The following is a 72,089-nucleotide window of genomic DNA, read 5'->3' on the forward strand; positions in this document are numbered from 1 at the left end:
TGCGTTTGATATGTTCATCATTTGTGCTTGATGTGTACATACTGTGTGCTTGATATAAACATGCTGCATGATGGATGTGTACATTATGTGTGATTGATGTGTATATGATTTGTGTTTGATATGTACAAGTTTGAGCTTGACATGTACATTATTTATGTTTGATGTGTACATGCTGTGAGCTTGATGTGCATATGCTGTATGCTTGAAGTGTATATGCTGTGTACTTGATGAGTACATGTTGTGTGCTTGATGTGTATATGCTGTGTGCTTGATGTGTACACGCTGTGTGCTTCATGTGTATATGCTGTGTGCTTGCTGTGTACATGTTGTGTGCTTTATGTGTGCATGGTGCATGCTTGATGTGCACATGATGCTCACGTGCGTTGTTCTTGTTTTTTACATAATGTGTTCTTATTGTTTACATATTGCTCACTGTGTACTTGGCAAGTAGATGATGTGCACATTTGTTGTGTTTAATATGCACAGGAAGTGAGCTTGACGATTACATGAAGTGTACATGTTGTGTACATGATGGATGCATGTTGTTTACATGATGGATACATGGAGTGTACATGATACGCACATGATGTGAGCATGTGCGTGATGAGTGCTTGACGTAAAAATGAGATGTACATGTTATTGGCTTTATACTAGAAAGTTAACAGACTTAAATATTTTGGATTTTAATTAGTAGCCGAAAAAATGTATTTATATCAAAATTAATACTTTGTTGGTACTTCTAAAGTCCGACTCTCTCTCTCATTAGATAGGTCTTTGCCTGGATACTTCTAAGGACTGATTCTCTCCTGTTTAATACATATTTGGTATGTTAAAAGAGGGATAACACGAACGAGTATACATATATTTCATGCTTGTACTGAGAATCCAAGTCAAAGAATCAATGATAGGCGAAAACGGCAACTGAGACAAAAAATTCAGTTTTGCAACTTCTTGCCAAATAAAACACATTATGCTTATGAAACGTTTCAGATAATATAGGAATTGTACATCAGCCTAATATAAAATGTCCCGACATCTAGCACAAAGGATGCTGATGTTGAAAATGTTAATAAAGAACTTCAGAGACCCTTGAATGCCACATGTCATAAGATCCCGCTATTTAAAACATTACATGATTTATTTTTAATTCTTCAGAGAGAACTCTTTCATGCTAAAGTTAAGTTGATACAGCATGGAACAAGTAATGCACCAGCTTGGATTTCGAAGCTGGTTGTTATAATATTTACTACTAGCACCTTTGTGGCTCGAGTGTGCTCTGCCTTTGGCGTGAGAGAAATATTAATTATTCCTGTATTCTAATATAAATGTAAGACATTTCAAACATATTATCCTATATTTTACGAATTATTTCGACCGCTCCAATGGTTTAATTCGTTTGTGAGTCCGTCTCGGATGCGGGAGATCACGGGTTAGAGCAATACCAAAGACTTATAAAATTGGTAATAGCAGCTACCTTGTTTGGGTGCAGCAGTAAGAGGTTAGTGTAAGGATCAGTTAGCTATCATTAGGACCATGTGACTGCAACATGATGCCCCAGTGCTTGACATCGTTCTAAACGGTCATACTGCAAACATCGTAGCGGTATAATTCAAATTATTTAAGCTACGTTAAACACACACACACACACACACACACACACACACACATTTTCTTTCTTTCTTTATAAGAATCTTTTCATGAAATATTTTTTTGACTCATGATGGAGTATCGTGCTGAAATTAAGAAGAGAGAGAGATAGTTGCGTCTTCTGCAATGCAAGTTTGCGAAATATAGTACATGAAACCAATTTGTATGGCTGATTATATTCTTCAAGGATGCAGTGAGAAAATAGATCCCCTTCGTGTTATTGTATACTTTATAAAACTGACACGTACATCTCTTGCCTTTTGTTTAACATCGTTATGCATTTGAAATGGTCATATTTACTTTCTCAAAGGACACCAATGCAAATAATTCAGTGTATTAACAACGTTTCCATCACTGTTTTGCTTTCTTCCGAGAGACCTAAATACTTTCATACAAAGTGTACAGTTCAGATCGTCTGATATTTTTGGTTCGCTGTCCCCTTATGCATAAGATGCAATTAAATCTTCACTGGATGTTGCCATTACTAATACATATCATTCCGTCTTTCGATTTATATGTTAGTTATATATTCTCCGTGTGACTCATGTAACCACTATGCGTGATAAACTGCTGCGATCGTGTAACTACTACGTGTGATAACCTGCTTGGGTGTTCTACAGCCTGATTGCAGAATTGTTGTTTCAACAAGTTAAGCACTATAAAGTCTGCATACTTATCTGTGCGTGTTAAGTATAAAAATGTTGGTTGAGAAAGCCAATCAGTGTGCAATTTAAGGGCATGCATCGAATATCTGTCGTTTACTTGCCATGACATATCAGCTGGATATTGCTATAGGAAGTATAGCCGTAATCTATCATATCTCTGTCTTAATTTCCTTATTGTTTGTTTTGGACAATCCCCCTAAGTAACTGTCCCCGACCTGTGCATCCTTGATCTAACTTTGAATTAAATCTTAGCAATCACACATTATTCTTTTACCTCCCCAATGGAATTTTACAAAATTTACTGAAGTTGTATAGGCAGATCTACACTTCGTGCTTACGATAGCTCATACAAAATAATTGCTAATGTAAGCTTTCTGTCAAAATTGTTTTGGACATATATCCATGATACAGTTGTACCGAACTATATTCAAGACCAAAGCACGTCTACAGCCATTTTATATGAAACCCCGGTATTAGGACATTGATTACACGCTCACATGATGATTATTGTATTGTATCTGCCCAAGCTGGTTTTAACCGCAAATACCAAATCACAACAAAGTTCAGTCCTCTGTCATGGGAACATCGAATAAAGAAAATTTCAGTTTTTAATTAAGGTTATTGAAGTCAATACGTGATTCGCAAAATAACAAATTTCCAATATCAATAAGCGTCTTTGAATTTAATTTGCTATTAATTCCCTTTTATAGTAGTTTTCATTGCTTAATTTTAATTCATCACCCGCTTTTAACGAATGTAGTTATAGAAAATATTAATATGCTTTGTTTCAATATCGTTCCGTGGCTAACTGAATTTTTATCAGCATGATTGGCATGACCTGTTTTTAACATGACATAATAAAGCTACAATACAAATATAAAGTCTCGATCTTATATCACCACCAACTGCAAACGTCATAGATCCAGACTGCCGTCGAGGAATGCCAACCAACCCTTGGAGTTATGTAGTGGAAATAAGTAACTAAAAGACGTGTTGCGGCTTTTCTTAATCTCAATTTCCTTTCAGTTTTTTTTTTAATCTGGACAAAACAAGTGATATGGTTCAGCTTAAAAATGGAATAGGTGTTCAAACATTGTTGTTTTTAAAGTGAATGCTGCAAAAATAAATATATGTTGAAAATTGTTTTACTAACTCGCAGTGCGAGCGTGTTTGCTGCACACGAATGCTTTGCCTACATGTATGTACCTTTGGGAGAAGGAGTAATGCGCTTAGTTGAGAAATTATATTGATTATCCTTGTCTCCTATAGCAATAAGACAGACTTAAAACATTGAGATATAATCGGATGCACATGTCAGTCTTTATCCACTCCTCGAGACTAAGCTCCTTGAAAGTATAACTGAGGAAAATATATGGACAATACTTCACATCAAATGTATTGTTTTTTAGTCTCGTTTACTTGTGCTTCGTACACAGAATCAATTTTTTATATTTAAAAACCATCGTTTTTAGAAAGTTTTAAATCAAGCTACCAACAAAATATTATATTGTGGGGGTTTTGTGTATGTCTTTCTCTCTGATCATATTTGTATGTTTAAATGCCCTTGTAATCGTAAAAAAGTTGTCTGAATGATTAGGGTTTCAAACCAAACAGAATCTCTCGATGTAAACTAAACAGATAAGCTGCACACTGTCCTTGTCTTTTTTTAGAGTAGTCCATTTCAGCAAAAAACGCGTAGTCTGTGTCCAATATTTGCGATGTGTAGTTTTAATAATTCTACCTAAAATATAAATATTTGAACAAATGAAAAGGAAGAACACTTCTATAAATGTGTTCAAAGAAGAGATGCAACCCTACAATTTATGTAATTATTGAGATTATTAAAGATAGGAGCTACATCATGTTGCATGAAAACATAGTTCAGTTTGAACGCCAACATCTTGACAGTCTTTTAAACCCTATGCCGATCATCGGGATAGAAATTATAAATTAATGAATTAAATTACTATGTTTTGTGCATATTTGCATCCTTTTTCATTTTAAATGAAAATGTGTAGGGGTTCACAAATAAACGGGAGGTGTCCTAATATTACATCATTCTTCTGTTTTGGACTAAGCAAATCATTCGAGTGATGGCTAATATTGGATTGATTAACGTTCGAGGTTTGAATTTAACAGGATCTTAAATGAGATCGTTTGACGCTGCTTAGTTATGTGGCTACAATCATTTGTCAGAATGCATAAGACGTTTCATGGCAAATAGGTGTCTTTTTCTGTTACCTACGCTATTGTTGTTTCTATCCACATTTTTATCTTTATTTATTCTTCGATTGCCTCTTTATTTCATTTATTTAGCTCTGTTCGTCATATTGTTATTTTACTTTTTTCTATCCATTCTTATTGCCTTCTTTCGTAGTTTTATACTTTTTTCTTCTTTATTTTTTTTTTTCTTCTATTGCACTGGAAACTGGTAGTGTCAAGTAGCTACAGCTACACAAGAAATTGCTCCTAGTCTCATTATAAAAACCACCTTGAGAGACATTGGTGTCAAATGGGTCCATCTATTCTTTTGATCGCAGGTCAGGATGAATAAATGTCAGTCTTTCGAAAGTGCTAACTCTGATACAGAGTATAATATTTGTCGCTTTTCTTTATTATGGAAGTGTCACATTAGAGAAGTATATTTGCATCTTAGCTGTGTTTGTATCCAAATATTTTCGACGAATAGAGGGAATAATAATATATTCAGGATGAGTTAAATTGGTTAAAAATATATAAATATGTCTAATCCTTGTTTGACCATAATATACTACGTGCTATGAATCATAAAAGTGTTTATGTTAAAGATAAGTTAGCATTGTAAATACAAACACACATCACTTTTTAACACTATATTAGAAAGATTGTATAAAGTCTAATTATTATTTGGCGGATTTCTACTATCTTCCTTTTCCGTCGGTGTGCACCGTCTGATCTGTAATGCAATGCAACCTTCACATGTTCCGTTTTTTTGGGATTATCATTCAGAGTTTACAGTCCAGCAAATAAAGGCATGTTTAGATGCAGAACCAGTCTCAACCTGCAGGTAGTCGGAATTCACCGGTTTTCTTCCACTTGTACATCACTAGTTGTCCCTTTTTACGACAAGATTGAACAGAGTAAAGAAAACGTAAAAGTTCTCAACCGACTGTTAAACGTGTATCGAAATGGGAATGGATGGATGGAGCAGGAAATTGATAGCCAGATGCTCGAACGGTCTTTCCAAAATGTCATCCTTCTCAGAAATCATACTGCGCCTTTCATCAAAAGGTGTAAAAAGAAGTTGGAGAGCTAATGTGGTAATGACTGCTCGACAGGCACTTGATTCTGGGGGAACTGTATTGTGTACAAACATCAATTAGTGCTGTACGAGTAAAATCCGTGTAAAGAAAATGCTGTTGTCTGTGAGTATTATGATCTTCAGATTAATGTATTTGTTTATTAAGGGCTATGGTAATGCACAATTCAGCACAGGTGGGCCGGGGATGGTATTTAGAATATGGTGAAAGGCTTAAAAGTTATGGCAATAGTGATGTCCCATTTCTTTCAGTTAAGTATCATGCACTATTCAGACGTGAATTTGTGAAAGAATAACTTATAATAAAAACAATTTCATACCTTTTTTGATCCAATGTATGGCAACATGGAACCAGTGTGTGGTGAAAATGAGGTGACTGACACTTATGAATTATCAATTTAGTGGCAAGGATAAATGGATTTTTAATGAAACTGGAGAAATTGAACATGAACCCTTTTTCTGCACACAGTTTGTAAATGGATTCTAGTCAGTTCTAAACAACCTGACATTAGTTCCTAAGAAAAAGGTATGAGGGCCTGTATTTGACATAAGATGATGAAGGCTATAGCAGAGTTCACCATGCATTTTGGTAATAATAATACTAATTAAATAATTTTACACCAGAGACATTGTGATTTTCACCAAAGTAAACACAAATAACTAGTTATCAAAAATACATAAAATATCACTAAATCACAAGTAGTATATAAACATAATTGTACATATAAGCGTAAAGTTTGCTGGCTGAAACAGACCATGACTGATTTCGTTCAAATTACATGCCAATTCAGTCCAAATGCAAGTATGATTTGGCCCATGTGAAATGTTAAAAGAAAAACAAAATGGAACAAACATTATTTGATTTTTTTAATAGTTATTACTGTTGTTCCCATGCATAGCAGTGTAATTTAAAAAGGTTGATATTCAAATTCAGTCAGAGTAATTAGCACATTTATGGCCAGAATCAGAACAACATAGATATGATCTATTGCATTTAGATCATTCTTAACCAAATTAACTTTTCAGTGTTTCAATAAAGAGCATATACAGTTAACCATTGATAAATCAGGTCAATATCAACACTATCAAGGTATAAAAATTGACTCAGTATATTTGTTGATTTCTTAAGCAACTTGTGTTTTCTTTGCATCATAATTACAACAACAAAAATCCTATAATGAGTTATTGATAAGTAAAATGATAGAATAATGTAGTTTGCTGTTATAATGAGCTTTTTTATCTACTGGTATCATTGAATTGTTTTTTTTTTAGTAAAATCTTGATCCAGTAAACCAACTTATTTTCATTTCAGTCTTTAAAATATTTGAAGCTATTTAATAAAAAGCACATATTAAATCTATTAAATACTGATTCTCAATATATATTGTTGTACATTAATATATATATATATATATATATATATAATATTACATAGATATAATTTAATAAAACTACGTTGTAACCAATGATCACAATCATTACTGTTTATTTATTACTTTGTTTGATCATTGCATTTAACTGCAAATACTAATAGTGGGAGCATCTGACCATGAAATGGCAAAACCCTTTTGACAAATGCAGCTATAATTAACGTCTTTTTAATGTCATTTGCCAATTAACTGAATTTGATTATATTTGTACATTAAAGGTTTATTTAAGATAGTAGTTAATGACAAGTATTTTTCCTTATCATAAGATCTGTATTAAGAATCAAAGATGAAGATACTTTGGCAGATTGCTAGAGGTAGAGGCTGTGAAATATGTGATGAACAGAAGTAAAATGTAAACAGGCAAATCAGTCATTTTATAGTATGTACATCAGGAATGTTTTTTCAGTTAACTTTGCTAATAACAGTATTGACTATAGCTGTACTTTCACTATGGAAAGTTTGATAGACATTGGGTTACATATATGTGTGTAATATGTCTGTCAGTCAAGGGACCAGGTTGACTGGAATGACAGCCCCTTTATTATTTGGCATAGTGATGTTTACCATGTGCATCGTACAGGAGGCCCAATGTGTATGAAAAATGAAATGCTCATTTCATCTTAATTAGCCTTCATGTAACAAGATAAATACAATGCAATAGCTTAACACTGTCTCAATGCAGTGATTTATTATGCATACAGTGCAACATCATATTGCTTATTTTAGCCCAAATAAATACATTTTCTGCAAAACAGAGTGTACCTGAGCATTTATATAAGGTTTTTTAACTTAATACTATATAACTTTAAACACAGTACATGTATGTACTGTACTATATGCGATATTTGACTATAGCACACACACACTCACCCATTAAGCCAATTCGTATTACCAATAAACATAAATGACTTTTTAATTGCTTCTCTTCAATTGTCAAAGACATAAAACTGAATTCCATTCATCAATTTGTCATTTCTAGTCTGGTTGTCACCAGGGGATTCCTAACAGTCAACTAATTAGTATTTCTGATGCCAATGTGGTAAATATAAATACAAAGATTATTTCCTATTTTGTTGAGCCATTATTGCTAGGAAACTTGTTTAACTTCAGTGTTATTACTTATGTCAAAATATATTTTCCATCTTTTCTATTGTTTTGTAATAAATATGAACTGTTTCAATCAATTATTATAAAAATCAGTACACTTGGTTGTTATCAGAAAGAAAAAGTATCCCATGTTATTAACATGCAAGTTTTTTAGTTTGTTTTAGTGATTGAATGTTATTTTTTTTACATGCTTGTACCTGATTTTGCTATTAAAATTCTACAGAGCATTTAAAATATTAATTCTCCATTACATTTAAAATTAAAGGTCTTTTGTTTCAGAGCATTTGCAGAAGAGAGGAAGCCTGCAGCTTTTTCAATGTCAGTACCCCAACTAACCAGCTGTCTTCAAGTTAGGATGGAATAACATCAGTCTTCAACTGGACTCATGTTAACTACAAGTAAGGATGGAATAGCTTCGGTACACAGCTGGATGCAGATATAATAGGATAATTTGTACAGTTTCTTATTTAATTCTGTTTCATAGGTATATAAGAATAATAACAGGCTGGATGGATTGCAGAGCAGTGTCAGTATTTCAATGAATAATGTCTGTCATTTGGTATCAACACTGAGTCAGGTCTTTAGGTCATATTCTCAGACAGTATAGCTTGTAAAATCATGTGACTTTGTATATAAATGCATAATAAATACTTAAGCCATCAGCAAAAACTAGGTCATTGTGACCTATATTTCATAAGTGTTTTATTTGTACCTTTGCATTTGGTTTTGTGTCTGTAGATTACAGTTTACATTGTTTTCTCTGTTTTCATAGAGTCATATACTTGTATGTTGGCATTTGGATATGTCAAGGCAATGTTGAAAGGAAGCAACAAATCTAAAAAGATCGAATTTTTGGAAAGTTGTTTTGTTATCCAGTCATGCCACCAGTGGTGGTTTTCTTATATAATGTACAGTTTTCTTGTATGATCAATAGTTTTTCTTATGCAACAATTTTTAAAGATTTGTATCATGACTTAAAGTATGACTCACACTCTTAGTACACTTCTCCATCTGTCTTTTTATCTTGTCTGTCTTTTGTACATGTCAGTTGGAGTATTAATTATTTCATGTAATACATGAATTTTTTGGGGTAGGTATTAATCAACTTGTGTTTACAATCTTTTAGGCATTAACTTAGACTGTTCACTGAAATACATTCTTTTCATGAAGATATTGATTAATCTGATAAAGGTACATGTACCGTCATGAGTAAAGTTGTTTACAGTTGAAATAGGCCTTTTTATATCCCATCAGCCCTGTGGAAAATAAATATTCCTCTTGTCTGTCTGCCATACTTTGAATACTTTTTAATCTGTGTAAGTATGGTAAGACATGCATATTTTCTGTTAGCAGTGACAACCTCAAGATTATAATTTTGTGATTTTTAAGAGATGGGGTAAATGCAGCATAGAACATATATTTAGCACAAAAGGGGACATAACTCTTAAGATGATGCCAATGTCTGACTGTTACATACCATCACAACTTCAAGTGTTGTCCATGTCTGACTGTTACATACCATCACAACTTCAAATGTTGTCCATGTCTGACTGTTACATACCATCACAACTTCAAGTGTTGTCCATGTCTGACTGTTACATACCATCACAACTTCAAGTGTTGTCCATGTCTGACTGTTACATACCATCACAACTTCAAGTGTTGCCCATGTCTGACTGTTACATACCATCACAACATATAGTGTTGTTCACATCGGATTGTTCCATTGTAGTGAAGCCAAGCTTGCAGCTCTTTGAGATCAAAATGAGTTCAAAGAAAAATACAAGACTCGTACATTCAATGATATAAAATGTATTAAAGTGTATGTGACTGTTCTCTTACACTCACACCAATGAAAATGAATAATATGAGTATACTTGTGAAATATATGTGATACATCTCAGTCTGTACTACAATGATTAACTTCTGTGATCTTATATCACTGTGTCAGATTTCAGTAGTCAAATACTACTGTGATTGGTTTTAGTAGTAAAATACTCCTATGATAAACTTAAGTAATCAAACATTACTGTACTATAGTCAAACACTACTGTATAAATCTCAGTTAGTCAAACACTAATGTGCTGCACATCTCATATTATTAATAATCACATGAAAGTCAGTAGTATTATTAGTATTATTATTATCTTGCCTTCAAGATAATGGTCCACTGCCTGGTTTCTCACTGGTGACTCAGACATCTCTTGTACAATGGTACTGTCATCAAACAGCTGGATGGCTAAAACTGGTAACCATTCACCAGTCTACTTCATTTCCAAATCCATGTAGCTACATCACTAAGTTTACTGCAGATCACTTCACTCTCAAGCATTAAGAACAGTGGAATGGGTAAAACTGGTACTCATTGCCACTCTCAGCTTAGATACTCCAAAACATACAAATAGTTGGTAAATAATCTCTGTTTCACGATCGCTGTCTGAATTAGTAAATACAGATGCCATCAACAGTACATACCGAAGATTAATGATTGGTACATGATACGAGCACTCCGATAAGTATGAATCCCAACAGTACATGAGTGACACAGATGTATTGCTGATAAGGCTTAAAGCATACTATGCCAAAATCTAATACATAACATCCCATTAATTACTAGTTGACATTACAGTCAACTAAACTATATTCAGGTGCATAACCATATTTATGACTAATAGAATCATACATATTACCTATAACCAGGTTAATAAACCATAAATACTCAGTGAATTATGTTAAAAATATGGTAGTAATTGTTGAGAAAACACCAGTGCAAACCTACATTACAGCATTGCTTCATAATATGAAACTGAACAAGAGTCCAATAATTTCAAATATAATAGTATGAAACATAGCTCACCCAACTTGTTGGCTTAGGCTAGAAGAAAGACATCCATCAAAATTACAGTCACACTCTGACAGCTAGATGTAAAATGCCTCACCCCCACCCTCTGCAGTATCGGCTGCTATACGTCTATACACCTACACATCTAACCAGATACTATGCTTTGCACATGCCAGGCAGATGACTTGAATGTCATTGTTTCTACATGTACATAAAATGAAGAGTAAATATAAGAAACTTAAAGCTACAGTGTACCAAATGCGTCACCTTGAATTTTTTGTTAGTATGTGGCATTTCAAATGCATCATATCAGGTATTTTGTAACATCCTTACCATCACAAGATCTAAAGTTGTCTATGTCTGACCATCCCTAACATCACAAATTTAATTTCTGCACAGTAACCTTTGAAAGATTTGAGAAATGTTATCAAATTTGGCATAAAACTTAAGTTTAAGAAGACCTAGGTCAAGTTCAATTTTCACTTTTCTCTGGCAGAATGTTATGGCATTATGGCCCCTGTTTGTTGTGAGCTTTTTCTGGCAAAATTGTATGATGCTATGGCTCATTGACTTTACCTTTTTCTGGCAAAATGTTAGGGCATTATGGCCCCTGTTTGACTAGACCTTTTTTCTGGTAAAATGTTAGGGCATTATGGCCCCTGTTTGAGTATACCTTTTTTCTGGTAAAATGTTAGGGCATTATGGCCCCTGTTTGACTATACCTTTTTTCTTTTAAATTGTTTGGGCATTATGGCCCCTGTTTGACTTAGAACATTGCCTTTTGCCTTTCAGTTTTGTGCTGAACAATGTATTTTAGGATGTTGTGGACAGATTTGGTATGATGCTTTATATTAAAAAAGCCTATTCAAGTTAGATTTTCAGTTATGATCCCTCTTTTAGAAATTTTTATTTAATCTCACTTCTGTTCACTAGATTTCTCACATATCTGAGGATTTAGAATCAAATTTGTTACGAGGCTTTACATTAAAAAGATGAAGGTAAATGTTGATTTTAATGGTTTGTGACATTTTATGCCTTTTTCCTTTTCAATATTATTTATGCTTAATAACTTTTTGGGGGATTACATCGATTTAAACTAAATATTGATATGGGGCGCTCACCAGATAATATGTACTTTTGAGAGAGTGACGTATGTAAGGTGAAATAGTTCGCATTTAAAACATGCACAATGGAGAGAATGTTGGCATACCTCTATGCTACATTAATGTAATGTGGATTATATTTCTTTTCGATATTGTACTTTTGGAAATTTACATGATTTAAGCACACTGCTAACTAAAATGACTGCTCCCTTGTGTTAAAAAATCAGCCTGAATTAGTCTAAAGCACACTATACATAGCAGCTATTAAAATAGGGAAAATGAATATTGCCAGACTAGACAATACCAGCTTCTGAAAGTGCAATGAATGAATTACCAAATATATAAAATGTAAAAAAAAGATATCGGCTCTCTTTTATACAATTTACCTCTGAAGTTCAGGAAGTGAAAATGACCAAGTAGAGCTAGCACTTTTTTGAAAGGTGCACATCTGAAGTAAGGCCAAGCTGTATACTCTATAACCCATAGTACACCCATCAATCATACACCAAAATAAAGGGAATTAAAGGTTCTTTGCATTATACCTAAGATATACAAGGTCTTTTTTAAATAGCCAGTATAACTAGTGTGGAAAGCCGGGGAAATTCTTTTTATTTAAAAAACTAACCCTATGCAAAATACAAACCTGTAGAGCGCCACCTGTGGGGCTTTACATCAAAAAAGCCTTTGCCAAATTTGGATTTTCACTATTTTGTGAAAATTTTACAGAGTTATGGCCCCTGTTGTTGAAACTTATCATTTAAATTTCGTCTAATTTCATTAACTTTCGACCTAATGATTTAAAATAAAATTTGTTGAGACTTCAGATTAAGAATATGGAGGTGTTGCTTGGTTTTACTTTTTTGTGATGTGTGTGTGATTTTGATTTTTAACGTAGCTTTAACAATTTTTCAGTCATATCGCTACAATGTCTGCAATGTGGCAGTTTATAGTGATGTCTAGCACTGGGGCATCATGCCGCAGACATGTAGCATGATGTCCCACCCAGTCACATTATCCTGACACCAGGCCGACCAGTCCTAACACTAACCTCTTAATGCTGAACGCCAAGCGAGGCAGCTGTTAGTACCATTTTTTAAGTCTCTGGTATGACTGGGCCGGGGATTGAACTCACGACCTTCCGCATCCGAGGTGGACGCTCTAACCACTAGGCCAGTATGAACAGTATGAAAAGTGATCCCCCCTTTAACACCCTTTAATTCAGTAATACTGGCAGGGGTATCCATGGTACATAAACATTTATTTGTCACGCCCCACAACATCATTGGTTGGGCAATGTTTTTTCATCTTATCATTATCATTTATCATCTTAATTCATTTTGTTTATTTGCTACTGTTAATGTCTGACTTTGATAGTTTCAGAAATTGTGCTCTTTGAAAATTTCAGACACTGAAGAGGATAATTGAAATCTGAATGGTAGATTGTGTAAAGTTCCAGGTATGAAAAAATATGCTGCTGCCTATTCGGAACTGAAGAAGAATTCTTGGGATGAGATTTAGATGGAGACGTTGGACATCAACATATACTTGATGAATGGACTCGACAAACAATAGAAGAAATCCAATAATTGAACTAGCAAACAGATAGTGTTATCATGGCTAGAGAGTATTGTTTTGTATTGTGTGATGATATCTGGCACCGACTACAGGGGTTTGTCAATGAACAGACCATATAGAGTTTAGACAATCATCTTAAGACTAGCATATGTATTCACATTTGTAAATATGGTAAAATATTTTTATTCATGACTATAATTGATGTATGATGCAAACAGTTGACCTTGATTTTTTAGGAACTTTATTTCAGTTTTGTATGGTCTTTGTTATCATATTTATCAGTTACACAAATCAGTCAGTCATCATAAATTATGCTGCTTCAGTTATTCATTATGCTGGTATTATGATTTATATTCAGCAATAATCACTAAGCATTATTCTCAATCTATTCCTAACATGTGTTACACTGTCAGGTCTGAATGATAAACACAGGAACAAAATGCTCTTAAAACTGATGAGGGATCATTATTTTGTTATTACCTTAATATTGTGCAGTTAAAATATGCATTGAAAAGTGAAATATATGTGGTTTATTATTGTAATAATAATACAGGCTTTGTATTAGCTGCATAATACAGTGTAAGTGTTTTGAGTTGACTCTTTTACTTTCTCACCTGTAAGGCATAGGCAAAACAAAGGTATCATTTTTTTCTGATGGTATGGTTTATTTGGTTCAGGTCTCACCGTTAACTTTTAGCATTAAACTCAGTTTGTCTAGCACCATGTATAGTCAGTCATTAAATCTGAGTGTACTGCTGACACTGTCCCATGAACAATCATGACATGTAATACTTGTTTAAACATAGTGTACTGGTGACACTGTCCCATGAACAATCATGACATGTAATGCTTGTGTTAATCGTAGAGTGTACTACTGACACTGTCACATGAACAATCATGACATTTAATGCTTATATAATCATAGAGTGTACTGCTGACAAAGTTTCATGAACAGTCATTACATTTAATGCTTGTATAATCATAGAGTGTACTGCTGACACTGTCCCATTAACAAACGTGACATTTAATGCTTGTGTTAATCATAGAGTGTACTGCTGACACTGTCCCATGAACAATCATGACATTTAATGCTTGTATAATCATAGAGTGTACTGCTGACACTGTCCCATGAACAATCATTACAGTTAATGCTTGTGTTAATCATAGAGTGTACTGCTGACACTGTCCCATGAATATACCGCTCCGGTGGCCTAGTGGTTTGATCCCTGGCGGAGTCATACCAAAGACTTACAAAAATGGTACTAACAGCTGCCTCGCTTGGCGCTCAGCATTAAGAGGTTAGTGTTAGGACTGCTCGGCCAGGTGTCAGGATAATGTGACTAGGTGGGACATCATGCTACATGTCTGCAGCATGATGCCTCAGTGCTAGACTTCACTATAAACTGTCTCACTGCAGATATAGTGATATGATTGACAAATTGTTAAAGCTACGTTAAAAATCCAAATCACACACACACACACACGCACAGTGTCCCATGCACAATCGTGACATTTAATGCTTGTATTAATCATGGAGTGTACTGCTGACACTGTCCCATGAACAATCAAGAAATTAAATGCTTGTATTAATCATTGAGTTTACTGCTGACACTGTCCCATGAACAGTAATGAAATTTAATGCTTGTATAATCATAGAGTGTACTGCTGACACTGTCCCATGAACAATCATGACATGTAATGCTTGTATAATCATAGAGTGTACTGCTGACACTGTCCCATGAACAATAATGAAATTTAATGCTTGTATAATCATAGAGTGTACTGCTGACACTGTCCCATGAACAATCATGACATTTAATGCTTGTATAATCATAGAGTGTACTGCTGACACTGTCCCATGAACAATCATTACATTTAATGCTTGTGTTAATCATAGAGTGTACTGCTGACACTGTCCCATGAATATACCGCTCCGGTGGCCTAGTGGTTTGATCCCCGGCGGAGTCATACCAAAGACTTACAAAAATGGTACCAACAGCTGCCTCGCTTGGCGCTCAGCATTAAGAGGTTAGTGTTAGGACTGCTTGGCCTGGCGTCAGGATAATGTGACTAGGTGGGACATCATGCTACATGTCTGCAGCATGATGCCTCAGTGCTAGACTTCACTATAAACTGTCTCACTGCAGATATAGTGATATGATTGACAAATTGTTAAAGCTACGTTAAAAATCCAAATCACACACACACACACACGCACAGTGTCCCTTGAACAATCGTGACATTTAATGCTTGTATTAATCATAGAGTGTACTGCTGACACTGTCCCATGAACAATCATGAAATTAAATGCTTGTATTAATCATAGAGTTTACTGCTGACACTGTCACATGAACAATAATGAAATTTAATGCTTGTATAATCATAGAGTGTACTGCTAACACTGTTCCATGAACAATCATGACATTTAATGCTTGTATTAATCATAGAGTGTACTGCTGACACTGTCCCATGAACAATCATGACATATAATGCTTGTATAATCATAGAGTGTACTGCTGACACTGTCCCATGAACAATCATGACATATAATGCTTGTATAATCATAGAGTTTACTGCTAACACTGTTCCATGAACAGTCATAAAATTTAATGCTTGTATTAATCATAGAGTGTACTGCTGACGATGACCCATAGACAGTTGTGAAATGTAATTGTTGTATTAATCATAGAATGTAGTGCTGACACTGTCCCATGAACAATCATAAAATCTAATCATATTAATGATAGAACGTACTGCTGACACTTTCCCATGTACACTCATAAAATCTAATCATTGTATTAATCGTAGAATGGAATGATGGCACTGTCCCATGTACAGTCATGAAATGTAATTATTGTATTAATCATAGAGTAGTACACTGACACTGCTGAATATACAGTCATGTAGTCTAATGGTTGTATCCATCATGAAGTGTACTGCAGACACTGAACTGTACAGTCATGGACTCAAATGGTTGTATACATCGTGGAGTGTACTTCAGACACTGAAATGTAGTCATGGAATTGAATGGTTGTATCCATCATAGAGTGTACTGCAGAAACTAAAATGTAGCCATAGAATATAATGGTTGTATGCATCATGGAGTGTACTACTAACACTGAAATGTACAGTCATGGAATCGAATGGTTGTATCCATCATGGAGTGTACTACTAACACTGAAATGTACAGTCATGGAATCGAATGGTTGTGTCCATCATGGAGTGTACTGCAGACACTGAAATGTACAGTCATGGAATTGAAAGGTTGTATTCATCATGGAGTGTACTGCTGACACTTAAATGTACAGTCATGGAATCTAATGGATGTATCCATCATGGAGTGTACTACTAACACTGAAATGTACAGTCATGGAATCGAATGGTTGTATCCATCATGGAGTGTACTGCAGACACTGAAATGTACAGTCATGGAATCAAATGGTTATATCCATCATGGAGTGTACTGCAGACACTGAAATGTACAGTTATAGAATCAAATGGTTGTATCCATCATGGTGTGTACTGCAGACACTGAAAATGTAGTCATGGAATCAAATGGTCATATGCATCATGCAGTGTACTGCTGACACTGAAATGTACAGTCATGAAATCTAATGGTTGTATTAACCAGAGTGTACTGCTAATACTTAATATACAGAAATCTCAAACTGCCCTGGTGGCTTAATGGTTAGAGCATCTGCCTTGTATGTGGGAGGTTGTCGGTTCGATCCCCGGCCAAGTCATACCAAAGATTTACAAAAATGATACAGCTGCTTCGCTTGGTGCTCAGCATTAAGAGGTTATTGTTAGGACTGGTTCGCCTGGTGTCAGGGTAGTGTGGCTGGGTGGAACATCATGCTACATGTCTGTGAAATCACTATTAACTGCAACACTGTAGACATTGTAGCGATATGACTGAAAAACTGTTAAAGCCACATTAAAAATCCAAATCATACACACATACATAGAAATCTCAGACTGTACTGCTGACACTGTGGCATGGATAGTCATCATGGAGTGTACTTCTAGCACCTGCATATTTAGTCTTGAAATGTAATGACAATAGTCATCATGGAGTGCAATAGTGCTGACACTGTCATAGTCATCATACTGCCAAAATCAGACGTTTTGTTTGATGAGTAATAACTTCACTTGTTAATCATTAAGAGAATGACTTCAAAATGTATGTTTAATTTCACAGGTGTTAGTCAAGATTACTACTAGTTGGTTTTTATGATTCAATTTTGCTTTATTTTTTATCAGAAAAACTGTTGTACTGCCATCAGTTTTGAGCTAAATTTGTTCTTGTTAAAGTATTTGACTATTAGCAAGCTGCACATCAATCTCCATAATATAAAATAAAAATGTCATCTCTTGAGAAAATGTTCTATGTATAATGCTACTAAGTGTTTTGAAATCTAAGTGAGGAATTGTCTTCCTGATTGCACATTTGCTGAACTTTACTAATTGACAAATTGGTTATTTTTCTTGGTTCTATTGATCATAGACCAGAATAACTTATCAGATGGAAGGTCATGTCAATGTGGTGCTTCAGTAAAATACTTCCAAGTTTGGGGGCCCCCGAGTGGCTGAGTGGTCAGAAGTGCTCTCCATTACGGATCACTGCCATCTCACCTCTGTCTGCACGGGTTCGAGTCTCCGATTCGGCTAATATGGGTATGTGAGAAAGCTTGCCAGTAGCTTCTCATGGGTCGGTGGTTCTTTCCGGGTTTTTCCCGGGTTCTTCCTCCATCATTAATACTGGCCACCATGTACAGCCTATCATGTGCTGAAAATGGCTTTAAGCCCTACAAAAACAACAACATCTTCCAAGGTTGTTTAGCTGGTTTAGATTTTTTTTGTCAAAATGACTTTCATATTCATATGGCTACCTTGAAAATCATACTTGCTTACTCATCCTGGAGGAAGATAATTTTGATAAGGGGTTTGTCATCATAAGATTTGAATAAATGCTCTAAATGGAGTGTAGTGACGTATAAGGGAGGTAACTCCCTCTCTTTACAGTTTGTTAGTTTGTTTTGGCACAGCTCTGTCTGGTTTCACATTAACAAAGAAAGTTATTTTAATTTCATGTCAGTTTGCTGTTAACTGATTATTTTGTTACACTTCGATTCTTAGAGTAAGACAAGTGAACATTTACCCTGTAGTGTTAAAGCTAAGCTACATATCAATTATTCTAAACCTGTACTGTCTATCTTCATGTCAGTGTAGGACGCCTTATGTCATACACTATTATTCCTGGCAGGTGTCAAGTTACTAGGCATACAGTATAAATGCCTAGTGTTTTCACATGCTTCCTCTTTGACATAATCTTCAATGAAGAATCATGATTGGTGAACTTAGTGTTTTTCAGGAAGGACTTGTATTGGATAATGGCAGTAATTGTGGACCAAAGTTGAGAATTCTCAATGAAATACGATCAGTAATGTTTTGTAGTACTGATCACATATTGTCTGCTTACCCATTACATAATTTAATTCTTTAGACAGTATCTTACAAGGTTGTAGATATCATTTTATGCAATAGTGCTCCACACTCATTCAGTCTTGTGTGATCAATGGTTGAGTTCAAAAGATATAAAATAATTACACATGGGAAAATCATTCAGACATAATGTTTGGATGACAAAATGTATAAATGCTTTAACATGCGGCAGATGAGAAACTTATTCTTATATAAGATGGTTTGAAAAGTCATTCTGAACACTAGACCACTTTTCTTGCAGCTGGATTGAACAAAAATACTGGACCACTTTCACCACAACCACTGAAATAAAATAAAAAAATCAAACAAACATGAAACCTCTTTTTTATTTCTATATCAGTCATAAAAAGTGTGACCACTTTCATTTCTACTACATATAAAGCCCGTGCAATAACCTCATGCTACTGAATAAAATACAAAACTTCAAGAGGCAACTGCCTTTACCATCACATACAATTAATGAAAAATAAACCAAATTTTTGTTAAATTGCCTCTTCTTTGCCTTAAAGATTCTCAGTAAGGGTTTGCACATTTTAAAATATATTTAGTAAAAAGTATAAATGTGAGTAAACTTTCCAGATAGATTTGTAAATAATGGTGACAAGAACAGTACACAAGGCAATTTGAATATTTAATGTTCTAAGTCACTTGCATTCTTTAGTCACGTCTGACTTTGTATTGATTTGCTTTGTTCCTTGTAGAAGGCAATGAGAAATCCAAGGTAACAACTCTCCCAAGGAGAAAGTTTAATCCCATCTCTGAACATGGATTTTGCACAAAAAATGGCTGCCCTCCAGAATCTACTTACAAGTGAGTACAGGTGGGATTGAGTTAAATGTTGTGGTCGGACCTTGTCAAGAGTCAAATCATGACCTAAGGATATGATTCACTGGATTATAGTGTCCTTGATTATTGCTGTTAATCACACATGTATAAATAATTTCATCAACTTTTCAAATGTTAATTTGTGTGGCAGCCAAATTTTACAATGGACGATCATCTATTTGAGTTACATACACTTTAAACAGTATGGCATGTACATTTCAAAATGACTTTATTTGATAACATACGCAAAGAAGTATATATCATCTACATCATTTTTTGAATAAAGTCACTATTCTATCAGTTGCCATCATAACATCATGCACATTCAAGACTGAAAAAATACCAAAAATATATATTGGTAAAATGTACAAGTTACAGTACATTGCAAACTTTCTGAGACTGTGTTCCAATACCATTTCACCCATTTCATCTGCTGTTGAACTGTTTTCCTTGATTTCATCCAAGTGATGGAAATGCTCATCAATTGGCTCAAACTATCTTATGCAGTACCTTGCTGAATGAAAAAAATTGTTTAAACTTGATCCCGTGTCCATTAGTGTTTGAAGTTTACTAATTTCTCTATACAGTGGTAATTTGTTTGAAAGTGACATTAATGCATCCTCAGTTTGAGTGTAGTAAGTATACTGTTTAAGTAACGATAATGATGAGTACATAATGGGCACCAAGAGGCAATAACTAAATGTCACTCAATGGCACCTGCTGAAGCGTTCTATTTTAATAAAGATAACAAACAAGGACTTAAGGCTACTAATATGCCCTAACTATCCTAACTCTAAAGAGCCGATTATTACAGACTATGTCCCAGTGAGTAATAACTTTAGTCACACATTTTGCACAACCATGTGTTGATTCTGTTACTAATCTCAAATAATATGTGAAGTTTGAAAATACGAGACTTATATTGCTGTCCAGGTTTTAAGTTGTGATGCTTGCTCTGTTTGACTTGTGTCTTGAGAACAACAGTGCAGTAAAATTCTATATCTGTGAAGTGACTGAAATTCTATACAACCATGTTTTACTCAATTTTCAGCTCTCCTACTCATCTCATTCATCTGGTCATATAGTCATAGACTGGTTTGTTATCAGTTGTGTAATGTTAACTACTGTATGTGATCACTTACTCAGTGACAATTGGTCCCGAGTGTTGATTACTTGGCATGTGGATACATCTTCATGTGTTGACACCAATTTAACAGGGGGCATTTTCTATATAATTGGGCTAGAATAATTTATCTGTTATAGGAAGCTGGAATTTCAGTTTTCATTATATACTAGGTCTAAAATTGTTTATATGTACCTAAATATACATGGTTTTCATTACACACTAGGTCTATACTTATTTTCTGTACCCGTGTCCGACCTGAAAACCATGCTCATGCTTGAAACTAAATAAATATAAATTACATGAAATGGCTCTGAATGAAGGCAATTTTTTTTTATTTTACTGAGCATGTTATATATACAGTACATGCATTGTGCTTTTCAGGAAATACACTTTCCCCTCTGTGGACCTTAATCCTTTTCATGATGTGTCCATTATGGACATGACATCATGGGCGTCGTGGATGGCCCATGTCGATGCTTGCAGTGGATGGATTAAGTTTATTGCCCCAGTTCGAATTCACAGCAATATAATTAATTAATTATGGACATCCACTACATCATGTGGAACTTACCAGTTGACTTAGCTGAAGTACATAGCAGGTTGCTCCTTTTAAGTTGCACACAGTGCTGTTTAATATTCAAAGACTCATCCACTTAATCACAATTGCATATGTGTATTTCAAGAGATTAAACAATTCTGAGGACATAATGCTGAGACAGTTTGGATGTTTCCCAAAATATACAAAGTTTAATTATAGTAATTTTAATATGAGAGAGAGAGATTTAGGTTTAAAACAAGAAAGGAAAAAGAAATAACAAATACGTTTTAGCACGTTTCATTCTTCTTGTCACTTTGAAATTGTTTGTTTAATGTGTTCCACACAATGAAATATAAACCGCACTATCCAATATGCAACTACCGCTATGCTAACCTGTTTAGTACTTGCAACCCAAATATACAACATATTTTAACAAGAAATAGACATGCTTACTTTTACCTGGTGTTTTATAACGCAGGCTCTACAAGCCATGTTATGCTTCAGTCCACAACCAAGAGCTCAGTAAATACACTTCAAATTCCTGGTTGGGTCAACTGATGAGTGTACATGTAATATTACAATACAGATGGATCAAAAGTCATAAACAATTAAAATGACAAATATTTTCATTTGGAGATCATCTTGTATGTATTATTTTCAGTTAATGCAGATGGAAATTTGGTACACTCAGTCTTTCAAATTACATGACAATTAAGCTACAACATGCATGTTATAATGTTACCTTGTTCTTGATCATACATGTTCGATATAAATAGCATGATGTTTTGTTTGCAAACTCTTATCGATTTTTACATCTATTCCTGCATTCATTAATTCATTCAAAGTGGGTATTGATAATAGTATGGAAATGAAAGTGAAACTCTGACAAATTATTAACCAGCAAACAAATCAAATTTATGAAATATCATTTACTGTGAATGAACATTGAAGTTATCATTTGATGAAGAACAGAATGTAAATGTAAACTGTCGCTTGGCAATTTCTTGTGATGTGTGCTACATAATCAACAGGGTAGGAAGATAAAGATGAAATTTAGAACCTTACTTTTGTTTTCTTTATGTGTGTTCATCTTTATGTATCCCTAGCTTGGCCACTGACAAACATAACAAGAAATGTAACTGCTGTAGAGATTGGAATGGACTTCCACTGCTCGTATTGGGTACTTAATCCTCTGCCTGTCTGTCCATGTCCACTGGATTGAGTAGGTGATCTGTAAAACGTGATGTGTGTGCTGTGTAAAATTATATAAAATTTATGACTAAATAGTTATCAGTAGAGATATATGTATCTTTAAAATCCAGTTACATGTATTTTTATATATTAAGATATCTTTAATCTTTGCTGTATATGCATATCTCCATGTAAATTATTCATTAAAGTATTAGATAACTAGGTTACAAATGTAAGCTATGATGTCATCTTGTTTATGTCATTGTTTATTTCATTTATCACTTAGAAACAACATATTTAATGACGTAAGCAATGATATTGATTTCAGTCTGATGAAGCATTAAAGCGAAACCGGTCATTCATTCTACGTGTTGGTGTTGTTTTGTTTTTTTTATCATTTATGTATATATATGTAAAGAGAGAGAGAGAGAAAGAAACACAGAGAGACAGACAGGACAGTCAGAAATGTACAACAAACATACAAAAGTGCTATCCCTGGATTTTACAGAAGAATATTTGATAATACGTGGCAGAGTTAATATTTAATACAAATAATACTATCATACAGATTATCCCTGACTTCTGTCAGAGGAATCCAGAATGACTCTGTAGTTGGATGAGAAGTAATTACTAAGTTGACATTTGCTAAACACCAACTTTGTCGCATCAATTATTGGTGATGTATGCTTAGTCATGATGGTATATGGACTGGTGCATACAGGCAAGGCAATGCTTGCTATTTACCCTTGTACCTGGCTTTGAATCTCTGTGGAACATGAATTAATAATTCTCTAACCTGTATAATAGTATCATATATATAGATGTAGCAAACAGGTGATAGATATATATGCTTACTGAGGGTGGAATCCAGCATTAAGATTTTGTTAAGGGTTACTCTAGGAAAACAGCCAGACACATCTTATCCTTGAGCTGTTACATCTACTGAGAACCACCGCATGTGGTAATTCCATCATTGTACATCTCTTGCTATTCAATACATTTTACAGCTCAACACTTTTGTTAAAAGCTTGAAAATTTATGAAAACATCACAGTATTATGTTTAATATTGCATAAAAGGACAGTCTAAGCATAACCAGTAATCATTCAAGTACCAAAAATGTTTGAGGAATTGGGAGAAAATTTAATTGTATAACTGGTAAGAGAAGTGAACTGACTAAATAAAATACACGGATTCTAGTACAAAAGTGTGATAATTAACACATGTGCTCGATGTGAGCTTAATGGTATAAAAAAGCAATAACCTGAAGGAAAACAAAGCACACAGAGTAACACTATTTCCTCAGATTACCCATGTAACCCATTCTGACAAATGACACAATCATGATATAAAAGACTTTCATAGTATGATAGAGAGGGTCCTATATCAGAACAAGGATAATCTGACATTATATTAAGCTCATGTTTAGCGCCTGTGAATCAAAACACTATGGCAGCTATTTTGGAAAACTAGTGAACTATTATTTCTTTCATCATTTCAGGTTGACTGTAAAATCATAGCTTAGGATGGAGAAGAAAAAAATCTTGTCCCACCATGTCTCTCTCTTGTACTCCCCACCCGCATCTCCATTATCTTAAATGTTAAATTTCTTGGGTGGGAAGTGAAGAGGTTTACACTATTTTGGATAAACATCTGCTATCCCAGGTAACAAGATAGTACACAAGTATCCCAGCAGTAGTTTTTCATGCATTAGTAATTCTGTGCTATTTTCTATGCATAGATAACACCCCAAAACTAGCTGAAAATAGTTATTAATTCTTATAAATGTATTGAGATATCCAACTTAAGACAAATTTGCAATTCTCCAACCTGGATTTAATTAAAGACAACTGGTGGCTACAATGTGATGGGCTTGATTATATCAATTTTTGGATCTATTCCCGAGATGTGACCTAATTGTTTATTAAAAGAAACCAATAAATAGTTGGGACATTCCTGTGCACCATCATATAGAAAAGAATCATCCCAGAATATTTTCCTTCTCACTTTGTTTAGTCAGTAAAATGTACCTCAGGAATATGAATGCAAAATATTACCAATAAAAAAATATGGCCTCTTCCTTAGCAAAAATTATTCGTGATCATAAATTACATATTACCTGATTTATTATTATTATGATTATTATTATAATTACTAGTAGCAGTTGTAGTATTACATGTAGTCTATTTCAGTAGCAGCTGTAATGACTATCATTATCAGTAGCTATAGATGCTGAAAAGGAATGCATCTGTTCATTAATAATAGGATGGATATAGGATAAATACATATTCACATTAGAGTATTTATTTTCTCTTAATTCAGACAATCATTACGTATACATTTCCTGCTGAATCCGTATGCTAATAATTGATATCATGCAAACCAGTGGATTTCTTTCCAAACAAAAATTAGTCTATCTGTGCACAAAGTAAGATATACTTTGTACAATAGATGGCTCTTACTTTGGAAGAAAAAAAAAACACTGGCTCCATCACAGATGACACACAGCAAACAATTTAAAACTGGAATTATATTATGAAGTTAACTTAGAACTGCATATAAAACAGTAAAGATGTTGTACATTGCTGCTTTACTCAGGACAGTTTGTTATTTTTATATAAAATCTTGGTGAAATTAAAAAATCCCACTTGTGTAAGTGTACTTTGTGTTTTTCCACTTTATTTCTACATTTCCAATATCTTGACAAAACTAGGTATATGCTCTGTCAAACACTACATTGCACTGAACTTGCACCTTTCTCTATAAAAATGAGTTCCCGCAGGTATATTTAACTGAGTACGTCATATAATTTACAATAATTATAACATTCACTGCTTATGATAAAAATAATTATAATTTACATTATAATGAATATCAAGTGCATTTACATAAATGGATTAGAAGCTAATGTAAATGTGTAGAGTATGAACTTCATCATAACTTTGTGAAGTCAAAATGGGACAAGAAATAACAAAATATCATAAAGAGTGAAATGCTCCACTGAAAAGGTTGTCAGTATCACCTGAAATTATAATTATTATTATTTGTAGTCAACATCATGATCACAATTATTGTTGCTATTGTTCAGGGTGTAACACCATTTCTCAACACAAGATAAGTTATAAATTGTGGCAAACATAATTGGTGGAGGTAGAAACTGTTAAGATCCACTGACCCATGGAAAACTACTGGCAGAGTTGATAGACGTTCTTCAGGTATAAAATGCACTTAAAAATGAAACAGTGTCATCTTCTACATCCATTCCTTCTGCATGAGATTCCAGTCTCATATTTTTATACCAGCTGGTAAATGTGTAACTTTCTACTCTCAGAATCATTGGCGACAATAAATGTATCCCTGTTGTTATCGAAACATATGGATCTTGGCTTCTGAGGCACTCCAGTGGTTATGATTTGTAGGACTGACCCATCTGGTGACAACTGATGAATATTATTAGATGTGTGGCCAACAATGTAGATATTGTCATCCATGTCTAGAGCTAAACCAAAAGGACAACTGAGATTGGTAGGGCTGTAAGTGTACTGCATCTTGCCATCCATGCTGAAAGAATGAAGGGAATTTCTTTTAAACACTGTGATGTATACTCGTGTTTTAGCACAATCAAGGGCAATGTAGTTAAAGAATCCAGATGGAGAGTCATACTGATCAGAACTTTTTATCTCTCCTACCTCGCTAATCACACTCCAGCAATACTTATTTGCGCCACAGTCCCCAGCCACAACCATCTCTCCATTCCCAATTGCTGCAATTCCATAGCTTCTACGTTTTGTTGGTATTGTTTTCACTGGACTGATGATGTCATTTCTGACTGATAGGATCTGGATTTTTTTCTGGTCATATAAAGTCACTGCCACCTTCTCATCATCAAGTACACAAATGTCACAAGTCATTCCTGTCAGTTTGTAGCTTGTGAGCAATTCGTATTTAGAGCCTATTAGAACACAATTACTATTGATATAATCAAGCAACAGCAGCCTACCTCTAGGGAGAAAAGAAATACCAGAAAATATTGGAGTTCTCCACTGTGTGTCAGTGACAGGCATGTTAATATCAACTACTTTATTCTTCTCAATCTGACAGACTTTCAATGGCTTCTGCAAACATGTAGCGAGAGTTTTTGAAATAGTGTTGGTCACTGTTTTTCCCAAATCAGATGAAGAAAGGGACAAAAAAGATTCTACAATAGGACTAATCTCCACTTGTAGTGTTATTGTGTTTGTCTTCTGGTAATTTCCTCTGACATGACAATGATAGGATGACAGTTGTGATGTCATCTTCTCTGCCATCAGAAACTTCTGTGTGTCACTGCCATATTTAACTGCTGTTTCCATAAGAACATGAGAATTTCTAACAGCATGTATCAATGACATGCACTGATGATTTTGATCTTGTTTCCTAATGACTTCTTCTTTATAGATTCTGCTTCCTTCTGTCTTGACTCTAGTTTCTAGCTCATCGAGAGCAGCATTGATTTTCCTTCTGATTTCACTAATCTGACTGGAAAGACTAGTTACTTGTGACTCAAGCTCGTTAATATTTAATTCGTTTAGTTCTATAAACTGCTTTAGGTGACTCTCAACTTTCTGCAATTCTGTGACAATGTTATCAGGCTTTAGCTGCTGTAACAGAGAAGAAAGTTCCTCTGACAAGTCTATTACTTTGGAGCATGTTTTATGCTTTCGAAAGGAACACATACCACAACAGGCAACTTGGTGATTTGTGCAGTAGAATTGAACATTTTCGCCACCATGTTCTGAACATGTAAACCCTTGTGCAAAGTTCATCATAATTTGTGGGTTATTTAATAATTCCTGCAAGGTAATAATTGTATGATTTTTTGTGATTTTTTGCTTCCTGTGAACTTTCAAACAGTCAGCACACATTGCCTCCTCGCATACTGTACAGAATCTTTCAGCGGCGACTGAGACCCCTTCAGAATTACAAGCGTCACATACACGATCCACTTTCGGTTTCGTTGGTAACATGGATTGTAATACTGTGTCGACTGGAAATATTGAAGCCCATTCAGTTATCGGTAGATCGCGTTTCAACGGAGTAACCGTCTTCTTACACACCGGGCATTCGATGAAACCTAGGTTCTCATGTTTTGTGGCTTCAGTTGTTATATAGGACTGTAGACAACTCTGGCAGAATGTGTGGGCACACGGTAGTTGTCTTGGTACATTGAAGATCCCCAAACAAATTGGGCATATTGGCTCATCTTCAGACTGTTTTTCAGCAGTGGCCATCATAAACAATTAGCCGCAAAGTGTTCTATGTAGTCTATACCTATATATTTTTTAAAACACACTGCTTTAAGTGAATTTTCTTTTTAGTTACAATCTTCGTGACCTGATCAAGCAATTTTTACTTCCTGGTTCTTCTTGCGTAGGTTCAAAGCCAGACTGGTTTATGAGTCAGGGTGTTATTAAGAATATGATATCGTAGGCTAAAACAGCTAGTTCAAAAACTAAGAATGCAGGTAAGGTACACTTAGTAGGTACACTTACACTTCTCCAACCACTCTGGGGCGACTTCTTCAGACACGTTGGGGTGAGTTCTCTGTGGAGGGGGGGGGGTGTCTCCCAGGGCGAGTTCTCCATGGGGCGAGTTCTCCGCATACCCACTTAGTACACGGGCCTTTTTAATCATATACTCCTAGTAAGAAAACATCAAAATATCTTCGAAAAAAAAGAAAACTATATTCTTGTAGAAATACATGTAATAAGAGAAGGTAGCAAATCATTTATCGAGATGGGTGGGGGTTCACTATAAATATTGATCAGTTTCTTCGAATCCTTTTAAATACTATTTACAAATCATATATTGCCTGAAATAATAAATGCAAGTCATCCGTCCGCCATGGTTGCATGACTTTAAGGACTGAAGTTTCATCGTAATCCATAATAAATCATTGTGAATCCAACTTCAGGAAAGACAGGGTCCTCTAGAGAAGAGGAGGGAAAATTCTGAAAATACCAAAGCTCCAAAACCAATCAAAAATCATTCACCTGCCCCTCCACCATTGCCAGCTGCAATTGTCTATCCATGTTCCATGGTACCTAGCCCAACAACTGCTCAAATGCCATCAATACTTGCATACTCCTGTATCAACACCTACAATTCCACCGTGACCACTCTTATCAGCAACACCCACCTTCCAGCTAAAAACAACACCTCCCCTGTCAACAACGCAAAGAGTAAGCATCATTCCAGCGTCAAAAGAGCAACACAACCCTACTTGACGAAGGCATATTGGATCTTAGTCCGATAAATCAACCTCCCAAATCTGTGTTGATACTGATGGACAGTATGTGGGTCTGATGTCACCTGTTCAATAAAATGTGCAATTTTGCTGAATGAAAATCATTCCGGAACAAACATGCGTACACGTTAGACACATACCGGTAAATAGTAATAGCCACATCTAGCGCGAAATTAAAAATGGCAATAGGACGGATGGTTGTGCTATTCCACGTGGATTTACAAGTCACCAACATAGGATTTGCTCCGGAAAAATAATGTAAATGTCACCAAAAGAACCCTTCAACCGATAGTAGCACCACAGCCGCGAGAAATACCGGTAGGTATATAAAATGTTCACCAATGTGTGCAGCCAAAATTGACTGCAAATAATTACAGCTTTTAATGAATAGGTGCTATCAGCCCCTAACCCGAAAATCAATATCATCACGGATGAGGGACTGATTTATCGGCCTCGTAGGATCTCTACGCAAAGCGCAACCAACTAGTTATGACAGGCAAACCAGGTACAGCGTTCCCTATGCAGACATCTTCATACCCAGGAAAGGGCGGCGGGAATGGAAGACAAAAGCAGTCATGAAGCATCAGCTGACCCTACAGATGCTTTCATCGATTTTCTGACAAAATTAATCTTGCAAGCATTAGTCTGACAACGACTTGAGAACAACGATGGTCAAAAGAATTAGTGACCCAGAGTTCAAAACAATTAAGGCGAGTGAGAGCGTAGTTTTCCATGATTAATCACATATCCATTAAGTTTGTCAAGATTGCCTGATGTTAAACGTTAGATGTGATCTAACTGCTTCATCTACGAGGTTATTATAACATTAATTGTCTCATTTTTATTAACCCCACCTCAACCCAAACCCATGATCGCTTAGATTTGCTATCAGTGCGTATTCTGTACTAGATACGATTATAAGCATATTCTGTACTAGGTACGAGTATAAGCATATTTTGTACTAGGTACGAGTATAAGCATATTCTGTACTAGGTACAAGTATAAGCATATTCTGTACTAGGTGCGAGTATAAGCATATGTTGTACTAGGTACGAGTATAAGAATATTCTGTACTAGGTAAGAGTATAACAAAATTGATCTTATCCGTGTATTTTCATGTTGTTGTGATGAGAATCGAGGAATTCGTCGAATGGCATCAACTCTTCAATGCCCGGAAATTCAACAATAAGTGAAAAAAATCCCATGCTGGATGTTGTAGGGCTAGTTTCCAAACAGGACCGTGTGTGTGTGTGTGTGTGTGTGTGTGATGACAGTTTTTCTCAAGGATGGTTTGAAGGAAGAATTATCTTACTATTCTGAAGTAAGATATATCAAAGCCAGAATACCAAAATTAGTGACCTCCAACATCCGGTGAAGTTTTGTTACATAAACAATGTCAATGTACTCAGCCGAAGAATCGTATTTTTGTTATTCTCTTGTTTTAAAACTATGTTAAAACTGGATTTACTGTTATTTATTGTAAGTTCTAAATATGCAGAAGTTCTTTTATTTTGATGTTCAAAATATTATAATTTTGATAGGGACTATTTTGAACCTTATTACGACTGAGTTCAAGATCAGTCGGTTGCACTCGCGCTAGATTCAAATCGAGACTCACTGTCCTTTTTTAATTTTTATTTCTTTTTGTCATTTTGTGTTTTTAATGAAGCACAAGTAGTGATGTACAAATTAGATTCAAAGTAAATACGCACACCACAAACATTAAGAGTACAACTAAGTTATGTCTTAATATTGAGTTCAAAGCCATTTTCCGTTCTTTTTAAACAGTTGACTTGGTTACCGCCATGTCTAGCCCTGAGACAGACAAGCACCGGCTGGCTAGCTGAAGTCATGAGATAGATCTTGGATTAACGTCGTATTCGTCCATTAGGGCATTGACGACGGGTTAAATCCAGCACCAGCGATTTTTAATTTATCACACGGAATTTTAATAGAGCCTACACCCGAGCGCGTTAATGTATGCGCCGCATGCTGACTAATTAATTCCCCCTGGGGTGGGAGTTAGTCTACCCAACGGGCTACCCCTATCGGCATGCACCGCATGATCATTCGGGGATCAAAAATATTGTTAAAAGTAATCGTCACCATGTGAAAAAATGGTCAACCACAGGACGACATTCATTTCAGCGTATATAAATACACGGGTCTTCGGCTTTTCTTTGTGTGTCATACACTGCAGGAAGAACAACGTCTGGAGAGGAAAGAGAGTTAACGACCAGCAGTGGTCCAAACGCGAACAGGAACTTTCTCAAACGCCAGAAAACTCTTGTTTGTCAAATTCTGGTCAGTTGTCTAAATCGGGCTATTACCTAATACCAATTTTGTGTTAGCTCCATTCGTAATTAGAGTCAAACCATATAGTTATGAAATTTTCTGCATTTATAATTTAGAATTTTGTGTACAAAGTGTACTTTCCTTTCTCTAACAGCAATGGAAATTTAGGTTAAGGTGAGCAATAAAAAATTTCCCACCATATTAGCTATTTCTAGTCCGGAAATTAATGCAAATCCCCCTCCCCCTTCCCACACGCGCATACTTTTCTGGAATTGTGCACCACAGAAGACAAATAAAATATGAAAAAATTAAATAAGCTTTGGTCTGATTCCTTCCTTAACGTAGTTTATTAGATGTTATGCAAAGGCGCATTCATCCATGTAAAAAAGTAAGCACTTCGTTTTAAATATATGGTCAGCAATCGTCTGACACAAACACCTTTCAGTGTTCAAACGGGACTAAACATTATTTACCTATTTAGTCCTTGTATACTTATAGTATATAACACCTACATTAGTATCGTCTACTTTATATGCGGGGGGGGGGAGAGTAATTTGTAAATTTTGAAAAAAATAGTCTATATATTTAATTTGAGAATGATGGTATCGTTAAGTATATTTAACATATATTGTGTACCTGATTTTTGCCATGTTTGTAAGTTGCAAATGGATATTTGTCTGCCTGACTTATGTCATGGTTGTATTTTGTAAATACCTTGTTTGCTGATAATTGACTTCAATTCTAACATTGTCTACAAGCTTAAAACGTTCTGGGAGCGAACTTGTTTTATATATAGATGAAATGTTTGGTTTTCCAGGGCAATATATTGTGTCGAAGGTCAAGTAGGGATGTTGTTAAATACTTAGCGGAAAATAAGTATTTTCTTTCCTGTTTTATGATCAGTCTTTGGAATTATAGATGTGTTGAAATATAATTTGAAGGAATTATTTCTTTAAATTATTCTTGGAATTAATGAAGTCCTCATTGACTTTCAGATTAACACATTACTTTGGACTTTTTTGAATTTATTTATTCTGACATTCTATATCTCTGCAGGTTTTGGTATGACGCGATGTAAATTCACGTAAGCTTTATTCAACTTGGCAAGTCTTGAGCATATCTTCATAGGAGGATGAGTCAACAATTGATGGTCAGACTGGAGATTAATGCGCATTATATGGTTCAAGCGCGGACGCGATCGAAAACATGCCCACACTGTATTGAGTCTGAATGCTAGGATATTTTGATCTGAGGGATAGAGAGAAGTCAAAAAGCATGGTTCATCATAAAAGGGCAAACAAACAACAGACTCATTTTTTCCAAAACACATTTTTATTCAAATAACTAACAACCAACAATCAACAAATTTTTAAATTAACAATCAAATAAACTAACAAACGTTTTTAAAATAGCAATCTATTTTGAACAAGGTTGACAACGTTGTGAAGTGAAGCTAGACTTCCACTGTTAGAAGTCATTAGGCCATTGATTTACACTACGTTTCCTAGCTAAAGACAAAAGATAACCATAATGGTCACAACACCATCGATCTACTTTCTCGTCGTTTCTAGATGAGTGACGATCGAAATAAGTCACTAAATGTCCTGAAGAATATCCAAAACTGCATTGATGAGGAAAATACACACAATATTGTCCACACACCATGGAATCTGTGCCTTGCAATTTCACGTTATTGAATCGTGGTGTCTGAGCATTTCTTCTCATAAAGTCGATGATATCGTCTTCCAAAGCTGGCAATCCATACGAATCAAAATACTCCATACAACCATCATGTAGAAAGTAAACGTTTAACCAGTGGGTTCCTGGGAGATGACTGTCGTCCGCAATGATGACATAAGCTTGATGATCTTGATGTTTACAATGAGGCAGGCCATTTTTACCGCACACGACAGGATTCCAAGAAGCAGTGTACCAACTGTGGTTCAAAAGGTAATAAAGTTTCCAGGTATCCATTTTTGTTTTGTCTTTCTTCACAGGTAATGATAAGTGATCAATTCAATCCTGACTTTCTCTTTGAAAATGTCTGACAAGTAACCGTTTCTTTGATTCGTCTCCGCACTCTGATCCAAGCGAGCTTCGAAGCGATGGATCTCAGGAGTCATCAATGGAGGAGAGGAATGATCACGCAAGTCTTTATACCACTGATGCAACACGGCTTCTTTTGAGATGTGACTCCAAGCTTCATCCAGATATTCGTCCAGTTTTTCTTCTTCGCTCAGCATTAGACATTTATCATGTTGAACAAATGACTTGGATGATCGTTTTGACATCCATAGCAATTTTTCTTGATTCATTCTGTAATCATCTCTGCTAGATGCTTGGCGAAACAGGACTTTAAATGTTGCTCTTGTTCTGGCCATCTGGACTTCATCACTATGTCCTTTCCGTCTTTGTCTTGGGGTTCTGCTTCCACGGTCTCCTTCCATGACATGGCCATAGAATCTCCAATATTCAAAGAGGGATAACAGTCTTCCATAGCTTCTAATAGTCTAGAATTACTTCTCTCAAACTGTTGATTTCTATGGTATTATCGAATTCGGCATACAAGAGGACGTTCACCGTCTCAGGTAGAAGTCTAGTAAACTGAAGTTCCACTCGAATCTGGCCGGATTTTATAGGATGAAAATGTCCCTCATCGCTCACTTGGTCTGGATTGAAATCAAATGCCCACAAAGCGTAGCCTCCTGCATAATCCTCATACGTAATGTCATGGCTGGTGTTGGCTCCTAACTGTCCGGTGGCTTCGTACAGGGACAAGTATGATCTCAAGTAATCCATCTTGACACTAAAGTCAGGTTCGAAGGATTTGGTACACAAGGTCTTGACATCGCGTCAGACTTCGATCGTGGACATGTTGTAGTGTTGAAATTGGAAAGGATTTTGATTGCGGACTCCGTTGAAGACTGCATTGCTCACGATGTCAACGATTATTCGCTTGGGTAACTGCCCTTTGAACAGATGATCTTCAATCTTGGATCGCAGTTCAGTGGCAATGGTGAAAGTTTTCACCTTCACACGTCATATTGGATAATTGGCGGTCGTTATGCTCAACGTGTGACTAATGTCGTTCCCACTTTAGGTAACACTTCCACACGTCGCACGTATAGTCTGGCTTCCTCGATGCAGGTTTTGTAATCGTCCGGACCAACCATCAAATGGAAAGTGGTTCTGCTGAGATTCAGTCTCAAGCGAACATCCACGCCGTTCAGTAACCACATGTGCAAATGCAAGCGGCCATCTGTTCTAAACTTCGACTTCCAGCAATTTTCTTTTGACGTGCGTCCAATCCTTTATTGGTGCAATCTTTATCTGCCACCTCATTGAACTTGTCTGTTGTGTCAGGTTTACATATCACGCAAGCATCCACATGGGTGTTTGTGGCTTCTTTTCCGTACGTCAAGAGATTTTCCACGTGCGCTCGATAAGGGTAAGTATCCATGCTGATGCTGACTAGTTTGTTATTCAAGTACAAGTCCACTTCGCTGAACAAGGAATGCTGGAAATGGTTGACTGGGCCTACTGCCTCATCGGCATCTACATCGCTACCATCTGAGTCGTTCACTTTGACTTTTAAATTCAAGTAACTACTGTTCAGATTGATGTAATCTTCGGATTGTCCTTTAATTTCAAAATTAATGAAAGCTGAGGCCGTCAGAGAGGAGATGGGATGAAATTCAACACATTGGGATTATTGCATCGTCATCATGATAGGTGGCATGGCAAACAGATCCAGTTCCGACTTGGAACAGGCACAAGACTCACGGTGCATCATTTTCGTTTCTATGATCTAATAATCAAAAACGTCTAAGTCTCGAGCAGATCTTTTCCTAGGTTTTCTAGCTTTAGGAGTGTGAAGGTATCTGAAGAGGTGTTTTTGTAGTCTCTTTCTGCCTTGTCCTTGCTGTGGCGTCAGGGAAACGGGAATTCCTGACTCAGTAGCGTTCAGGACATTCACAGGAGTTTCTCGTCCACCCAAAATGTCTTTGCCTGTTTGGAGCAAGACATTTTGCCTGCTCTCAAGAAAGCTTCTTTAAGGTTTTTTGTGAGTCGATGATGACATTTTGGAGAAATGATTTGCCTTGCGTCAACGCAGTATCTTTCACGGCATGCAATCCTCGTGTCGCCATCGTTTCAACGCTGGAGCCACCGAAAGAAAGGCTGGTTTCACCATATCTCTTAAATCATTTCCTCGCTGTTGAGCGACTCCTCGGTACACTGGATATTTGACTTACAATTCGCTAGAGAATCGTGTTCGAAAATGGAATTTCGCCGTCACTTTTCCTTTGGAGATTGGAATATTTTGTCCCAGATCTCCTTTTATAGTAATATTGACGGTATCGAAATACGACCTACTGATAGGCGAAGAGTGAGGTTGTACTAATTCGCGGTGAACGAGATAGGTTTTCCACTATCCTGGTCATTGTCCGTGGTACTATCCACTTTGAAAGGAATGACACGCAATAACGGTACGGATGTGTGTCCCAGCACGTTGTACTCCACCACATCAAAGTACACAAAGATCAAATTAAGTCCTTCATTCAATTCTACGGGAGATCGAAAATCCCTGTAAAAATCCATATGACTGTTGATCTTGGGGCCAAAATTGTGTGCTACCATATGTGGATGTCCACCCAAATTTCAAACAAACTATCATTAAACCTGAGGGACAATGTGTCCGTATCCGGAAATTGCATCATTAGGTGACGAGCCACTTTTGGTGACCTCCATTAATTATGTCAACAATTTTTAGGCATTTTTTACCCCCATCTCCCCCCCCCCCTTGTCAACAACTGTCAAACTTTCAGTGACCCCCCCCCCCAATAAAATTATAAAATTTTACACCCCCCCCACAAACTAACAATATTTTATACGGCTGGCTTTTATGGTAAAAATAGAATTATGGAAATTAAAAGGCCTACAAATAAATTTTAATACATTTGTTTTACTTGTTTAACAGATTTCAAATTGACTATATCGTTTGAATTCATGGAAAAATCGAAAGTTTATATTCTAGCTTCTTTCATCTTCCCATGGGGAAGCCAAATGTTCCTCAATAGTTATAATGGCATAGTGGCTGATTCATTAATTTCTTGTGGAACCGATACACCCGACAAGTCAACATCATCTTCATCTAACCATTCTGCGTTTAACAAGTCTCCATGAACAATAATTGCCATCAGCTCTCTCTGTCTTTTGTCAACCCCTCGTATTGGCCGAATTCTTTGCGGTTAAGGAGCATGTGGCAATTGCCTAGGCCCAAGATTGCGTTGTCGGTACTGTTGAACATGCTTCTTCAACATGACTTGTGAAGCAACATAGAGGTGACAGATTTTGCAGATCCGTTCAAGAAACGACAACTGAATGAAAGGACAATATAGATCATATGGAAGAATTTTGAATGCCTTTGCCGATCGAGGTAGCATGCTATCAACTTTCAAACACTGATTGAAGAAAAGATATGGAAATCTGTGCAAGTCGCTCTCAGATGCATCTGGTGCTTTAAGACATGTCTACAGTCTACAATCTACAATGAATAAAAACAAAATATGATGATGCAAGACTATGACTTCCTTGGCAAGAGCTCAACCGGTTTGTGATTAAACTGGTGGGCTGTTGACGGGCGACAAGTGTGTGCCACACCAACGCACCGACTAATTTCCTATTTTTTATTTATTAAATTTATTGAAAAAATAACATTGTTGACGTCAATTTATCGTGAACTCCCCCCTCCCGCATGTCAACAATTGTCAAACTTCTTTTAACCCCCTCCCCCCATTTTGTGGACGACCCCTTATGATACTCAATCTTAACACTTTTTCCTCTCTTCAGGGCTTTGCCAAAGGCTAAGTTGAACCTGTCCGCAATGGTGTCCACCAAATGTTCACCACTAAAACAATAGCCTGTCGAAATTTTTCACGTGTAGATACTGAAGGATGGATTGCTTGCTGGTTTTGTGTCACCTGAAAACCCGATTTTATTAATTTTTTCTTGTAATTGGACATTCAGGATTTCGACCTGAAAAGTGTTTTGCTTTTCAGTGATGTTTTTGATTTGTGTAGTGTAAACCATTTCCACCAACGCCACTTCCCAAGGGCCTTTGTGATCTAACTGGGATGGTAATTTGGCATTGTAACAACACAAAGTGTTATGGGGAAACACCTCCATGTAACTGTCATTGGGTAAGGGTAAGTACAATTGGTTGTTGTGATTCATAATCCCAGAGATCCTCTGTCCGAGGGGTCGTTGACGGTACACTAAGGAACACGCTTTAGCAGTGGTGCAGGCTTCTTTCAAAGGATCGTTCCCTCCGTGTTCCATGAACAGTTCTCGAAATTTTCCACAGCAACGCCGCAAAATGTCCACGTCGGAACGACAATACTTTAACGTTTCTTCCTGAAAGTCGAAGGGGTCCGAGGCGTTAGCCTGGTACCAAGTGTAGAAAGCTTCACGTTGCTCGGTACGCATTGTGTCAGGTTTATAATCGTGAGCCTCAGGCAGATGAAATAGAATGGCGTGTTGATTGGCTTCAGTTTTGAAAAAGTGATGAAAGTAGCATTTGGCCATTTCTGTCATTCCAAATGTTTAAGGCATTCGACTCAAAGGCATGGCCAAATAGCTGATCGAATCTTTAAACTGTACTTGTCCCACTTGCATGGAAATGATTTTGGCTCCGTTCAAAGTCACTTTCGGTGCCTTGTTCCGTATAGTATCTCAAAAGAAACTGTCCATCGTATCCCGAGAAATTGTGAGCCATTACCGTGGCATGGCGATGACAATCTCCATAACGTTCGATGTCCGCTTGGCTCCACGTCTCGTCGATTGGGTCTTAGATCCATTGGACAAGATCAGCTAGCGTGTTCGGTCCCCAAAATATTTTTTCACGTTCTCTAGGAATCTTATTGCAGTGAGGGCAGTGACTAAAGATAGGCTCTTGGATGCACTTCTCGCACGCTCGATGAGCCACGCAAAAATTAGGAATGTGAATACCGGTCTATTGGATGCATTCGAAAGCGAAAAAGATGAAATTGCCTTTCTTCTGGTCATCGTCTTCCTCTTGATGTTTAAAATGGTATTTTTGAATACAGCATTCGTGTTTCAAGTCCACCATTTGGTGACAAATGTGACATTGTTTCTTTCCTGAACATACGTGTAACTTGGCACTATTGGTACGTATGCCTTATTCATAAGTAGGACACAGTCTCGGGAGTTGACAAGCAATTTTATGCTGTGAACCTTGCGTTTTCAGATGTTGTTGGTAACTCTGTCCTTCGTCCAGACAGGGTTGAGAGGTCAAACATCCTGAGCATTTCGATCCACAATGCTTGTGTTGCTCTCGATTGTTATAGCCATAGTCACATTTCTCACAGTAAAAACTGTATCCCAAGAATGAAGTGATACTGGTAATGGCGTCGAAATGTTCATTGTGATGATAGAGATGAATGTATTTTCCGTCTCGGAAGTCTTCGCCTCGAAAGAATAGAGGTCCGGGCACTTCATGAGGGTGCACTTTCAAGGTGTAGCGTGGTGCCAAGACATCTTGCAATTTTTGCATTTCGGGAATGCCAGAGGGTGTGTCTTTGGATAGCCCCGCTTGCTGTAACAGGAGTTCAGCTTCACTTCGTTGTTTGGCAAGGTTCGATTTTCGAATGTTCTCCCAGGCTCTTTTCCATTCTACCGTGTCATTTTTGTCGGCATAGGTTCGTCCCACTACGACAACCGTGGCTAAACTCATATGGTCTTGAGGGTTGTTAATTTGGACGAGGCTTGTTTTGGTGTTACGAAGCTCGTCGATCAATAACACCTTTTTGCCTCCGGTCCCTTGGGAAAGAGACACGTGGGTCATGAACAGTGTTGCTTTACCGTCGGTGATGTGAAACTTGTCATTGGTTTATTGCACGTGTTGAATTTTGTAGATGACTTTGGACCATGTCAATTCTGCTGGGCTGCTAAACTAGATCCAAACGGGGGACTTTAAACTGTCGTGATGAATGGAAAGTCTCAAGCGATCGTCTTCTTTGGCTTGACATTGTCCTTTCAGTGTGTTAACATAGAATCCCACACCTCGATGATGAAACCCTCTGCTTTCTCCAACGGTACGTCGGACTTGAAATCTTTAAACTTCACCGTGAACGTGTAAGCTGTGGTTCTAAATTTTCTAGTGGAGCGCTTTTCTGTCTCTCTAATGTGGTAGTAATTTTGAGGAGTTAATGGTGGTGAACTTTGGTTGCGTGTAGAATCTTTGGGTCTGGATTCTGGTTCACTCATGTCATCCTCAAAAGCACTGGCATGAATTTGTGCTATAACTTCAGCTATTGTACGAGGCGATAAATCACATTTTGGCCTCTTACTTTCTGCTCCCTTCTCTGCGATATGATGCGATCGTTTCAGCTTGATTGCAAAAAGCCAAATGACTACATTTTAAACGCAATGGGTTACTTTATAACCATGTGAAATCAGCATATATATAAAGGGCGTATGTCTTCCCTTCCAATATTCATTTCACTCTCAAACCGAACAGAAAAAATGAAGAGCCCACACAGATCGAACTTCTGATCAGAGCTTTGCGAGGTGTCATAAGAAAGTTTTCTTCAGACATACCGACAGACTACTCCCTCTCCTTTCGAGATAAGAATCAAGATACTTGTTATATCTGTAAGAAGAAAGGGCATTTGTCTTCAGAGTGTCCAGACAGTCAAAAAAGCAAAACAGGTGTCAGATGAGACAAAAGTCAAGATACCTGTTATCATTGTCAAGAGAATGGACATTGGTCTTCAGAATGCCTTAAGAAACAACAGGAGCAAGAAGAAGAGAGGGATTCAGAACAGGAAGAAGAGGTACCGTCCCCAAAGGAAGAACCCAGACACACGCAGAAAGAGAAAAAATAAAAAAAGAGGACGAGGAGAAAGTGAGGAATAAGAGGAGAAAAACAGTGTGAAAGTGAAGAAATTCAAAAAACAGAGACAGTGAAGAAAGACATAGAAGAGGTCTATGAACGTTTTAAAGTCTTGTGTTGTGTTGTGAATTGAATTGTAAAATTTGTACTAGAATAGACCAGGCAGAAAACATAAGTGGTTCCTAGTTTTGATTTTTTTTAGAATAAGGACCTACACTCACTCACTCACTCACTCACTCACCCACATACGTACATCATGGGTAAAATAGAGCTTTTGAGTTTTAGTTGATTTTGGCAATTTTAATACTCTCTCTTTTCGAGAGAAGTGGGTGGCCCTGAAAAGGAGCGTTGGGTATTTGTTAGTTTAAAAAACAAACTCAAGAACGGAACTTAATCATCTTAAGGCCTACTTCTGAACTGACTCTGGTCGATGATGATTTGGTAGAAATCACTAGGGGTGGTATGGCAATGTAGTAACAGAGCTGTGTTGTTTGGCTCGAGAAGGTCTTTTTCTCTTGGAAACATAGTAAAGAAGACTGATACATTTGTTTGAGACTCTTTAACTCTGCTAAAATGTCTAACAGTATCGTTACCGTTTGACTTTCACTGTCCTCCCTCTCTCTCAGACCTTGTTTCTTCTCTTCTGCTTCTTCCTGTCTTTTCCTTGTTGTCTCTTCTTCTCGTTGTTGCTGTTGAAGGAGAAAAGCTTGTTCTGCTCCCTTCTGCTGCTGTAAAAATTTCTCCAATTCTTCTTTCTGCCTCTGTTTAAAATCCTCCACTTGTGGCAAAGAAGGAGAAAGCGGCGAAGGTACTGGTACCGAAACAAATTCGTGCGAAGAAAGAAAACCGACTAAATCCCAATTAAAATCGACTTCTTCTGGAAGTAAGCCTGTGTTGACTTTGGTAGCCATTGCTATACCATCGCTTCTCGTCTCCAAGACGGGGTACCCAAATTCATTGTCTTCTCAGTTTCCGTCATGTTTGAAAACTGTTGCATGGATTGACTGCACACAGACGTTAGCGCATCTGTATAGGGAATGTGACGTCACAGACCGCTCTCTTCGGATTGAAAGACCGACTCCGTGTTGTGGGTGAATTTTGTAATGCGTGTTTGGATTGGTGAATAAACTCAATCCGTTTCTATCCGCCCTTCCCCTATAAATAACCGCAGTTCACTGCATTCTCTTCACCTGTTCTCGTCACAAGATGTGGACAAACGTAGAATCGTCTACTCTCGTATCATCAATGCTTTTCCGTACCGACTTACCCATGTCTGTCATATCATCATGGACAATTATCAGGATCACGGATACGAGAGTTTGGAAAAGAAGAACTTATGTAGAGGGACAATGCTGCTTGAAGAGAGTCCTTATCTAAAGACCATAAATCAGTTGAAGTTTAAGGAAACTAAAAACGCATATGCGGTGCCTTCTATGTTAACGGAATGATGTTAACAAAAACCCAAAGGCCCTTTTCGGGGCCACTCATGTGCCTCGAAAAGGTCTGCTTTCTTGCCTCAAACAATTTGTTTTAGTGAGTTGTATATTTTGTTTATCTGATGTCTATTGTCTGTGTTATCTCTGTTCGGCTAGTCCCCTGTTACATTCCCCTTGTACCCAGTCTTGCCCGGGGGAGGGGGTTTCTTTAGTACATTTTCCCATTGTCCCCAATGTGCGGGCTTGTATTTCCAAGTTAAAATCTCATTGTATTTCCCATGTTAAATTCCCATTTTCCCCAGACTTGCCCAGGAGGGTTCTGTAATGCATTTTCCCCGTTGTCCCCAAAGTGCCGGGCTTGTATTTCCCACGTTAAAATCCCTAGGTATTTCCAATGTTAAATTCCCATTGTCCCAGACTTGCCCCGGGGGGTTCTGTAATGTATTTTCCCATTGTCCCTTGGGTGCCCCTTTTCACTACTCTTATATCAGAGCAGATACATATGCATGATCTTCTATTACATTTTACACGAACTTTATTCTGTCCATGATAGACAATTTTTATTCCACTTCAATAAAGTTTTGCATTGACAACAACATCAAATATCCATATACATAAACGGGTGCAGTCTGGTCATTGAATTGTCTGATAGTTTGGTTAGACCCGAAAATGTCATATTTGTGATCATACCTCGCAATATTTACCCAAACATTGTATATAAAGCAAGCATGAAAGCAATCCAATATCGTTATGTCATACTATGCGACATTTTCATCGACCTTGCTGTATAATAATGAATAGGGTGTCTCAAACAGATAACCTGTCTTGTTAAAGTACCTGTTTATAAGACAAGACCTCTGGATGCACGACGAAGTGTCCAAAGCTTGATTGTAGATACTGATAACCTTTATTGTCTAATGTTAAGCTAAATACACGCATCTGGCAGCAAACATACATTATTTAGTTAAGGGTTTCTGAGTTTGTGCATTTTGACCACATCAGCTTTCACCAAGTTTTCGAATATTCGAACATACAATGAAGATCCAGTAATAAAACAATCAAGATACTGGTTATGCATTTAGTCCTCAGTGCCAATGGTAAAGATTCTATGTACTCCACTCTAACTTTTCTGTCATTTCAGAATTGGTTTCAGTGAAAATTATTCACATGTTGACCCTAATGATATCTAGATGTGTTTAGAAATTTGCGTGCGAGCGCTTTTTTTAAGAATCTATAATTTGAATAATGGTTGAAATAATGAAACTAGGAGAAATATGGTACATCTCAAATTTTGGCACTTAATTTTAAACAACAATTCATCTACTTTGAAAACAATGTCGACTATTAATTATATCGAATTAACAAACAGATTATGTGTTTAGACTGTAGAGCAATTTAAATTGACCATTGCATCCTGGCTGAATCAATTAAAAAAGTTTTTATTGTAATTAACAATTTCAGATAAGATCACTTGATTTGTTTACTATATGGTATCATAAACCACCGAATATTTAAGTAAAGACACATTCTCATCTTCTGGACAATTTGTCGCTAGGATATTACAAATAGCTAACAGTAGCCGACACACTTCTCCAAGTAAAAAGCAAGAAGAAAAAGAGAGCAAACAACAAAGAGTAGTTCCTTTTTAATGGTAAAACATTAGAGCATAGTATTTGAGAAACCACGCACTTTGACAGAACTAACGTCTATCAGATTCGAAGTTAAAACAGCACACTACAGTAATCTTAATATGTGACGTTAACTCTCAAGAAAGTATTACGACTCTATGGTCTTAAAATAAGTAATAGAAAAGAAAAATCATCAGTCCTAAATGTTGATGAAGACCTTGTAAGTCAAATGAATAATTTAAATAAAAAGATTAATCTCAAACATAGAACTTAGCTAAACTTAAACATATATATCAATAATCACACTGATCTGAGCCTTGCATACATTTTCACTTGACCTATGTCGCAAAAAACATTTCTCAAAAACACTTAATTATATTAATGGAAAATTGCCCCAATCTGGAAATAAACTAATTTCTAGAATCTCATGAGTTCGTAAGTCATTGACTGTGAATGTCAACTATTTTTAATGTGTGACCCAGTGAAAGCATGCACAGACGGGTCATCCCTGGGCACGACCAGAGAATGTAGCCGAAAACCTCAATGCATTTGTTATCGCTCTGACTTTGAAGATAACACAAACCAATTTTTAGATTTCCACGTACAATACTTCAAACATTTAGACATTTAATTTTCTTAATAACTATCCATAACATTGGTCACATCCCAAGAGTCATTACGTAATAACTATCCGAGACATTGGTCCATCCATAGAGCTATTATATAATAACTCTCCGAGACACTGAACCCACCCAAAGAGTCATTATATAATAACTATCGGAGACATTGAACCCATCCCAAGAGTCATTATATAATAACAATCCTATACATTGGTCCCATCTCGAGAGTCATTATATAATAACAATCCGAGACATTGGTCCCATCCAAAGAGTCATTATATAATAACAATCCCAGACATTGGTCCCATCCCAAGAGCCCGTATATAAGAAATATCAGAGACATTGGTTCCATCCGAAAGGTCATTATATAATAACTATCCGAGACATTGGTCCAATCCAAAGAGTCATAATTCAAATTTAACTATGAAACCACTGTGTACATAATAAGGCTACCTGTAATTATTGTACAAAGTTTCAGGTCTGTCTCTTTGATGGTATACCGGACACACTAATGGAAAGAAAAACATACAGACAGGCAGGAGGACATAATACCCACCTTTTTAAAGATGCATGGGGATAAAAGTCATTGTTATTTTCTTAATTAAATAGGATGACTGTCAGTGATAATTATGAAAAGACTTCAAACATTATCATAACGTTTAGAAACATCTTTGATTGGTTGACAAAGAACACCTTCTATGAAACAGCTTTTCATGCAATGAGAAACAAACAAATTCAGAACATAATGCTATAGCTAAAAGTTACTATATTATCAGGACAATTATTTTAATTTTCAATGTAAAGTATAATTTTATAATAACTATTGACAGAAGAAATTCTACTTTAAGCGTTATGTTCCATCTACCCTAATATGTTGATCCGATTGTCTTATAATGTTTCATAAAATGTAACTCTTTCATTCAATTGTTATGACTGTAGAAGGAATGGTTGTGAGGTATATGCAAGTAGGGAATGAACAAATGTAAACCACAAAAAGCCAACATACTGCAGCTGATTATTATTTTTATTATTATTATTATTATTAACATACCTATTGAGCTCTAGATGTTCTTGTAGGCCCTTATCACGTGAACGAACTTCTGACGATATTGTGATTTATGAACTATGTTCTATAGATACAGTTAGATTCTTGTAACGGACAATGATGACTTGAATTTGGTTTGTGACAGCAAAGAAACTAAGAAATAGGATGATATATGGAAAGTTATGAAAATAATCGAGATAAATGTTCCAATTTTTAAATTCTTTGTTGCATGATTAGCATTACTGGCAATAAATGAAATACAAACGAGAAAAATATCAAAGATAAAAATCAATGCTCACAAAACACCGATATTTTTATATTAATGGGATTGTGATATTTAGATTTTGAATGAAAACACGTATCCAACAGTTTCATTCTTTATTTTGCGTACATATATATGTTAAACAACAATCTCTTTTGTAATAACTTTTTACAAATGAAGATAAAAGTGGTCTAATGTTTTATTTGAAAACACAGTTACAGATGTCACGTGAAACCGAGTCTAACAAGTTGTCTCGAGTGTCTGAAAAGACAAAAATACTGACCAATGAAATATTAGAATACTGTGCTGATTACTAGACTAATAATGATAATAGTTTTGTATTAACCCTGAAGTCAGGGGCGGTACGTTTTATATTTTGTTGGAAAGAAATTTAAATTCGAGCCAGAAGTCAGGAAAAATTGACAAGACTGTAGTTATTATCATATACATTCCAGGTTCCTCTTAACTTTTTGAATGTTTACTGTCATCTTACATTTTTAATTACTGAGCCAGACTCCAAGAAATGCATCTAATAGTGTGTTGTGAGCGAGACGATGAGTCTCGTGATAAAGCATTGTTGCGAAAACAAATTGAATAGTTTTTTATTTGATGTCGTTAAATGATTCTCTGTCTTTATTTCAACATACAAAATAGAAAGTAGCGTGACATGGGTTGGTGCAGATCACCTATGGGGTAAAAATCTTCCTTGTGTTTCGCAACTGGTTGTGCTGCTTAGTATTCTACTGCATGATATTTATGCATACATGTACAAGAACAAACCATGTAACCGATAAGACTAAGTACGTTGGTCATTTCAACGATTTCTTTTGGTTTATATCAGTGAAGCATAAACAATGGTTTCAGTATGGTACAAGAACAACTACTTATTCAATCTGCATCCTTTTATGATTGTTCCACTTGTAGGCTATGACCTTATTTTTGAAAACGACAATAATTGGCCAATAATTTATATAAAAGTGAATCTAAACTTACCATAATTCAATTACTTCATTAGATTTGAGGAAAAAAATTAAACATTTGTGCGGCGTCACTCTTGTCTGTCAATTTATGGTTTTAGTGATGTATTGGATAACTGCCCGGCTCTCTGTTTCAGATACTGTAGACAAGAAAATACTACTATAAACGGAACCAAAAGTTAAATGGTGCGTGTACGCCACAGGAAGGCGTAATTGACATGAAGAAAATTTCAATAAACACTGAACTGATGATGGATAGTGAAGAGTATATGGCACTAATAAGGCGTTCATCGTGATTATAACACCTGTCGCTGTCAGTGTCACTCATGGACACTAGTTTAGAAGGGGAGATACATAATCGGTATACGACCAGTATTGACACACTGTGCCGACAACGTTCTGCGTAATGAATCCAGTTATTATTCTAGTGTGGTCTACGGTTGTGAATATATCATTTGGGACAAATCTGCGGCCTAGGTTGATTCTTGATTCAAGTAAGAACTGAAACTACATTCATGTATACAGATATACGTACATACATGCACGCACGCACGCGAGCACACACACACACATACAGACGTGCATACATACAAACATACATGCACGCACGCACGCGCGCACGAACACACACTTTCATCCATCCATACAAACATAAATACGCACAGATACACACAAACATACATACGCACATATACATACAAACATACATAGGTACACAAATGCATACATATATATAGACATCCATACACATAAAAATACATACCACATTAAAATAAATAACTCCAATATACCTATTATCAGAAAAAGCAGGAGATTATATCAACCACGTCAGGCACCAATAAAACTATAACTTACACATTTAGAAGGTGAAAAACTTGATTCGGAACATAAATTTTCTTACGATTACACTCCTTAACATGAAATAAAAACCTTCATCTGACAGGCTACTAAAATAAAGTGGAGCGGTAATTCTGAAGGTCGACAAAACATGGTCTTTTATTGGTGCTGGTTAGATCTGCTTATTATAAATTAAACCTCGATTTTAATCAGATTAACCTTCCGTCATATTTGTGTTTAGCGAAACATTTAAGCCAAATAAAATTATTACATCTTTTTGTAAAACTGTCAAGCATTTCGGTCTACTAAACACACACGCAAACACACACAGATATATATATATATATATATATATATATATATATATATATATATATATATATATATATATATATATATTCAGACCCAATGTTTGACAATGCTAGAGCAATTGGCAATGTAGACAGCAATAAGATAACGGAGGCATCCGGACTTGCAGCGAGCAGGAAACATCCAAATATTCTTTACACCCATAATGATCATGGTGGTGGAAACCGGATATATGCGATAGATGCTACAACTGCACATGTCAGAGCTACGTTTGAGATTACCCATGCGGATTCAAATGATTGGGAGGATTTGGCAGTAGGAGCATGCCATGGATCCAAAACGTGTCTCTATATAGGTAATTTTATTTACTGTTTCTGACCATATACGGAAATATTACATTCGCGAGGTGGAAACAGTCTGTAATGTCATTACTGGCTTCTCTTGAAGTGAAAACAGTGTGAACTTCATCACATTTTTTTATACTTTAGAAGCTAGTTTTAAACTTGAAAACTCTTCCCCACGAAATAGGGTTATGCTTCATGGTAGATCTAATTTTGTAGAAATAACAAGAACAAATTGACATGTAAGGACATTTATTATAATGCCTAAAGAGCAATAACATATAACATTTTGCACGACTTCTTTAAACGTAATGTGCAGTAGTTTTACCTGAATAAATCAACGTATAGTACATGTAAATAACACGACTGCCAATTGTTCTGTCATAGTCCACAGGTGGAGCAGATAATCGGGGCAACATGTCAGAAATGTGACAAACATGGAAATATATTGATGTATTAAGAACTGAACAATTTCAACAAAACATGTGAATACCTTATAAAAACATGGACTTATATACCTGTATGAGGAACTACAACATGCAGCAACAGAAACTTAATAAATCAATATATCTCCTACAGTCAATTTAAAAATATCTCTAAGCAAACGAGATCTGTTTGTGCAGATATGGTGAACCAGAGGTAAACCTTGCAACCGTGTTGTACATGAAATAAAACTAAATATGAGGATGTAATGGAAAGAGGAGTTTTTTAAAACTAAAACTTCCCAAGTAAGTAAAGAACTTTAGGCTTCTTCTTCAACGGCTAGTTTACAGACGAAGGAAGGTCATCTAATCAATTCTACTAAATTGGTCGATTGTCAATACCTAATTGACCAATATCAACAAAATTACGTCGACCTCGGCGCCCCCTGCAAAAGGTCTCCATGCCTTATATCCCTGTATTACCCAGGTGATAGAATATGTTTGTGGACGCCATAAATTATTTATGATGCAGCATAAATCCACAATAAAAATGCGATAGTATAGTTTCTGTCGGTTAATGATAATTAAATTCATTATTACAGGATGACATTGTTTTAAAACCGACCGAAAGAGCTACAAAGACCGTATGTTGTTGTACATGAGTTGTGATTAGACAAGCAGGTGCACATATTATTTAACTGCGTAATAGAATACTTCTAGGACGCAAACCAAACTTTACATCATTAAATGTGTATAGTTTATATGTTTAGTGCATAATTTAATGTGCATTTGTTTTCATTCAGGCGATACTGGGAATTCCGGGCATGGTGCCGAAAACATCATTTATCGCGTGCTGGAGCCGGACTCAATTCATTCTGGAAGCCTCTCGATTGACGCTAAGATTCACTTTACGTGAGAATTTAATCCTGTCTGCTTTAATCTTGAAAAATTTAATATTTACAACAATAGCTGCGTCCCTTGCAATGATTTCAAAGTAAAACGGACCAGGTTTCGAGATACATTTCTTTTACTTAGATTAGCAAACTTCGCGTGAAACTATTTGTATATAAGAACTTATTTGTGAAACTACCTACCTAAATTCTACCCTTTCAAGAACCTAGCCTTTCAACTAATGTGAAGCTACCTACCTAAATTCTACCCGTTCAAGAACCTAGCCTTTCAACTAATGTTAAACTACCTACCTAAATTCTACCCTTTCAAGAACCTAGCCTTTCAACTAATGTGAAGCTACCTACCTAAATTCTACCCGTTCAAGAACCTAGCCTTTCAACTAATGTTAAACTACCTACCTAAATTCTACCCTTTCAAGAACCTAGCCTTTCAACTAATGTTAAACTACCTACCTAAATTCTAATCCTTCAAGAACAAGAAACTAGCCTTTCAACTAACGTAAAACTACCTACCTAAATTCTACCCTTTCAAGAACTTAGCCTATCAACTAATGTGTACCATTACACCTACCGTTTTATCCCTTTCTCTGTATGTTTGTCTAGTATCTTCTGCTTTAATAATATTTAGAGATTTAAAGATCTCATTCAAGATGTTTTAAAACTCTAATCACAAGCTCAAGTCGACTTCAACTATTTACATAAATATCGAAATTATGTTTGCTAATTGTTTTTCTGTAGATGGGACGAACAAGACTGTGAGACTCTGATGGTGGATCCCAGAGGTGAAATCTACATTATTTCCAAAGTGGCTGGTGGTAAGGGATTGATTGCACATATTCCAAGTTCTGAATGGGATTCAGGAAAGACTGTTCATGTCAGCTCAAGCGCATATTTATCCATTTCCACCTCCCATCCAGATCCGGTGGGCGGCGATATTTCACCAAGCGGTGACGAGATCCTCGTTAAAACACGAGATTCGGTTCTATATTGGGATATGAACGGATCCAATGACTATGTTAGCGTTCTTCAGACACAGCCAATAAAACTTCCCTATATTTATGAGCAACGAGGGGAAGCTGTTGCTTGGCAATCAGATGGACATGGTTACTACACGTTAGGGGAAGGCCTTCACTCCCCTTTGTACCACTATAGCCTCCAATAAATTGCTTCTCTCTATAAATAAAGCATTGTTAAAAAAAATGTTAGTGGTCTTTCCAATTAAATGCAAATTATAGAAACTATGAAACCTTGTACAATTTTTATTAGAAATTTACTTTGAAACAAAAGCTGTAGCGAGCAAGTTTCCAAAATTTTCACATGACGAAGGATGTTCTAAACGTTTGGGGGTTTACTTCCTTGGATTGTCGTGTGTATGATATAGTCTCAGATTTATAATCGTTACCATGGTGACGACGACGTTTAGAACTAAACCAACAGATTACGACGTCAGACAAATTTGTTCTCTAGCCTGATTCGGGATTGATCATTACATTCCTAACAGTAATAAATATAAATCGGAAGAAAAAGTTTATGACGTAAGAGGGCTTCCTCTTTCATGTCAGACTGAACTCCACCGACGACCTCACGATCTTGATGAATAATTTCGTTGATGTACTAATTTTCACTTTCCACCGTCACTGTATAAATATTGGTGAATTTGGTCTTAAACTTTATTCATCATGACCTCTGTGTAGCTGTAACCCCGGGGGGGGGGGGGCCGAGATATTGTACGAATCCGAGAGTCGAAAGGATATAATGTAATATCTACTGAAAATATGGGATGAATCACGTTACGTCACATTGAACATACATCATATGAGTCTGATAAAATTATATCAGGTACCTACATGTCTTTATAAGTTAAAAACACTATTGTAATATTGTCGAATAATGATGAGTTTCAGACTATTTTAGCGTAATCCCGCCAGATGAAAACGCAAGTATCAGATTAACAAAACATATTAGCATCAGACACTTTGATATTTACATTAAGCTTCAGTTCTATAATGCTATGTATGTTTGCATTGTGTCTACGTTTGGAGCATGGCTGTAGAATGCAATGAGCAGGTGTTGACAAGTTTTAAAATCAACCTTGATAATGGACCTGGTTACAGGGTTAGCTTATTGGATGATTAAATCATGTTGGTTCTGTTGCGACGTGGAGATGTATTGTGAAATATGTCACGTGGTAGATATAGGTTTGAGTTATTCATTGGAATTACAAATCGCTCATTGTCATTCGACCAAAATATTATTCTGGGATTATGGTGAACTTACTCGAAGGAGTTATGGACAATGCCATTGTTATAGATCAATGTTGTTGGCACATCAGCACATTCAGAACTATGACGTAATTCGTAACTATTGATTGGACTTGTGATAGAACATATTAGTAATATTTTTCATATAATTCACAATACAGTAAGTTAGTCTTAAATTTCCATTTTATAACTTACTGAGTTAAGGTATTTGTTACCGATAACAACGCATGCTGCTGCTTTTGATTGTCCCTTTTACTTTGTTTATAACCATAGAATCGTTGCGCAAATCTAATGCTTGTACAATGCTATATAGAATAAAGAATTATGTTTCTGATCTGACGCAAACAAGTGATAGATTCTATAAAGACAGACGAATTGATGGGGATTGCCAACACTGTTCTATTTCGAAAGTAGAATTATCTTTGGTAAAACAGGGAATGCAAAATATTTTCATAGTGTATTTGGATGAAAAGAATATTTTTTGATGAAAGTGTTTTCGGTTTAATTTGTAAGTCTCTTTATCTGGCTCTGAGATGAAATTAAAAGAATTAAAACGTCAGATGGAAATATAGCTAAGAAAATGTCAGCTTTAGAAAGAAATGATGGAAATCCAAAATCGGAAAGATGAAAGAGAAAGATAGTAAAACTCAAACTATGTAAAGAAACAGAGAGGAAGAAAGAAATTCAAATTAAGAAAGAAAGAGAGGAGAGATAAATGCAAATCCAGAAAGAGAAAATATAAAGAGAAATTCAAACAATGATGCATTTATACACTTTAATATTCTTTGCACATCAAGGTCTTCAGGAAAAAAAAACATTTTCAATAAGACGTTAGACAGGGAAAACTGCAAAGCAGATGGGGTTTGAAAGCCCATTGCATCCGTAGAAAACATGGCTTCTTCATGATTTTTGTATATCGGCTCTGATGCTCTTTTCTTGTCTACCACAATCCGTCTTCTTCGTTTGCATTTTTATCCAATTTATTGCTTGAACTGACTTCAAAAAGGTGCAGTCTTTTAGAGAGACAGGATGGCACTGGCCTGAAGACACGTGTTATATAGTGAGCACGGCTTATATTCTGAACCATTCTATTTGCTAATGATGATAAACATTGGTGTTAAAACTATGTCATCGGTGAACATTTTGGATATCACATTCAGTTACATGCTTTGTTGAAAGTTTGTTTTTGGGACTGAATAAACTCCTCCACATCGTAAACTTTATATGACTTAAACAGTTTTAGTCCCTCCACAGACAATTGTAATAAATCAAACGCATCGGCGTCTGCGGTATGGGTGTTCAATGTTTGTGTTAAAGAAAAAGTAGCTCCTTTCACTCAATACTCTATAGTTAGACATGAAAAAGTACAGTGTGGATAAATACTTCACGATTCTGACAATGTATAGTTAATGAAGAAAAATATAGCATTCCGTAAGAGGAAGTTTGCTATGTTTGTTTTCTAAATATATTCCTGACAACAACGCTCTTGGAAACATGGGTACAAAATGCTGTGCATATATTTTATTTAATAAAAGAAAACCAACATGTTTGGCTGGCAATAATTGATGCCTTAAGTCAAGGATCCTTCATACACGTTTGTGAGAAACATTTTAATGGGAATCATTAGCTCAGTCAAGAGTTAGTATTTTCCGTTGTTTACTTTAGCTGGGTTTGTGTTTTTTTTACATTGGTCAAATACTATTGAATCCATATATTAGCTTTGGTAAAATGTGAACGTATTTTCTGGTTTAATATTGAGTGCTAAATTTTCACATTCTAGTATTCATAGATCAGTGAAATCTTTCTACTAAAGATAAGTTTTGTCTGAGTAGGTTTTCTAAATATTAGTTTTTGCGTATGTTTCTGAGTCTTTATCATTTTGACTTACGTTGCACCAGCCATTCATGAGCAGCTTGACGATGTTTCTAAAATTCTTGGTATTATCATATTTGGATTGTCATTGCTATTTACAGTGATGTAAGATGGATTCCTCTTACCATCGGTGATGACAAGAAAGAATAAATAACATGTTTTATTGACGTACCCATTAACATTAGCAATTCTCCATCACGGCCGATACTTGATTCACATCAGCATAAATTGATGGGGTAGGTTTGAAACTCAAAAGGAAAAGGAAAGTACTTTTACTATAAATTTATAATGCATCGCTTCACCAGACTACCATCATGCTTTGCTATTATATATTTGAGATATTCTCCTCCTTTTCATCACCGAATATGTTTCCCTCATAATAAGGGTTGTATAGAACATCATTAAGACCTGCTTATCCGTGTAAGTGAATCTCACCGTTTGCAATGTTATGAAATGAGACGAAGACTTGCAAACAGTTTTGGTGTCATACCACGTTGTAATCAGTGCAGCCAGAACTTATGATGTTTAAACCACTTCATCGAAGTTCTATTCAGATATAGGTGACGTTTAATAACTTATTTCTTAATTTCATTTGTCATACGTTGACTTTAGATTTTGTCTCAGGGTCTTCATTAGTATCGTTGTAATGATGATTATGATTATAATTATTGTTAATATTATTCATCTTGTTGTCATTGTTAGTAACAGATACCCATTTTATCCACCAGTTCGAATTGTTAATGTTCAATATAATTTTTCTCTTCATTAATTATAAATAGTGAAAGGGGGCACCTTAGGGTCAATGGGAAAATGCATTATAGACCCACCCACCCAGCAAGTCTTGGGACAATGAGAATTTAACATGGGAAATACAATGGGATTTTAACATGGGAAATACTGGCCAGGCACTTTAGGGACAATGGGAAAATGCATTACAGACCCTCCTGTGCAAGTCTGGGGACAATGGGAATTTAACATGGGAAATATAATGGGATTTTAACATGGAAATACAAGTTCGGCACTTTGGGGACTATAGGAATATACATTATAGAACCCCCTGGGCAAGTCAGGAAACAATGGGAGTTTAACATAGGACTAGCGGAACAGAGACAGAGATAACACAGACAATGGACAAGAAACAACCATGCAACTCACTAAAAACAAATTTTGAGGCAAGAAAGAAAATCTTTTCGAGGCATATGAGTGGCCTTGAAAAGGGCCATGGGTTCTTTTATTTTCTTCATTTGTTCTACCAGCTCCTCACTTTCCCAATCATTCCTTTCTTATTCTTCTTCTTTTCCGTCTCTTGCACCCAGTCAGGATGTCCCATGGCTCTAAATGTTTTCTGTACCTTCATTTCATTTTTATTCATTTTGTCCATGTTCTCATCCTTCTCTCTGTTGTATTGTACCTTTCTCTCCTTTGTCCATGTATCTTTAATCTTCTTCACCTCTTCTTCCAGCACTTTTCTCATCATTTCCTCTGCTTTCTTGAGCTGGTCCAGTCCCCACTTTACGTCGGACCAATCTGTCCAATACAATGTGTCTTCTAGAAAGCACCTGGCTTTGATTACATTATCAAGTGCCTCCTTCAAGCTTCCCACTCTCACATATTCTGGTGTAATTCATTTTCTTAATTTCTTCACTTCATCTTCTATCATACATTCTACCAGGTCTTTGGCTACTTTTAGGCTGGTCACAAAGTCCAGGCTGCCTGGGAACCTCCATTCCTTATTAAGCCTTTCCACCACATAGGTGACATCCAACATCCAGAAATAACTGTGTCTCAAATTGTTAAACAAATCTGAGGCTGCTACCATATTCTTCTTTGGTTATTCAATGTTGAATGGCGCAAATGACGGACGCTTGGGTGTATATTTGTCAAGCACGGACATGAAGGAATATTTCCCTTACACTCACTTCTCATATTATCTAATATCCACACATGGTAAGAAAATAAAAAAAAAAAACAAATCACAAATTACTATCCACACACGGGACGGAGCAAAACGCAAAACACAAATATGCTATTCACACACGGGAAGGAGCAAAAAAACTATTATATACTATCCACACTCTTGAAGGAGAAAAATCAAAACCCAAATATATTATCCACACACGGGAAGGAGAAACAAAACAGACCCAAAATATACTATCAGAAACCAATCTATATTATCCGCACATGGGAAGGAGCAAATAAAAAAAAAACTTTAATATAATATCCACACACCACAAAGATACTGTCAACACAAAGGTGAGGAGCAAAAACAAACCCAAATATACTATCCACACACGGGAAGGAGAAAAAACAAAACCTTAATATACTATTCACAAAACCAAAATATACTATCCACACACGGGAAGGAGTAAAAAGACACAATATCTACTATCCACATAAACGTACGCGAACTCTTACAAACTCCAAAATATACTATCCACACAGGGGAAGTAGAACAAAATCACAATATCTAATATCCACACAAAAATATGTGAACGGTCGCAACCCCAAAAATATGCTAGCCACACAAGCTTATGCTCACTTATGCAAACACACACTCTACTATCCACACAAACGTACGTTAGTTCATACTTACACACACACACACACACACACACACACACAAACACACTCACAATCTCATCAGTAAATGAGTTAGTGTTTATAATAACATTACTCTTGACTCTCTCAAATTGGCAATTTGAATAGTCTCTTTTCTAGAGTATTGGGTAGCCCTGAGAAGGGTTGCTTGTTTTTGAACTCGAGGTGCACCGGGTTAATGGTGGCACTTCCCTTGTCTTGCGCCACAAACACAACGTCGGCTCCAGTCATTATCCCAGATGAGTGTAGCTGCTGGGAGTGCAGAGGTAAGATGATTAGCCTCAGCACCCCAATCTACAGTTTCTGTGATTCTGAAAATATGTTCCCTCTGTCTTCTCCTATGCCAAACCCGAGGATGATGATGTTTTTTGTTGACGTGGTTACTCTCGCAACTCCTCCTATCAGTTCTCCATCTGTGGGATTGCTCGCAGTAATGGCGGTGGCAGTGTTTGTAGCTGATGTGGTTGTGGTGGTGCTGTCTGTTGAGTTATAATCACCTCGGGTTTGACCTCAAACACAGGCCTCATCATTACGTGGGGTAGGATTCCTCTTTTTTCCCTCTTATTTCTTTTTTCTCTCTTCCTTCTCCCCCTTCTCTATCCTGGCTTCCTCATCAATTGTCTCCATAGCCAGCTCATCGAACAGGCGTCGGGCGTGCTCCAGGTGCATCTGAAGTTCCAGAAGCTTAGTTAGTCTGCTGCTTATTTTTTGTAGTTGACTGGTCAACGATGGGTAGCCAGACCGACCAGTGTTTCCTTTATATCAATCAAGTACGGACGTTAAGAAAGCATTCCCTGTCATCAAAACCTACATTTCTCATATCATTACCCTATTAAAATGGATCGCCCGGACCTAAAAGAAACACTCACTCATTTTTTAATACTTACTAACATTAATTAAAATTTTGACAAGCTACGGAAAACGAAATGCTTATAGTTACACTTCGAACAAAGTCAAACAAACGAAGTGCTTATAAACACACTTCGAACAAAGATAAAGCAACGAAGTGCTTATAGACACACTTCCATTTTTTCTAACTGACTAAAGTACCATTGGCAATTGAATTAGTATTTCTTTTCGAGAGTATTCGGTAGCCCTGAAAAGGGCTGTTTTTTGTGGGCGAGGAGTAATGGCAATATTTTATGATCTAAGATTTCGTCCTCGTCTGGCTGCAGGCTTTCCCACAGGATAGGGTCTGCTTCTTGGGAAAGAGAAGGAGAACTCTTTGGTGTCTACACGACAGTCGACAAAACCTCGGTCTGGTTCTTGCTGTTGCTGCTATTCTTGCTGCTCTCTCTCTCTCTCTCTCTCTCTCTCTCTGCTGTTTCTGAAGTAAGTACTTCTCCGTCCATTCTTCTTTCTTCTTGACTTCCTATCAGGTCTTCATTCACTTTCAACATCCTGACATTCTCTATCTCTGCAGGTTTTGGTATGACAGGATGTAAATTCACGTAAGCTTTGTTCAACTTGGCAAGTCTTGAGCATATCTTCATAGGAGGATGATTCAACAATTGATGGTCAGACTGGAGATTAATCCGCTTTATATTGTTCAAGCGCGGACGCGATCGAAAACATGCCTACACTGTTCAGAGTCTGAACGCTAGGATATTTTGGTCTGAGGGATAGAGAGAAGTCAAAAAGCATGGTTCGTAATAAAAAGGGCAAACAAACAACAGACTCATTTTTTCCAAAGCACATTTTTATTCAAATAACTAACAACCAACAATCAATCAATTTTTAAATTAACAATCCAATAAACTAACAAACTTTTTTTCAAATAACAATCTATTTTGGACAAGGTTGACAACGTTGTGAAGTGAAGCTAGACTTCCACTGTTGGAAGCCATTTGGCCATTCATTTGCACTACGTTTCGTAGCTAAAACAAAAGATAACCATAATGGTCACAAAACCATCGACCTACTTTCTCATCGTTTCTAGATGAGCGACGATCAAAATAAGTCACTAAATGTTCTAAAGAATATCCAAAACTGCGTTGATGAGGAAAATACACACAATATTATCCACACACCATGGAATCTGGGAGCTGCAATTTCACGTTATTGAATCGTGCTGTCTGAGCATTTCTTCTCATAAAGTCTATTATATCGTCTTCCTAAGGGGGCAATCCATACGAATCAAAATACTCCACACAACCATCACGGGGAAAGTAGACGTTTACCCAGTGGGTTCCTGGGAGATGACTGTCGTCTGTAATGATGACATAAGCTTGATGGTCTTGAGGTTTGCGATGAGGCAGTTCATTTTTACAGTACACGACAGGATTCCAAAAAGCAGTGTACCAACTGTGGTTCAAAAGGTAATAAAGTTCCCAGGTATCCATTTTTGTTTTGTTTTTCTTCACAGGTAATGATAAGTGATCAATTCAATCCTGACTTTCTCTTTGAAAATGTCTGACAAGTAACCGTTTCTTTGCTTCGTCTCCGCACTCTGATCCAAGCGAGCTTCGAAGCGATGGATCTCAAGAGTCATCAGTGGAGGAGAGGAATGATCACGCTCTTTCACTATATCTCTTAAATCATTTCCTCGCTGTCGAGCGACTCCTCGGTACACTGGATATTTGACTTACAATTCGCTAGAGAATCGTGTTTGAAAATGGAGTTTCACCGTCACATTTCCTTTGGAGAATGGAATATTTTGTCCCAGATCTCCTTTCATCGTAATATTGACGGTATCGAAATACGACTTACTGACAGGCGAAGAGTGAGGTTGTACTAATTTGCGGTGAACGTGATAGGTTTTCCACTATCCTGGTCATTGTCCGTGGTAGTATCCACTTTGAAAGGAATGACACGCAATAGCGGTACGAATGTGTGTCCCAGCACGTTGTACTCCACCACATCAAAGTACACAAAGATCAAATTAAGTCCTTCATTCATTTCTACCCGGGATCCAAAATCCCTGTAAAAATCCATATTACTGTTGATCTTGGGGTCAAAATTGTGTGCTACCATATGTGGATGTCCACCCAAATTTCAAACAAACTATCATTAAACCTGAGGGACAATGTGTCCGTATCCGGAAATTTTATCATTAGGCGACAACCCACTTTAGGAGACGTCCATTAATTATGTCAACAATTTTTAGGCAATTTTTTACCCCATACTCCCTATTGTCAACAACTGTCAAACTTTCAGTGCCCCCCAATAAAATTTTACCCCCCCCCCCTTACAAACTAACAATATTTTATACGGCTGGCTTTCATGCTAAAAGTAGAATTATGGAAATTAAAAGGTCTACAAATAAATTTTAATACATTTATTTTACTTGTTTAACATATTTCAAATTGACTATAACACTTTGAATTCATGAAAAAATCAAGAGTTTATATTCCAGCTTCTATCATCTTCCCATGGGGAAGCCAAATGTTCCTGAATTGTTATAATGGACATAGTGGCTGATTCATTAATTTCTTGTGGAATCGATACACCCGACCAGTCAACATAATTTTCATCTAACCATTCTGTGCTTAACATCTCTTCATGAGCAATCATTGTCATCAGCTCTCTCTGTCTTTTGTCAGCCACTCGTATTGGCCAAATTCTTTGCGGTTGAGGAGCAAGTGGTAATTCCCTAGGCCCAACATCGCGTTGTCGGTGCTGTTGAACATGCTTTTTCAATATGACTTGTGAAGCAACATAGAGGTGACAGATTTTGCAGATCCGTTCAAGCAACGACAACTGAATGGAAGGACAATATAGATCATATGGAAGAATTTTGAATGCCTTTGCCGATCGAGGTAGCATGTAATCAACTTTCAAACACTGACTGAAGAAAACAGATGGAATTTTGTGCAAGTCGCTCTCAGATGCATCTGTTGCTTTAAGGCATGTCTACAGTCTACAATCTACATTGAATAAAAACAAAAAAATGATGATGCAAGACTAAGACTTCCTTGGCAAGGGCTCAACCGGTTTGGGATTAAACTGGTGGGTTGTTGACGGGCGAGCATGTGTGTGCAATACCAACGTACCGACTAATTTCCTATTTGTTTTATTTATTAAATTTATTGAAAAAATAACATTTTTGACGTCAATTTATCTTGAACTCCCCCTCCCCCATGCCAGCAATTGTAAACTTCTTTAAACCCCCTCCCCCATTTTTGTTGACATAATTAATGGACGACCGCTTATGATGCTCAATCTTAACACTTTTGGCTCTGTTCAGGGCTTAGCCAAAGGCTAAGTCGAACCTGTCCGCAATGGTGTCAACCAAATGTTCACCACTAAAATAATAGCCTGACGCAATTTGTCACGTGTAGACACTGAAGGATGAATTGCTTGCTGGTTTTGTGTCACCTGAAAACCCGATTTTATTAATTTCTTCTTGTAATTGGACGTTCAGGATTTTAACCAGGAAAGTGTTTTGCTTTTCAGTGATGCTTTTGTGTAATGTAAAACATTTCCACCAACGCCACTTCCCAAGGGGCTTTGTGATCTAACTGGGCTGGTCTGAGGTAATTTGGCCGTGTAACAACACAAAGTGTTACGGGGAAACACCTCCATGGAACTGTCATTGGGTAAGGGTAAGTAAAATTGGTTATTGTGATTCATAATTCCAGAGCTCTGCTGTCCGAGGGGTCATTGGAAGTCAGAGGAGTGTATCCGCCCTAAATGTGGTTGCTGTTGCTGGATTGGTGACTGACGCTGGACACATGATTTCCGTTGTTCCCGTTCAAGGAGTATTTTAGGGAAGGATTGGGAAGAAAGTAACCGATGCAACTGCTCAATAAAAGTGTCCACAATTGTTTGTCTCATTGTTGCAAACTCAAATTGACAATAGCCGCACCGATGACACAACACACTTCGAAGATGTGACAGAAAAAGACGATTTATGTTTTAGGCACACGTTCTCCACACCACACTCACAAGGGTTGTTTTTGTACATCTTGCAGAGAAGAACTGGGTAAAGGAGTGGTCACTGCAGTGGTACCGGTAGCTGAGGCTGTGTGGAAGGACATGATGGTCACTTCTTTTTATAGTCGATGACTTGCGAAGCGTCAATCTTAGAATCAAATCTGGGAGGATATCCCTTCCAACGCACTTTGACTTCTTTGACACGTCGTTTTCCCACTTTACGGGTTCTTCGTTCGAGAATGCTTTCGATATCGAACACATCGTCTTCTTTTTTTATCACGCGTTGTAACTCCGGCAAGTAAAATGTGCCTTTTAAAATCTCCCCGTTCATGTCTTCCAATTTATAGACGGTATGATGACGACCATGCACTCGTCCAGTGACACGAAATAACTCGGTGGTCCAGATAGGTAAGTAACCTTTGTTGAAAGTATGTTTGGTTTTGCCAATACGCATCCAATCACCTACTACTAATACATCACCTTTCTTGGGGAAGTCACCGTCTGGGACGTAACAAACAGGTCGTCAGAAACGGTCACTTCGTTCTCGGGAGTCACTTCTCGCACAGCACGTTCAATACTTCGATGGTAAGATTGATTGCACGCTTGAACCAGGTGCGGTAAGATGTCGAGTGTGTTGATGCGTAAAATATTTCCACATGAGTTCTTTCAAGGTGCGTTGAAAACGCTCCCCGATGTTGACTTTCGTTTCGGGATTCTCAGTGGTGAAATAATGAATGTCGCCTTTCTTTAATTCTTTTTGGAAAGCTTGGTTCAGAAATGTGGTGCCTTTGTCGGTTTGCCATCGAAGAGGGTGACGACCGCTTTGTTTCATCACCAATTGGAGGACTTGCACTAACTCACTACTCGATTTGGAAATCAATGGCACGACCCAGGCAAATTTGGAAACGACGTCGATGACACAAAACAAACATTTGTAGCCACATTTGTAGGTGGCCAAATGAGAGACATCAGCTAAATCGGCATGCCATTGATAATAGAAACCCTCCACGTGGGTGCGACTTCTGGAAAAGTTTTGTCGAATGGGTTTGTGTAAAGTGTAGGCGACTTGTTCTTGTAACCATCGTTGCACTTTTCAGTCGAGTTTTGGCAGCACGGTACAATTTCTGAACTCCTCTGTAACCTGCATGATGGGATGGATTGTAGTAAATGCTGACTAACAACTTCTTCATTTTTTAATAAGTCACCCACTCTTCGCTGATGCTACTTTGGATGGGGCGAAAAGGTGGTTTGGAAACGGATTTACGTGTCCGATAGGCCACGGGAGTAGAAGACAAAGAAAGTGGTGGTGAAGGTAGTAAAGGAATGGCTTTCGTCTTGTTTTCATTTTTTACTTCTGCTTTTCCTTCTTTCCTTTTCACTTCTGTGGAAGGAGGAGTGGGCATCATCTTTTTAACCCAAGCTTTCAGTTCTTCTCGTTGGTATGTGGGGGAAGGGGTCAACGTGGACGCTTAAATCTTACTAGGAATGGGAGCTGCTGACAGTGTTTGAAAGACTTTTCGTACCACTTCTTCCTCAGGCTTTTGGTTGGGTGACGTCAGTCTTGACCGCTGGGGTGATGGTAGTAGTGGTGGTGATGGACGTTTCACCAGGGTCTTAAAATCTTTCAGAGTGAGTAGAGCTGTTTCGTCTAAAGCTTTCTGTTGAAAGAGATGTAGTAGTTGCAAGAGTTGACAGTACTTTTGCGATTTTTCTGTTTCAGACAAATCGTGGCGATCCATCAACGAATTCAATTCGTGTTGTAACTGGGACATCTCGGTTAAATTCGCATTGGGAGCCAAATGCGGGGTCCGTTGTTCTTGCCAACGATTTTATTCCATCCATCGTTTGTAAGGCCCTAAAGCCAGCTTTCGTTCTTCCACTCGATTTCAAAGGTCACGTCTGAGATATTTGGACTCCAGAGGTCCCTTTTATTTTGCTCCCACGAGTCCTCCCAGCATGGTTCTCAATATTCCATTCAGCAAGGGCCCTAACAACAGAGGCAAAATACCTCTACGTTATACCAACATCTTCGTCTTGTGACGAATGTGTATTATCTTTTGAACCATTTGGCGAGGAACGTGACAATGTTTGGCTACGCATTTTTTCTGCTGTTGAGACAAAGGTATAGCACCTTTCAAAGCGTTCAAACATCATCGCACACGGTATCGATGACATCTTTGGAGGCAGTTTGAATAAGTTCTGTTTTGCATGGGTGGAGAAGCTTTGGACAGAACGAACAACATGTCCCCATGTTTGACTAAACTAGGATGCAGTCCTTTCCTTTTCTTTCCTTTGGGTTTAGAAGAGGGATGGTTTATGTGGGGTGATATCTTTGGGTGTTTAGAAGCAAAAGAAACCACTGATACCCATGCTTTGTCTCAGGCTTTTTATACTGGAACGCGTCGCCACTGATTGTCTTTACGTCGTATCAACTTGATGACAGGCATCACGCGTCGTTAACGGGTTCGCAACGGACTAAATCGAGTCATTTCTTGCTTGGACAAATCCAGTAAACTCGGTAACGTGCCCGATCTCTCTTGGACTTTGTGGGAGCAGGTTCTTTGTGAGCAGCTGCTTCTTCAGCTAAGGAGGAGGAGGGTGTCACCGAGGGAGATGCTTTTGGAGACACGGGTTTCCATTGGTTCATCAAATGAGCAAGAACGGGTGTCAAATTGGGTTTGGCTGGCATCACCAGCAACGGAGACGTGGAAGAACCTGAGTTTACTGTCGCTGCAGGTCGTGCTTTGCGAATGTAACTTTGCGTCCTGGGTGTTTTCGGACATCGTTGACGGTACACTAAGGAACACGCTTTGGCAATGGTGCAGGCTTCTTTCAAAGGATCGTTCCCTCTGTGTTCCATGAACAGTTCTCGAAATTTTCCACAGAAACGTCGTAAAATGTCCACGTCGGAACGACAATACTTTAACGTTTCTTCCTGAAAGTCGAATGGGTCCGAGGCGTTAGCCTGGTACCAAGCGTGGAAAGCTTCACGTTGTTCGGTAAGCATTGTGTCGGGCTTGTAATCGTGAGCCTCAGGTAAATGGGATAGAATGGCGTGTTGATTGGCTTCGGTATTGAAAAAGTGATGAAAGTAACATTTTGCCATTTCTGTCATTCCAAATGTTTTAGGCATTCGACTCAAAGGCATGGCCAAGTAGCTGATCGAATCTTTAAACTGTACTTGTCCCACTTGCATGGAAATGATTTTGGCTCCGTTCAAAGTCACTTTCGGTGCTTTGTTCCGTATAGTATCTCAAAAGAAACTGTGCATCGTATCCCGAGAAATTGTGAGCCATTGCCGTGGTATGGCGATGACAATCTCCATAACGTTCGATGTCCTCTTGGCTGCACGTCCCCTCGATGGGGTCTTAGATCCATTGGTCAAATTCGGCTAGCGTGTTCGGTCCCCGAAATATGTTTTCACGGTCTCTAGGAAAATTAATGCGGTGAGAGCAGTGACTAAAGATAGGCTCTTGTATGCACTTCTCGCACGCTCGATGAGCCACGCAAATATTAGGAATGTGAATACCGGTCTCTTGGATTCATTCGAAAGCAGAAAAGATTAAATTGCCTTTATTCTGGTCATCGTCTTCCTCTTGATGTTTAGAATGGTATTTTTGAATGTAGCATTGGTGTTTCAAGTCCACCATTTGGTGACAAATGTGACATTGTTTCTTTCCTGAACATACGTGTAACTTGGCACTGTTCGTACGTATGCCTTGTCCATAAGTAGAACACAGTCTCAGGAGTTGACAAGCGATTTTATGCTGTGAACCTTGCGTCTTCAGATGTTGTTGGTACCTCTGTCCTTCGTCCAGACAGGGTTGAGAGGTCAAACATCCTGAGCATTTCGATCTACAATGTTTGTGTTGCTCTCCATTGTTATAGCCATAGTCACATTTCTCACAGTAATAACTGTATCCAAAGAATGAAGTGATACTGGTAATGGCGTCGAAATGTTCATCGTGATGATAGAGGTGAATGTATTTTCCATCTTTAAAGTCTTGCCCTCGAAACAATAGAGGTCCGGGCACTTCTTGAGGGTGCACTTTCAAGGTGTAGCGTGGAGCTAGGACATCTTGCAATTTTTGCATTTCGGGAATGCCACAGGGTCTGTATTTGGATAGGCTTGCTTGCTGTAACTGGAGTTCTGCTTCACTTCGTTGTTTGGTACGGTTCGATTTTCGAATGTTCTCTCAGACTCTTTTCCATTCTACCGTGTAGTTTTTGTCGGCATAGGTTCGTCCCACCACGACAGCCGTGGCTAAACTCATATGGCCTTGAGGGTTATTAATTTGGACGAGGCATGTTTTGGTGTTACGAAGTTACGAAGCTCGTCGATCAATAACACCTTTTTCCGTCCGGTCCCTTGGGGAAGAGACACGTGGGTCATGAACAGTGTTGCTTTACCATCGGTGATGTGAAACTTGTCATGCACGTGTTGAATCTTGCAGATGACTTTGGACCGTGTCAATTCTGCAGGGCTGCTAAAGTAGATCCAAACGGGGGACTTTAAACTGTCGTGATGAATGGAAAGTCTCAAGCGATCGTCTTCTTTGGGTTGACATTGTCGTTTCAGTGTGGTCAACATAGAATCCCACACCTCGGTGATGAAGCCCTCTGCTTTCTCCAACGGTACGTCGGACTTGAAATCGTTAAGCTTCACCGTGTACGTGTAAGCTGTGGTTCTAAATTTTCTAGAAGAGCGCTTTTCTGTCTCTCTAATGTGGTAGTAGTTTTGAGGAGTTAATGGTGGTGAACTTTGGTTGCGTGCAGAATCTCTGCTCTGGATTCTGGTTCACTCATGTCATCCTCAAAAGCACTGGCATGAATTTGTGCTATTGTACGAGGCGATAAATCACATTTTGGCCTCTTACCTTCTGCTCCCTTCTCTGCGATATGATGTGATCGTTTCATCTTGATTGCAAAACGTCAAATGACTACATTTTAAACGCAATGGGTTACTTTATATCCATGTGAAACCAGCGTATATATAAAGGGCGTATGTCTTCCCTTCCAATATTCATTTCACTCTCAAACCGAGCAGAACAATGGAAGAGCCCACACAGATCGAACTTCTGATCAGAGCTTTGCGAGGTGTCATAAGAAAGTTTTCTTCAGACAAACCGACAGACTACTCCCCCTCCTTTCGAGATAAAAGACAAGATACTTGTTATATCTGTAAGAAGAAAGGACATTGGCCTTCTGAGTGTCCAGACCGTCAAAAAAGAAAAACAGGTATCAGATGAGACAAAAGTCAAGATGCCTGTTATCATTGTCAAGAGAATGGTCTTCTGAATGCCTTAAAAAACAACAGGAGCAAGAAGAAGAGAGGGATTCAGAACATGAAGAGGAGGTACCGTCCCCAAAGGAAGAACCCAGACATACTATCTCTTTTCGAGAGAAGTGGGTGGCCCTGAAAAGGAGCGTTGGGTATTTGTTAGTTTAAAAAACAAACTCAAGAACGGAACTTAATCATCTTAAGGCCTACTTCTGAACTGTCTCCGGTCGATGATGATTTGGTAGAAATCACTAGGGGTGGTATGGCATGTATAGTAACAGAGCTGTGTTGTTTGGCTTGGGAAGGTCTTTTTCTCTTGAGTCGTAGTAAAGAAGACTGATACATTTGTTTGAGACTCGTTAACTCTGCTAAAATGTCTAAAAGTACCGTTACAGTTTGACTTTCACTGTCTTCCCTCTCTCTCAGACCTTGTTTCTTCTCTTCTGCTTCTTCCTGTCGTTTCCTTCTTGCCTCTTCTTCTCGTTGTTGCTGTTGAAGGAGAAAATCTTGTCCTGCTCCCTTCTGCTGCTGTAAAAATTTCTCCAATTCTTCTTTCTGTCTCTGTTTAAAATCCTCCACTTGTGGTAAAGAAGGAGAAGGCGGCGAAGGTACTGGTACCGAAACAAATTCTTGCAAAGAAAGAAAATCGACTAAATCCCAATTAAAATCGACCTCTTCTGGAAGTAAGCCTGTGCTGACTTTGGTAGCCACTGCTATACCATCGCTTCTCGTCTCCAAGACGGGGTACCCAAATTCATTGTCTTCTCAGTTTTCGTGATGTTTGAAAACTGTTGCATGGATTGACTGCACACAGACGCTAGCGCATCTGTATAGGGAATGTGACGTCACAGACCGCTCTCTTCGGATTGAAAGACCGACTCCGTTTTGTGGGTGAATTTTGTAATGCGTGTTTGGATTGGTGAATAAACTCAATCCGTTTCGACCCGCCCTTCCCCTATAAATAACTGCAGTTCACTGCATTCTCTTCACCTGTTCTCGTCACAAGATGTGGACAAACGTAGAATCGTCTACTCTCGTATCATCAATGCTATTCCATACCGACTTACCCATGTATGTCATACCATCATGGACAATTATCAGGATCACGGATACGAGAGTTTGGAAAAGAAGAATTTATGTAGAGGGACAATGCTGCTTGAAGAGAGTCCTTATCTACAGACCAGAAGTCAGAAGAAGTTTAAGGAAGAGAAAAAGACATATGCGGTGCCTTCTATGTTAACGGAATGATGTTAACTTAAACCCAAAGGCCCCTTTCAGGGCCACTCATATGCCTCGAAAAGGTCTGCTTTCTTGCCTCAAACAATTTTTTTAGTGAGTTGTATAGTTGTTTGTCTGATGTATATTGTCTGTGTTATCTCTGTTCGGCTAGTCCCATGTTAAATTCCCCTTGTCCCTAGTCTTGCCCGGGGGGGGGGGTGTTCTGTAATACATTTTCCTATTGTCCCCAAAGTGCCGGTCTTGTATTTCCATGTTAAAATCTCATTGTATTTCCCATGTTAAATTCCCATTTTCCCTAGACTTGCCCAGGGGGGTTCTGTAATGCATTTTCCCATTGTCCCCAAAGTGCCGGGCTTGTATTTCCCATGTTAAATTCCCATTGTCCCCAGACTTGCTCCGGGGGGTTCTGTAATGCATTTTCCCATTGTCCCTTGGGTGCCCCTTTTCACTACTCTTATATCAGGGCAGATACATGTGCATGATCTTCTATTACATTTTACACGAACTTTATTCTGTTCATGATAGACAACTTTTATTCCACTTCAATAAAGTCTTGCATTGACAACAGCATCAAATATCCATATACATAAACGGGTGCAGTCTGGTCATTGAATTGTCTGATAGCTTTGTTATACCCGAAAATGTCATATTTGTGATCATACTTCGCAATATTTATCCAAAAGTTGTATATAAAGCAAGCATGAAAGCAATCCAATATCGTTACCTTGCTATATAATAATGAATAGGGTGTCTCAAACAGATAGCCTGTCTTGTTAAATTACCTGTTTATAAGACAAGACCTCTGGATGCATGACGAAGTGTCCAAAGCTTGATTGTAGATACTGATAACCTTTATTGTCTCATGTTAAGCTACGTACACGCATCTGGCAGGAAACATACATTATTCAGTTAAGGGTTTCTGAGTTTGTGCATTTTGACCACATCAGCTTTCACCAAGTTTTCGAATATTCGAACATACAATGAAGATCCAGTAATAAAACAATCAAGATACTGGTTATGCATTTAGTCCTCACTGCCAATAGTAAAGGTTTTTCTGTAAGCCTTTCTAATTTTTCTGTCATTTCAGAATTGGTTTCAGTGAAAATTATTCACATGTTGACCCTAATGATATATACATGTGTTTAGAAATTTGCGTGTGAGCGTTTTTTTAAGAATCTATAATTTGAATAATGGTTGAAATAATGAAACTAGGAGAAATATGGTACATCTCAAATTTTGGCACTTAATTTTAAACAATTCATCTACTTTGAAAACAATGTCGACTATTAATTATATCGAATTAACAAATAGATTATGTGTTTAGACTGTAGAGCAATTGAAATTGACTATTGCATCCTGGCTGAATCAATTAAAAAAGTTTGTATTGTAATTAATAATTTCAGATAAGATCACTTGATTTGTTTACTATATGGTAGCATAAACCGCCGAATATTTAAGTAAAGACACATTCTCCTCTTCTGGACAATTTGTCGCTAGGATATTGCAAATAGTTAACAATAGCCGACACACTTCTCCAAGTAAAAAGCAAGAAGGAAAAGAGAGCAAGCAACAAAGAGTACTCCTTTTTTAAATGTAAAACATTATAACATAGTATTTGAGAAACCACACACTTTGACAGAACTAACGTCTATCAGATTCGCAGTTAAAGAAATAGAAAAGAACAACCATCATTCCTAAATGTTCATGAACACCTTGTAAGTCAAATGACACATTTAAATAAAAAGATTAATCTCAAACATAATCTGAACAGAGCTAAACTTAAACATATATATCAATAATCACACTGAACTGAGCCTTGCATACATTTTCACTTGACCTATGTCGCAAAAAACATTTCTCAAAAACACTTAATTATATTAATGGAAAATTGCCCCAATCTGGAAATAAACTAATTTCTAGAATCTTATGAGTTCGTAAGTCATTGACTGTGGATCTCAACAATTTTTATATTGTGACCCAGTGAAAGCATACACAGACGGATCACCCCTGGGCACGAACAGAGAATGTAGCCGAAAACTTCAATGCATGTGTTATAGCTCCGACTTTGACGATAACACAAACCAATCTTTAGATTTCCACGTACAATACTTCAAATATTTAGACATTTAATTTTCTTAATAACTATCCAAAACATTGGTCCCATCCCAAGAGTCATTACGTAATAACTATCCGAGACATTGGTCCATCCATAGAGCTATTATATAATAACTCTCCGAGACACTGAACCCACCCAAAGAGTCATTATATAATAACTATCCGAGACATTAGTCCTATCCCAATAGTCATTATGTAATAACTATCCGAGACACTGAACCCATCCCAAGAGTCATTATATAATAACAATCCTATACATTGGTCCCATCTCGAGAGTCATTATATAATAACAATCCGAGACATTGGTCCCATCCAAAGAGTCATTATATAATAACAATCCCAGACATTGGTCCCATCCCAAGAGCCCGTATATAAGAACTATCAGAGACATTGGTCCCATCCGAAAGGTCATTATATAATAACTATCCGAGACATTGGTCCAATCCAAAGAGTCATAATTCAAATATGACTATGAAACCACTGTGTACATAATAAGGCTACCTGTAATTATTGTACAAAGTTTTAGGTCTGTCTCTTTGATGGTATACCGGACACACTAATGGAAAGAAAAACATACAGACAGGCAGGAGGACATAATACCCACCTTTTTAAAGATGCATGGGGATAAAAGTCATTGTTATTTTCTTAATTAAATAGGATGACTGTCAGTGATAATTATGAAAAGACTTCAAACATTATCATAACGTTTAGAAACATCTTTGATTGGTTGACAAAGAACACTTCTATGAAATAGCTTTTAATGCAATGAGAAACAAATAAATTCAGAACATAATGCTATAGCTAAAAGTTATGCACATTACTATATTATCAGGACAGTTATTTTAATTTTCAATGCAAAGTATAATTTTATAATAACTATTGACAGAAGAAATTCTACTTTAAGCGTTATTTTCCATTTACTCTGATATGTTGATCCGATTGTCTTATAATGTTTCATAAAATGTAACTCTTTCATTCAATTGTTATGACTGTAGAAGGAATGGTTGTGAGGTATATGCAAGTAGGGAATGAACAAATGTAAACCAAAAAAAGCCAACATACTGCAGCTGATTATCATTATTATTGTTATTATTATTATTATTACATACAGCTCTATTACAGGAGATTTCATGGTATTTGTGATAGGCGATTTCCTCAGATCACTAGATATTCAAAGTCTGCTAATGCTAGCAAATAAAAAATTATTATTATTAGTAGTAGTAGTAGTATTAGTATTAGTATTATTATTAACATAAGTCCCTTCTATCCATCAATTTTATTTTGTACACAAAGTCAAATTTTAGAACTTTATATAGCACTTCAACCATATTATATATTTGTACATGTGCTTCATTACAAACGACGAGTCGCTGTAGCTCAGATAAAAGAATGTCGGACTAAAAATCCAAGGATCGCGGGTTTAATACCTACCCACACATCCTCGTACAATGGAACAATACTACAATCAATTTGTCTATCTAATAATGCACGAATATATGGCGAAACAAAACAACCGCTGGTTGCAGTACATTAATCTTCGCATTACAATGTTGGTCTAGGACAAACATGCAGGGATTGTACCCCTTTACAATGTCAAAATTCATATTTACTTATATATATATATATCATTCTTAGTGACTGATTTTCACTGGGGATAAGCAATGTTGGAATGTTTCTTTTTTTTTTCCTGTTTGATATTCTAAACATTTCTATGCTTTAATTATTCTCTTTCGGGGTTCAGTTAGTGGGTCGATGATGAACGACTGGTTCTCATACCGACGTATTAATAGTTCCATACTGTCATCAGACTTAAATAGGGCCTCATTATCTACTTCCTGTGACAATACAAACGGCATTGGTTGTTTCCCTGTGACCAATCGAAACGTTGCTGCCAGACTTAATTGGCTCCATAGCATCGTAAAAAGAAATAAACAAAAGATGGCAATAGAAAATGGCAAATTCCCATAAGTACACCAAAATGTCAATAGACGTATATTACTTTTCTTTTCGTTAAATTGTATTAAATTATTTAGTTCAAATATTAAAATTAATTGCATTTCTTAATCAAAATAAATACGTAATATTTTGTAATTCTTTGAAATTAGAAAATATGTTTTCTTGTTGTAAAAGACTTTGGTTAAATAGTGGTAAATAGTAATAGTAAATGATCAGTTAACGTCTTAAATTTATGGTCAAAGTTGATTGATTTTCTCTCTGTCTCACTTATTCAATTCACCCGATCACCACGAACACTTATATACATGTGAGATACTGGCCTTCAATTTTCGTACGGGTGGGGAGGCTAAGATATTTTTCCAGCCGAGATTTTAAAAAAAAAATTGCCTTTTATCTCAAGATCATTATATAGTTGTTCATTCAATATACACGTGACTCATATATAAATCATAAATCCATGTAAGACTCTTGTAAGACTCTTTTCATCACAAACCATTGATTTGTCATTGAGTATACATAGATATTATATTAACCATTGATTTGTCATTGAGTATACATAGATATTATATTAACCATTGATTTGTCATTGAGTATACATAGATATTATATTAACCATTGATTTGTCATTGAGTATACATAGATATTTTATTAACCATTGATTTGTCATTGAGTATACATAGATATTATATTAACCATTGATTTGTCATTGAGTATACATAGATATTATATTAACCATTGATTTGTCATTGAGTATACAT

The 72,089-nt window shown here is 36.9% G+C and overlaps 2 protein-coding genes and 1 long non-coding RNA gene across 3 annotated transcripts; 2 read left to right on the forward strand and 1 right to left on the reverse strand.

Annotated features, from left to right (window-relative positions):
- The first annotated feature begins 5,348 nt into the window (after positions 1-5,348).
- LOC149787166 (uncharacterized) lies at positions 5,349-14,256 on the forward strand. Its single transcript, XR_016425122.1, has 3 exons — positions 5,349-5,716; positions 8,427-8,545; positions 13,498-14,256. It is a non-coding gene; the product is annotated as an uncharacterized LOC149787166 (long non-coding RNA).
- Positions 14,257-25,139: 10,883 nt separating this feature from the next.
- On the reverse strand, positions 25,140-28,266 carry LOC149787167 (uncharacterized). Its single transcript, XM_089977667.1, has one exon. The coding sequence runs from the start codon at positions 28,122-28,124 to the stop codon at positions 26,145-26,147; it is 1,980 nt and encodes a 659-aa protein (XP_089833793.1). The 5' UTR covers positions 28,125-28,266; the 3' UTR covers positions 25,140-26,144.
- Positions 28,267-28,288: 22 nt separating this feature from the next.
- On the forward strand, positions 28,289-50,324 carry LOC149787168 (uncharacterized). Its single transcript, XM_089977668.1, has 5 exons — positions 28,289-28,354; positions 46,452-46,808; positions 47,555-47,815; positions 49,027-49,135; positions 49,873-50,324. Exons 2-5 carry the CDS (start codon positions 46,721-46,723, stop codon positions 50,294-50,296), a joined length of 882 nt encoding a protein of 293 aa, XP_089833794.1. The 5' UTR covers positions 28,289-28,354; positions 46,452-46,720; the 3' UTR covers positions 50,297-50,324.
- Positions 50,325-72,089: the final 21,765 nt, after the last annotated feature.

The sequence above is a fragment of the Sinohyriopsis cumingii genome, chromosome 12, assembly GCF_028554795.1.
Source record: "Sinohyriopsis cumingii isolate HCF-2022 chromosome 12, ASM2855479v2, whole genome shotgun sequence".
Classification (NCBI taxonomy): domain Eukaryota; kingdom Metazoa; phylum Mollusca; class Bivalvia; order Unionida; family Unionidae; genus Sinohyriopsis; species Sinohyriopsis cumingii.

Coding starts and splice junctions, on each gene's coding strand:
- LOC149787167 (XM_089977667.1), bottom strand. CDS start 28,124: ATGATGGCCACTGCTGAAAAACAGTCTGAAGATGAGCCAATATGCCCA.
- LOC149787168 (XM_089977668.1), top strand. CDS start 46,721: ATGAATCCAGTTATTATTCTAGTGTGGTCTACGGTTGTGAATATATCA. Junction 46,809..47,554: donor TAGGTTGATTCTTGATTCAA/GTAAGAACTGAA, acceptor ATATATATTCAG/ACCCAATGTTTGACAATGCT. Junction 49,136..49,872: donor GACGCTAAGATTCACTTTAC/GTGAGAATTTAA, acceptor GTTTTTCTGTAG/ATGGGACGAACAAGACTGTG.